General features: G+C 32.0%; 5 protein-coding genes across 5 annotated transcripts; 2 read left to right on the top strand and 3 right to left on the bottom strand.

The window, feature by feature from the left end:
* Nucleotides 1-11114: 11114 nt before the first annotated feature.
* On the bottom strand, nucleotides 11115-12031 carry LOC137811087 (uncharacterized). Its single transcript, XM_068612675.1, has 2 exons — nucleotides 11777-12031; nucleotides 11115-11655 (listed from the first exon to the last, which is right to left on the bottom strand). The coding sequence occupies exons 1-2, from the start codon at nucleotides 11960-11962 to the stop codon at nucleotides 11443-11445; spliced, it is 399 nt and encodes a 132-aa protein (XP_068468776.1). The 5' UTR covers nucleotides 11963-12031; the 3' UTR covers nucleotides 11115-11442.
* Nucleotides 12032-16040: 4009 nt separating this feature from the next.
* LOC137811086 (upstream activation factor subunit UAF30-like) lies at nucleotides 16041-17973 on the top strand. The gene is made up of 2 exons (XM_068612673.1): nucleotides 16041-16478; nucleotides 17632-17973. The coding sequence occupies exons 1-2, from the start codon at nucleotides 16209-16211 to the stop codon at nucleotides 17755-17757; spliced, it is 396 nt and encodes a 131-aa protein (XP_068468774.1). The 5' UTR covers nucleotides 16041-16208; the 3' UTR covers nucleotides 17758-17973.
* Nucleotides 17974-18945: 972 nt separating this feature from the next.
* LOC137811085 (uncharacterized zinc finger CCHC domain-containing protein At4g19190) lies at nucleotides 18946-23428 on the bottom strand. Its single transcript, XM_068612672.1, has 7 exons — nucleotides 23054-23428; nucleotides 22917-22979; nucleotides 22677-22834; nucleotides 22461-22571; nucleotides 21325-21526; nucleotides 20350-20464; nucleotides 18946-20253 (listed from the first exon to the last, which is right to left on the bottom strand). Exons 1-7 carry the CDS (start codon nucleotides 23264-23266, stop codon nucleotides 19193-19195), a joined length of 1923 nt encoding a protein of 640 aa, XP_068468773.1. The 5' UTR covers nucleotides 23267-23428; the 3' UTR covers nucleotides 18946-19192.
* Nucleotides 23429-35213: 11785 nt separating this feature from the next.
* Nucleotides 35214-38615, bottom strand: LOC137811084 (ABC transporter G family member 14). The gene is made up of 5 exons (XM_068612671.1): nucleotides 38088-38615; nucleotides 37175-37967; nucleotides 36644-36820; nucleotides 36370-36557; nucleotides 35214-36087 (listed from the first exon to the last, which is right to left on the bottom strand). Exons 1-5 carry the CDS (start codon nucleotides 38259-38261, stop codon nucleotides 35443-35445), a joined length of 1977 nt encoding a protein of 658 aa, XP_068468772.1. The 5' UTR covers nucleotides 38262-38615; the 3' UTR covers nucleotides 35214-35442.
* A 23937-nt stretch (nucleotides 38616-62552) lies between these two features.
* LOC137811082 (conserved oligomeric Golgi complex subunit 6) lies at nucleotides 62553-70273 on the top strand. The gene is made up of 11 exons (XM_068612670.1): nucleotides 62553-62983; nucleotides 63089-63141; nucleotides 64910-65057; nucleotides 65161-65268; nucleotides 65788-65855; nucleotides 66049-66172; nucleotides 66443-66589; nucleotides 66695-66952; nucleotides 67039-67323; nucleotides 68596-68742; nucleotides 69569-70273. The coding sequence occupies exons 1-11, from the start codon at nucleotides 62738-62740 to the stop codon at nucleotides 70085-70087; spliced, it is 2103 nt and encodes a 700-aa protein (XP_068468771.1). The 5' UTR covers nucleotides 62553-62737; the 3' UTR covers nucleotides 70088-70273.
* The last annotated feature ends 874 nt before the right edge of the window (nucleotides 70274-71147 follow it).

Genomic DNA, 71147 nt, shown 5'->3' with positions numbered 1-71147 from the left:
GAATGGTTATGGGAAAGTTAACGATGCATTCAAACAAAATCTTCATCGAAAGACGTTTCCATTGATTGAGTGGGCTTGGAGAGGTTCGTGAATTAGCAGAGTGGTACGAGAGTGAGTTTGGTACTGCATTTTTCATCTCAGGTTAGCATTCAGTAGCGTGCCTAATCGATTAGCACTGAAAAATCACACAACACTTAATCGATTATGTTGTTGATAATCGATTATGTATTCAACATAATCGATTAGGTATTATTTTTGTGAGCATAATCGATTATCTAGTGTGTGTAAATATGAGCTTAATCGATTATGTTGTAGCATAACTGATTATGTGTGATTTCTAACTGAAGGCATAGTAGATTATGCTTTTTAAAACTTTGGATAATCGATTATGTTGTATTTTGAAAGTAGTGAATAATCGCTTATGTTCATATTTTTTAAAATGTGAAATTTTTGTTTAGCGTGATTTTTTTAAAATATTTTTTAATGAAATGTGTATTGTTTTCATACACAAATTCTTCTTCGTCCCAGTTGTGTGTTCTTGTTTTGTTCTTTCACGCATTTGTTTTTTTTTAATGTATAATTTGTTTTTGTTTTAAATTTGTGGTTTAAAAATAGAAATATTAATTATTAATGGAATTTGTTATATTATTTATAATTAAACTGAAAATTTAAATATATTTATCATTGAGAATCCATTTAAATGAGTTTTGTGAGTGTTAATTAAAATCCATTTTAAATATACAATGAATTAATGTAATTATGATGAATTAATGTAGTTATGATTTTTATTTATTAGTAGGAATTAATCAGAACACATTCAATTTTGTTTTCTGTTTTTATATTATTCCTTTATTTTTTAATTCTTTTGTTTACAAAAGTATTTTTTTATTATTTAATTGTTTATGAAAAAAATATTTATTTTATTTAAAATTAATAATTGTTTCCCTATCCAATCATTCAATATTTATGCGTATTAAAATAATTATTATATATACTAATTTAGATATGTTTTATTAGTTTAAGATATTATATACAGTTTTAGATATTAATTTATATATGTATACAATTTTTAATATACTAATTAAAAGTTAAAATTGAATCCTAACATTTGACTTATTATTATTAATATAAACTATTTTTTTTATTAATAAAAAATAATTATATGCATTATTTAAAATAAAAATATTAATATAGTAATAGAATTTATGTTATATTATTGATAATTGAATTCATAAGTTAAATATATTTATTATTGAAAATTCATTTAAATGATATTTTAAGTGTCATATAAAATCCATTTTAAATATAACACAATTCTTAATTATTGTTCCTATTTTATTAGCTGAAAAGTCTATTACAATCAAATTTAAAAATTATTCTGCTTATATTTATTGAATGAAGACATTTTTACGATGTGGTCCATCTAAAATAATATATTGATTAATTGGCCTCACTACATCATGCAACACATGATGAAATGTCCGGATAACAATATGTCTCTATCATATGATATTTTGGTAACACGAATCATGTAGGTGTATGGTTTGGACTTGTCAAATGATGCAACAATAATGCTAAGATGAAATCATTACTTTGGAAAAAAAAGTATGAGAAAAATAAATATATTTCAGGTCAATGGTGTATGACAACTTGGTAGGCTTGACCAGGCAGATGAAGAAGACCTTAAATTTGACAAAGAAGATATTCAAGCCAGTCAACCTGAGCCCGCAATCCCCAATCAAACCAAAATATTAATCCAAATTTGGGGTGGGATGCAAAACATCCAAGAAAGTATGAGGAACCTGAATACCCATTTTAACAAGGTTGAGTAAAGGATGGAGCGAATTGAGGATACTTTGAATGACATTCAACGTCATCAAGACCATTGATTGTCTTATCATTATGTTATTGTTATTTTTATTTTTTATTTTTATTTTTCATGTTGAACATTGATGAATTGTTATTGTTATTTTTGACGTTGAACATTGAGAAATTATTATTTAATATTAAGGTTTTCATGATAGTTTTCATGGTACTTATTTAGAGAATAATATTGTTTTGAATGCAACTTTTTTAACATTTAATTTATATTATGCATAAATCAAATTTAGGCTGCATTATCTTTATTGGAGAATCGAGAGCATTACTTTATATATATATAATTTAAAGAATAAAAAATATATTAAAATTATCTAAATACATTATTTTAATTAACAAAAATAAAATAAAATAATAAATTGAAACACAATATAATTATATTTAAATTTTATATTTTATTTATTTATTTATTTGAATTCTACATTATTTTATTATTTATAATTGAAATTTTAAATTATTTTAATTAACTAAAATGTGCACAAAATAATTATCATTTACTTCTTTTTTTTATACACAAGGATAAATTTGTAATCTTACAATTTACACAATTAAAAATAATTCAAAATATCCTTACAACCACCGCATCACTCACATATTTCAATAAATTTTCCTCACACATCCATTCTAACATACAACAATCCAAACACCCAAAAGGAGTATATTATTCAACCTGTTTTATTCCTCCATCGCAGAGATACATATATACACCATATTAGTAGAATCATACACATTCTTTCCTAACTTAGCATCCTATAATTACGTTGCTAATTATAGGCAAAATTGATATTACAGAATATGCTAATATACATGAGATATACTACCCATTAATAGTGATTGTATCCTGATTATTTTCTTCTCTATCACAAATTGATTTTATCTTGATTATTCTCTCTATCACAAATTGATTCTATCCGTTAATACCCACCCCCTTTCAAGTTGGAGCATGTAAGTCTTGAATGCCCAACTTGACCAGGATGACCCCAAACTTTTTAGCACCAAGAGCTTTGGTGAAGATATTAGCTAGTTGCGTATGTGGGGGCACATATGATGGAAGAAGGTGTTTGTGAATGATTTCATCTCGAACAAGGTGGCAGTCAACTTCAATGATTTTGGTGCGTTCGTGGAAGATCGGGTTTTTAGCAACGTGAAACGCCGCTTGACTATTGCAGTAAAGACGAATTAGGTAAGGATGAGGAACGTGAAGAGAAGAGAGCATGTCTTTAATCCACTTTAATTCTCGGGTGGTCTTAACCATTGAGCGATATTCAACCTCAACAGAAGAGGCAGAGACTGTTTGTTGTTTATGGGTTTTCCAAGAGATTGGGGAAGTACCGAGTTGAATAAACCACCCTGTGAGAGATTTTCGTATCAGAGGACAACTCGTCCAATCAGAATCACACCACCCGGAAAGTTGTAAGTTGTTCTCTCGAGGTAGGAGTATTCCTTGTCCAGGATACCCCTTTAAATATCAAACAACACGAAGAGCAGCTTGCCAATGCCCGGAGCATAGATTTTGCATAAATTGAGATAAAACTTGGACACTATAGGCAAGGTCAGATCGAGTGAAACACATATAAATTAACCTCCCAATAAATCTACGATAAGTAGCAGGGTCAGAAAGAAAAGAACCGGTAGCAAAACCCAATTTGTGATTTTCTTCACATGGTGTAGTGGCGGGCTTCGCACCCAACAATTCAACTTCAATAATTATATCTAAGGCATATTTCCTCTGACAAAGGAATATTCCGTTGGGGGAGTGAGCAACTTCAATCCCCAGAAAGTACTTGAGGCGACCTAAATCTTTCATACGAAAGCATTGATTTAAGTAGCCTTTAAAACATTGGATGACAGTGTCATTATTCCCTACAACCACAAGATCATCAATATAGACCAGCACGACCAATAGTATGTCATTATTATTGAGAGAAAACAGGGAATGATCCTTTTGTGATTGTTGAAACCTGTAACGAGTTAGAGCAGAAGATAGTTTAGCAAACCAACACTCGGGGGCCTGTCGGAGGCCATAAAGAGACTTTTGAAGCTTGCACACTACCCCTAGTTGAGATACTTGGAAGCCAGGAGGGAGTTTCATATAAACCTCATCTTCAAGATCGCCATCGAGAAACACATTGTGAACGTCCATCTAATGAAGCTCCCAATCTTTGGCGGCTGCCACGGCTAGAGTTGTGCGAATGGTTACCATCTTTGTGACATGAGAAAACGTCTCGTTGTAATCCAAACCCTCCACTTGATGATTGCCAAGAATTACCAATCGAGCCTTGAGTATTTTAATTGTTCCATCAGAGTTGTATTTGATTTTGTAGATCCACTTACACCAAAGTGCCTTCTTTCTTGGAGGGAAAGGGGTAAGTTTCCAGGTTTCATTGAGTTATAGAGCATGAATTTCCTGTGCCATAGCTTCACGCCACCGAGCGTCTCAGACCGCTTGAGAAAAGAATAGGGGTTCCTGTTCTATGTGCAAAGAGGCAAGAAAACTTGTGATGGTGGTTAGAAAAGGAATCACAATTCACAAAATCATGTATAGGATACAACACACCTGAGGATTTTGTTGGAGGAGGTGATTGGACAGAAGGACTCGATGGTATCGTGGTGGCAGGGACAAAATCGCGCAATCGGACTAAAGGCGTCTTTGCGTGGTGCCCTCGTCTAAGGGGAACCACAACCATCGTTGGTGGTGAAGAAGAAGACGACACCACTTCCTCCGTACGCGACGGTGGTTCTGCGGGTAGCGCCAAGTCTTCTACGCGCAAATCGGAGATGCTGACAGTGAGGTTGGAGCCTTCTGTGAGGGCAATACCCCCTGTCTTGGATGGGAGATGCAATAGGTTGGTTGACTATGCATTCATCTGGGTTTGAGGAGGCAACTTCATGACGAAGGTGTGGGCCTGGTCCATTTTCTAAAGGTTCTTCAACAATTATATATTGTAATGGTAGGTCAAGAGGTGTAATGACCTTCTTTGGAGGTTGGACTTCCAAATATGAAAATTCATTTTCTACAAAACGTACATCACGAGAGACAAAGAAACTTTATGTTTCCAAATCAAATAGTTTTCATCCTTTTTGCCCGAATGGATACCCGACAAACACACATTTCCGGCTACGACTATCAAATTTATCCCGCTGTCTATTTTGATTGTGAGCATAACATAATGAGCCAAATACGCATAAGTGCGCGTAACTGGTTACACATCCATGGATCACTTCATAGGCAGATTTTCCTTTTAGAATGGAGGATGGCGTGAGATTGATTAAGTAGCCCGCAGTCAAAACACATTCCCCCCAAAATTTAATAGGAAGATTGCCTTGAAACCGTAATGATCGAGCAACATTTAGAATATGTCGATGCTTGCGTTCTACGCACCCATTTTGTTGTGGGGTCCTAACGCAGGAAGTTTGGTGAAGGATACCTTCCTGAATGAAATATTGTTTTAGACACATGAATTCGGTTCCATTGTTAGAGCGAATCATTTTAACACACTTGTTGTATTGTCGCTCAACAAGTGTGAATTTTTTTTTCAAAGTCACTGATACCTCTGTTTTTTCCTTTAACAAATAGATCCAAACTGCCCGTGAGCAATCATCCACAATTGTCAAAAAAATATGAAGCACCACAGGATGAAGGAGTTTTATAAGGACCCCATAAGTCACAATGAATTAAATAAAAAATATTCAAAGTTTGATGATCACTCAAGAAAAACTTGTCTCTTGTTTGTTTCGATTTTTCACAAACTTTATTCAACTCATCACGAGTACATTTCTCACTTATGTCACAAAGCATTTGCACAATTTTAAATAATCTATGGTGCCAAAGTGCTAGTTGATTTTCCATCTTAACATGACATGCTTGAGCCTTGTGTACCCCACAATACCAATAGAGCCCATCTTTCTGTTCACCTGCTCCAATCAACGTCATCGAAGTGCGGTCCGGTATAATACACAATTTATCAGTGAATGTTACAACACGGTTTTTTTCATCCGCCAATTGAGGTACTAAAAGTAAATTGCATTTTAATTTGGGAACATAAAGGCCATTTTTTAATTCAAGTCCTTCTTCAAGAGTCATTGTTCCTTGCTTGCAAGGTAGAACACGTTCACCATCAGGCAACCCCACGGGGCACCCTTGTATAGTTTCCTTTTCACACAAACTTTCCAGAGGTCCGGTCATATGATTGGATGCCCCACTGTCAATAATCCACAAATCCCAAATGCTCTTACCAGACATTTTCTCTGATTCATTTGATTTTTGCTTGCTGATCATATCAACCAATACCTTCCATTGCTCATTGGTCAAACCTGCCATCTCAAGTTTCTTGTCTTCATTGTTGGCTTGGTTGTTGCTTCCACTAGCATGTGTCACATTTGCACGTGCTAAATTACCTTTGTTCCTCATCCCTTAACGTCATCTGTCGTTCCATTTTCCTTCACTTTTTGGTCTGTCACCCCACCATTCGGGACATCCGATCAGTTGGCGTGACCATTTTTACCGTAATAAGTGCACATCATTGATTTTTCTACCGCATCTCCACACCCTTTTTTTTTGTAGTTGGCCTGCATCACGAGACCCACGACCAACCCCCTTTCTTTCATGGATTTGGGTATCATTCTCACTCTTTCTTCTTGTATCAACATTGCATATACACGGTTCAGAGACGACAATGGGTCTGAGGCCAGAATGTTTGATCTCACTATCCCGTAACTTGAGTCATCCAACCCCATAATAAGTTGATGAACCTTCTCCTCCTCCCTTCGTTTTTCCAACTAAGCACCAATCCCACACTTGCATCCACCACACGTACAAGATGGAATTTTGTCACTGTTAGCAAGCTCATCCCAAAGAACCTTCACTTTTCCAAAGTAAGTTGCCACTGTCATTCCTTCCTGCTTGCATCTTGACAAGTCTGACCTTAGTTGTTGAATTTTAGGTCCATTCACAACCAAGAATCTTTCTTTAATATCTTCCCACAAGTTATGTGCAGTCTCAACATAAGCTATTGTGGACCGTAAGCTTGGTTCAATGGTGTTTAGAATCCAAAAGACGATCATGGACTACATGGTCCACCAGTCTTCAAGATCGGGTGCCTCATCCTTTGGCTGGATGTGTGTTCCATCGATGAACCCCCATTTCCTCCAAGCATGAAGCGAGATCTTCACTTTTCTTGCCCATTCGTCGTAATTTTCATCGTGCAATTGGACTTGCGTGATTATGTTTTCGAGATTGTCACTTGCGTTGAGATCATATGGCGAGTAGGTCTTCTTAGCACCTCCTTTTTCATGCTCTGCTTTGGCAGCCTTGGTTGTGCCCCGTTGCCTTTGTTTTGTGGTTGTCGGGTATCAGAGTTTTGTACTTTGATACCAAAAAGGAATATATATTATTCAACCTGTTTTATTCCTCCACCACGGAGATACATATATACACCATATCAGTAGAATCTTACACATTCTTTCCTAACTTAGCATCCTATAATTACGTTCCTAATTATAGACAAATTGATATTACAAAATATGTTAATATACATGAGATATACTACCCATTAATAGTGATTGTATCCTGATTATTTTCTCTATCATAAATTATTTTTATCCTGATTATTCTCTCTATCACAAATTGATTTTATCCATTAATACACCATCAACTTTCTTTACACTTTCTTCTCAAATCTTCACACTTCACACTTTCACTCTCCCACACCCTCAACTTCTCACTTCCCAATCCAAACAAAGCATAAATGATAAACGAGTTTAGGGTTTAGGGAGTTCCATCAACTTTTTCTTTCTCTACCATATTCTAAACAATAATTTTGAATGATGATGTTATTATTTCCTCAAAGTTACTAACCTTTCTTTTAAAAAATTTAATATAAAATGCAACAAAAATGAAAATGAAATTTAAGAAGATTAAAGATCAATCCACAAATATTTATACAATTCTTCTTATTAAATTTAAAAAATTAAATAAAAAATTCAAGATTTAACCATTCAATTAATTAATTCAATCAAACAAACGTTATTTTAAAAAAATAATCATATCAAAATATTATTTAATATAATTTATATATAATTATAAAATAAAAAAAATCGATTGATTCCTAATTAAATTTTTTAAATCAAAATTGGAATATTAAAACGATTAGTTCAAAATTCTGTTATGCAAATATGGGTCTAACTATTAATTTTAATTAGGTGCATAAGCTTAAATACAACATTTTTAGCTAAAAAAAAAAAACATTGAATTCGAATAGGTTCATATATATTAATTTATCAAATTTGCATAAACTTCAGACAATCATTAAAAGAAGAACAGCATAAAATTCTAAATTAAATAAATCATATGTACATGTTGGAGCTCCAAAGTTATAAAATCCAATGCGGTTGGAATAATCCAAAATAATATTTAGAGGAAAAGTTATGAAAATTAAACCTAGATTGTTACCACTAAAAGTAAATTATTTAAAAAATAAAAAAATAAAATGAAAGTGTTTTCATTTGCCCAAACTCATGCCCTAATTTAGGTCCAACAACTAAGTACATGACAAAGAGGATTCAAGAAGATTGAGACTCTGCTATTGATGACAGGGAAACTTTTATTTATATGTTGAAAGAGGACCACAAGAAGTAAAGCTCAAACCATGACAACTAGTTTTTTTATTTGTAATTTAAGTAGAATAAGGTTCATTTAACATAATAGGGGAAATGTGATAACCATTGAAGCTTGAGTAGAGCCTTTTAGGGTAGGAAGTTAACCTAACTTCTAGATCTTTGCTCCTAGGGTGCGGCATTGACTTTAGTCAATACCCTAACAACCCATCTTTTGTGTATTTCTCATCCTACCCCTGCTCTTTGCTCTCCAAGGCATCATCTCCTTTAAATAGGGTGTTTTGACTCATGTTTTGTAAGATCAATTTTATGAGTAAAATGCTGCCAAATATTGCAAGCTTCTACTCTCTTGTCTAGTCTCTCTAGGTTAGACACTTTGATCTTCACCTCCACCTTTCTTCAAGTGATATGGCCCAACCAATCACTCTTCATACCTTTCATGCACCTACAAGGAACCCATAACTCTATATGAACCATCATTGATCCATCACATTCATTGCTTCGGCCACCCTTTTCAAATCTCCAAGAAAAAAACAAACGGTCATGAAGTGAAACCCGTCGAGAGTTGTAATTCATGTGCTTAAATATATGCGACTTTAAGCATGTTTTGTTACTTAATGAGTTAAATTTTAAATCTCATCATCTCATATTTTGTGGCTATTATTTAAAAATGAATAATTATATGTGCATGAGTATAATCATGTAAGTGTCAATAAGGATACAAATGTAAAATATGATTGCATAAGGTCATCTTTATATATTCATAAGTCATTTGAATATATGCATGTTGATGTATACTTTTTGCATTTGACGTCTATTAATTAAAATACTTGAATAAATTTAAATATAATAGAAATAAAAGAGAACTTATTTTGATATTGATTTTATACAGCCTAAAATACACTTAAATAAATTTCAGATATATGTATGATTAAATGTATTATCTTAGATTTTGCATTTTATTATTTAAAAATCACTTTATTGAATAAACTTTGAAAAAATAGTTATTTAAATATATATTTAGTATTTAAAAATTATTTAAATATAATAAATTTTTAAAATAAATTATGTAAAATATGCATGACTACAAACTTATCTTATATTCAATGCTTAAATGATTTAAAAAGTTTTCATATATAATAAAACTTCAATTACATATTATTTTAAATAAAATTCATGCAACAATCTAAAATATTGATATATAATTTACAGTACATTACTCATTTGATGATTTGTAACTGTATCAAGTATAATTTCTCACACTCTCTTATATTTGAGTGAATTATAGAAAATACAAAATCTCATTAATACTAAAAATATATTAAAACTTTAAAACTAAAAATACTAACTTTCACATCCCTACTTTCATTACAAATAAAAATAAGGAGGGACAAGGTCAACCCTTATTATACCCAAACAAATATTTTCACAAATAAATTTTTATTTTTAAAATAAAATAATTAACAAACTATTTAATTTTGCATAACTCAATGGATCAAAATAATATATTTTAAAATTATATTAATTTTATATATTTAATTAAGGATAATCATCTTAAGACCAACATCATAAGTGCATGTCATAATTCGGATATAAATTTAATTTTGAAGGTCATATATTTTTTAAATATTTTTTATAATTTCCCTTAATCTGCAGTGGTAACTCTTTTATCTACATAAATATTTTGTTTCCTGTTATGGCAACATTATGATGAATGAACATGGGAAAGCTTGGTCATTGTTTGTGTTTGGCAGTCCAAGAAAGTTTAAGAGGTGACAACAACAGAGCATATCAAAGCCTAGTTAGAGCTCTGAAAACTGATTACTAATATTTAACGTCGAGAAGTTAAGCTAGCTCTAAACCCAAAAGCTCTCTTACGCTGAAACCTTACTAACATTTAACGTTAGAGGATTTGGAAAACAATAAACAAGAGGTAAGATTCTGATAGGTTAATGTTAATGACTGTCTAAGGATAAAGTTTAACCAAGTCTACATCAAGAACATTAAAATGTGTGGGAGAAAAACTATTTGGATAAAAAGTATCATCTCAGAATAAGACAAAAAAATTACTGAATTGATTTCCCTGAGCTGCAAGCAACTTCCACATTTAGAACCTGACTTGCCATGCTGTTTTCACCATTGTATCAAGAATTGTGCTATCTTTCCCTATTTGTTAATCATCAAACTGAATAAATCACTAATTTCCGTACCTTCAAATTAAAGTATCATTTATTTGACCAATTTAATCTTAATATACAGGATTTTGGTACATTAGGTGAAAGTGTAAGATCTATATTGAATAGAAATGAGTGTAAATTCTGGGTTGAATAGAAATGAGAAAGTTCTAAGAATCCATTACCTTAAAGTTTTGAATCGGTTGTGGTGTCAATCTTATCTATATCTTATTTTTGTTGAATCTTCCTCCTGAATCCCTCGGAAAGAACCATCAATTATTAAGAAAAGAAAGAGACTAGCAAGTTAGCAATTAACAAACAGGAGAAGAAGCAAAAGCAACATCTTTGATTACTGTTCATGCCTCATAACGGTAGTTCATACACTGAATTGCTAATCTATGGTTGAGAGATTTGAAGAAAGAAATCAAGCACAGCAAAACTGTAAAATTGAGAAGCTAACATTCTTTTTCATTCACGGACGGGCATAATACATGAATTCTTTATATGCCACAGTAACTAACAAATAAAAAGTGCAAATAAAAATAGTTTTTGTCAGCTCCTTGAACAAAAGAACAAGTAAATCATGTCAGTTATGAATGTGCTAAACGAGGAATCAAATTATTTCAAAGGACAACAACACAATAACCAACCTTTCTCAACAGTTTGCCACTGAAACTCACTCATGCCATTATCATGCAAAATAGCAGATTGAGCAAACACTGAATTTCAACTTTTTCAAAAACCTAAGTTGGGTTCTACAAACCATGTGGAAGACCTACTTCTTAGAAGACTTTCCTTTCTTTTGAGAACCTTTCCCCTTTGTGCTATCAATTGAAGAATCCATGTTACTGTCCTTCACATTAATGGTACCCTGGCTGAATTCCGAGGACAAGATCTTAGCAATCTCAGGAAAACCAACACTGTTTCTTCCACGCAACAGCGATTGCAAATTCTGCTCCCAAATCTTGTCCTTCTTAATACCAGGACTCTGCACACCAAACATATCATTGTCAGTACCTTAAATTAAACATAAGCAATTAGTAACCAAAGTTATATAATCAAGTATGAAATTAAATTGGGGATAAATAAGTGAGGTAAGGGGAGTGAACCCTGAAATTGTAGAGTTTGATAAACTTGGAGAGAATGAGGGCAATTTCGGAACGAGAGTGATGAGGGATGCCAAGGAAGGTGCAGAGTTCACTGGAAGATTTGCGGATCTTGGTGTTGCCGGTGCCTGTGATTTCTGCCACCGCTTTCGCCACCGTGGACATGCTCCTTCGACCCAACGACCCCATTTTCACGACGTGTTGCGGCTGCTACTACTCTCCCTTCTTCTAATTCAAATCCCAATTCTTCAGAGCAATTAAAAAATTACTTGGTGTGAGATTGTTACCATTTTTCAGAAAAAAAAAATCTTGTATTTTTTTTAATTATTTAAAAAAAAATACAATATGAAAATAATTAAAAAATATTTTAAATGTTCATCCCAATATCATTTATAGAATTATTATATTTTTTTATATAATAATAATAGTATAGATAGATGAAGAAAGTTAAATTAGCTTGCATTTTTTCTATTATTTTGTTGAAATTGTATATCTTATTTCAATTGGTGCGAAAGTAATGTTTAAAACTAAATTAAAAATATTAAGTTTCTATATATATTTTATCATTTGAACTTTTATATTTTACAGTTTTTTTAATTAAATTTTTAATTTTTTTTATAAAAGTTTTTATGTTAGACATTACTATGCAACTTGACATCTCAGTTAGGCTGACACCTCAAACAACAACAATCATCTATCATCACAATAAATAATAAATTAGCCAACTTATCAACACATGCATTTTCTTCACGAAAAATATGAGTAACCCACCTGATTTTCCCACAGTAATTCAGACAAATATAAGTATTTTATGGATTACGAAGCATCCACATAATATTAGTCCTAGAAGTAAACGCAACACAAACTAAGGCAGAATCACATTCAAGTCAGACATTAGTAAGTCTCATCTTTTTGAGCTTATTCCATATCATGTACAACTCCATAAAACTCAGCAACGATACCAATCTGAACTTCAAGAATCACAAAGAAAACACCAATAAACTTTCCCATATACTCCCACAGAAAATACCTCTACAAGTAGCAAAACCAGGATACACCTAGCAGCGCCATTAACTCAGCCTAGTGAAGGAAACTTCCATCTAACAAGAGGAGGACGAAGAATTTTACCACTACGAGTATTAATACCAAAAAACTTATTCACATTGAAATCCAACAAATCATTCTTCATTGAAGCCTTAAACAAATTTCTCACTAAACAAGTTAACTCTTTAATTACCGAAATAGCCCTAGAAACCTTAATCTTATCCTGAAATCTAGCATAATTTCTCATATGCCATATCATCTAAATAGAAAAAGTTATCATAACAAGCTTAATTAATCAATTTAACCAAAGGACTATCATCACTCTTAATAAAAGAAAGAAGATCATCCTTATTAGAGAAATGAGAAGTGAGAAAAAATCTGTCGAACCCAATTCCAAATATGTAAAGCATTAGAACATTTAAAAAATAAATGTTGAGTAGATTCCTCATGTGTTTTCACAAAGTGTACACATAAAACATATATACAAACCTTTATTTTGAATATGTTGATCTGTAGGAAGTCGCCCATGAAAAACTTTCTAGAGTACTAAAGTTTTGGAAGGTGAAATAGATGAAGACCAGATGAATTTACCCCAACCACATTGAACTTCTAGTTCTAAAAAGAAAGTCTTAGCCGATTTAAGAGTGAAACGACCAGACTCATCTATAATCTAATTAGGAATATCTTGTTCCTCCTTAACCATGACATGGTTAAAAAAAATGAGGCATATGTAGTAAAGACAAGAGAATATTTCAATCACCACCTGTCCAAAAATGAGAGATTGTATCTGGAATACTAGCACCATCAGATAACCCTGTAATATTTGCTAAAGTGTTGGAGATCCCACATCGACTAGAGATTATGACATTTCATTGTATATAAGTGGGTGCAAACCTCACCTCATGAGCCAGTTTTATGGGGTTGATTTAGGCTTAAAGTCCACTTTGTAATATGGTATAAAAACCATTTAAAGTCTACCCTAACAAGTATTTGTTGGGCCTATCGGACCACCCATAATATGTTGTCCCACGCACGAGCTGTCACTCTCGGTGTGTTGGAGATCCCTATGAACCGGTTTTATAGGGTTGAATTAGACTTAAAGTCCGCTTGTACCAATAGTTCAAGAAGTGTAATAAAATATAGTAGAATAAAACCTCAACTTAACTAAAAAATTAAATAGGTCATTTATACATATTAAAGCTATAAGCTAAAAATTCATTAATCACCGTATTGACCATTTAGATATCAAAATTATATACATTATATATTTCTATCTAATTAATTAAGGGATTCCCTCCCTGCCCTTTATTTCCAATTAAATTTTATTATTTAATTTTTACAATTTATAAAATTTACCATTGAACTTTTATCAAATTTAATTTTTTTATCATATAATTTCCAAAATCATATTCTATCTTTTTGTTAAATAAATATCAATTTACCAATATTTTAATGATATAATAATAAAATAAGATGGGGTAGTAAAAATATAATATAACCAATAAATTAAATAAAAATGTTTCATATAGTATTCATTCAAAATGATGGTGTAAAACTTCCATAATCATAAATATTAAGTTATTTGTTTAATTTGTTTATATTCTACTATAATAAACTAGTTTGGAATATTAAGACATAGATTTACTTAATACATCTACTTTAAAAATCCTAACTATCCTATGTTTTTTAATATTGGTTGATATCAAATTAATAATTAAATAATTAATAAATCAATATATAGTTATATACAATTGTAAAATTGATAAAACTATCCAGAGAAATTAAAAGTTGATTATAAATGCAATATAAATAATTAATATAATTGTGAAAACATGTTGGGATGTTTTTAGACAGTTATAACATAATCCGCTTACCTTGGAAGTAATCAAATAAACATTTTTAGTGTAAGAAATACTTCTTTGAAAAATTATAATCAAATTATTTTAATACAATACATGTTAGTTTAACATTTTCAAATATTGTATTCTTAAAAAAATGGTTTTATAAAGTGAATAATTATTTATTATGTGAAAACAAATACTATAAATGTATATATTTTTTGTAATACTAGTTTGCTTCAAAACTACTCTAAATATTTAATCTAATTTCATCATGATTAATTATTTAATTTTTTTTTTACAATCTAATAATTATAAAAAAACGAAAAAAAATATTTTGTGGCCAACAAACCAAACTACAAATTATTGTTTTAATAAATTTTATTCTCAAATTGCTTAAATTTATGTATAGTTTGGTGTTGAGCAGAAATAAAGAAGATAGAAAGGTATACTTATATTATCAAACACATAAATGTCATAATATAGAAAAGTGATATTTTTTTTTAATTTTCAAATTTCATAGTAACAAGACTAAAATGATCTTAATTGGAAAGAGTGTTAAAGAATAAAAAAATATTATTGTAATTTTAATTGACGTCGATTCTTATATAAAAAAATAAATATCCATATTGTTCAACACAAAGAATTTTTTTAGCTTTCAAATTTCATAGAACGCATGTCAATATAATATTTTTTTTAACATGTTATCATAATTTTAATTAACATCAGTTTTCATAGATAAATAAAATAAATACATGAAACATAAAAAAGTTAAGAGTATAGTTTTTTTCATTTTCAAATTTCATAGTGGTAAAGCTAAAATAATTTAAGGCAAACAAACTCAACATAATAGAAAAAATCTTTTACTGTAATTTTGAAATGACGTATACTTTTTATACAGACAAAGTAGACGTGAGAGAGAAATAGATAGAAAAATTAAATATAATTTTTATATACAATAAATATTCTTAAAAACATACATTTTTTAGAAAAACAATTAATTAACATTTTGTTTAGCAAATGTTTTCGAATTAGCTTTATGAAGAGTATTGAAATTTTTTTATTGGGATCCTTTTAGTACCTCGTGTTAAAGCAAGTAAAAGAGCTTAAGACCTATTTATATATATATATATATATATATATATATATATATATTTATATATATTCCCACATTACAATTTTCTTTTTATCATAAATGAAACAGATAAAAAGAAAACTTAAAAGCAATATTTGGGAGAGAAGAAAAAAACTCGTAAGCGGGAAACAAGGGAGAGAGAACTCAAAAATGAAAGTAACTAAAGCATTGTAATATTTCAGTTTAATACACAACGGTACGCATTGGCTTCCATACATAATGGAACACGTCATCATCTACGAGCTCTCTTAGATTATAACCCAATAAAAACCCGCCACGTCACTCCTAAATGCACGCACTCGTAACAATCGAAAAGTTCCGTGGGATCATCGAGGAGGAGGGAACCCAAAAGCCTAAACCCTCTAACTCACTCTCTAGGGTTTCGTAATTCCAGAGCAAGGGTTTTTGCAGAGCGAATATGGGACTAACTAGGGTTTTCGGTGCGACCGCCGGCAGGGCCTTCATGGCGGCGGCGGCGAAGAGCGCGGCCAAGGTAAAAGCTCCTCCATCCGACGGAGCTGGCACAAAATCCGCGGTGAAGAAAACGACTATGGTCAGAGCCAACACCGGCATTCAGAAGGCGGTTCCGGTCTCTTCCGAGCTGGGAAACTTCGTCGGCGCTTCTGAAGTGTCGCGAACTGTCGCGGTTAAGAAAGTGTGGGAGTACATCAAGCAGCAGAATCTTCAGGTCTTGTTTCCGTTCTCGATCAATGCTGCTATTTCTTTCCGCGATCTTAGTTTTTCAGCTCATTTTTAAATTCTCAGTAGAGACTATTTTCACTGTAGAGATTTTTGGGATGTAGAGATTAATTTAGTGCTTATCACGTGTTATAGTGAGTGTTGTTTATTTCGTTTGGTATAATAACTCTTGACTGTGTTTTGCTTGTTAAGTGAGATTACTAGCATTGTTGCATCAGTGAGGCTAGAATATTTTTTTGATCGGCCAGTGAGGCTAGAAATGTGTTGCCTTTTTGTCTTTTAGGGTTTAGTGTCGTGGCTCTGATGTGCTTTGTATTGCGTAAACCGTTGTTCTAGTTATTGGAACTGAATGGAATAGTCATTTTGGTCTCGGGTTTCATAAAGCCTTCGCTTTAGTTGCTGACTTTGAAAAAGTCTTTCATTTTAGTCCTTTTTAGCTTGATTTTTACAGCCCGTATTGCATCAAAAAGGATTTGCAAAGGGAAGGCGATTTGTACAGTGATGAACTAGAGTGAAAATTGTGTGAATTCAAGGAAGGACTAAAGTAAGACGCTTATAATGGCAGGGACCAAAATAGGGCCTTAATTGTTTGTATTAAGATGGTTTGTTATTATTTAGTGATAATTTGTTTTGGAAGGGGTATAGTTTATGATTATATATCAGCTGGTTTCTGGAGTTTCTGTCTGATCCTTATCTTTTGAGATAATACTTTTTTAGTTCAATTGTGAGTTACTAATGGCAATCCTAATCTTGTTGGCTTTTTTCCTTCGTTTATGCTGGCATCTTTCTGCTGTATGTTTTCCTTCATTTTTTGTATTTTTCTTCTTCTTTCTGTTATTAAATAACTGGAAGTTTTCAGGGTATTGTTTATAGGGTGTGTTTGGATTTCAGTTGGGAATCCCAAACTAACTTTCATCTTCCGTTGACAATTGTACAAACATGTATGATAATTTTCTTCACATACAGTTAAAAGCAAGATTATTCTTGAACTCTAGTTGAATTAAAAGTTACAGTGAGTTGTTTTGTTGTTAACTCCAGCAGCTGAAATCCAAACACACGCATAGAAGTAGGATAATTTATTTTGTGTCCTTTCAGTGTTGTCTGTCTTTACTATGCATGACGACGGAGCTTCTCTTATGCAGAATCCTTCAAATAAGAAGGAGGTCTTTTGTGATGCAAAGCTGAAGACCATTTTTGGTGGGAAGGATAAGGTTGGGTTCACAGAGATTGCTTCATTGCTGTCTAATCATTTTGTGAAATCAGGCTGATAATCATCTTTGAAGGTACACTTAGTGATGGGAACTTTTTCCAGTATATTAAATAGGTTATTTCGGTTTGGAATTACACGGTTTGTGACCAACCGGTAAGAAACATGGAAATTTGTGGTATCGGACTAGGGGGGTTTTGAAAGTGGTGTTATTTTGTCTACTGACTGCTTTCACATTGATAGTGTTTTAGTATATGTGCATGATCTTTCCTAGTCACATGTTATCAGCATTGTTATTTTAGAATCTTACATTCAGTTATTCGCTATCGACATCACATGATTTGTTATATATAACGAGGTTGCATTTGAATTAAGGATCTGAGTTTTCCAACAAACCAAAACCTAAAATTTTTAAAAATGACTAAGCAAGTACTTTTTTGCTTCAAAGATGATGACGTATGTTCACAACCAAACAAGCACATCATTGGACTGGCCAACAATTTGCATCACATGAATCCAAGGTGACTGATATTCACGAATTAACTGTGGATTCATGTTACCCATATAAATTACAGTGATTCAATTTTTGTTTTTTACTTTCGACATTTGTTTATCAGACATTGAAAACATAAATTATTAAAGGAAAAGGTACCGAATGTCAAATTCTATTTCTTTGTTGTATTTGGCTATTTTATTCATTTTGCACATTTTATCAAGCCTGCGAATTAACGGCTCAACGCCCTTTTTGTAACTTGGTTTTTGATAATTTTTTAATACAAAATTGTTAATTGTTTATGAAGGAGAAAAGTTTGTGAAAGGTTTATACTGTTGTATACTATAAGTCATAATTTAATACAATGAGATTGGATAAAATTAAATTAGTAACAGAAAATTGAAACTCAAAAAGACGAAATTATAATTTCACTTATGAAAAGTCCCAACGTTATCAGGGGTTTGAGCCGGGAAACATGGATTTTGTTTTAAAGTGAAAGGCAATGAAAAAAAAAATTACAATTACTATTCCTTAATCTCAAATAATTATATACAAAATGCTTTTAACTCATACAATAGTTATCTTAAAAAATCATACTAACACAAAATGCCATAAATTCACTTCACACTGATAATTCATTATATTAAACTCGTTACACATTTATATACTTGATGCCCTCACAACAAAATTGAATTGTTTTCTTTATCCTCTAAATTAAGTGTTTTTTACTTCAGAAGAGGAATCCAAAAAATTGAATGAGCAAAATAAAAGACTTCTTTTTTTAAAGAAGGAAATCAATAAAGGGAAGGCCAACTGTTAATCGAAAGTAATATAGGAAACACACAGTACAAGACTCACTGCCTCTTTAATACATAAAAAACTTTAATAGACATATGGGCGCAGTGAACAAGACGATGACACCGGTGTGACTATTTTGGCATCCATTACGAAGACCTGCTATGCCTGATCTAATCATTTGTGACAGTTGCAATGAGGTAGCTATTCATCGCTTGGAGTTCCTCCTTCTTGACTCGTGATGTTTCTCACGATGATCAGCATAATCGGATGAATAAGAACGCTCATATCTACCTGTTTTACTTCTATGATATCCATCGGCACTAGAATCCTTCAAAGAATACTGCTTTTTTCCATTCTGTTTATCCATATCATTCTCGGGATGTTTAGAACACTTAGGAGTATACCTTTGTTTGATTCTTCTATTTTGATCGTCTCTGTCCACATTAGAATCTTCAGGTGAATAAGAATGTACAGCTCCGCTGTTCTGATTTCCTTGGTAGCGATCAAAACCAAAAAAATTGTGATGTTTTTGCGAATCAGAATAGGTGGTTGATGAGTGCTTATGGCTGCTCCTTTTAAACTTGGATTGTCTTTGTTGATTAGAATCAGATGAATAAGAAATCACATCCCTGCTCATGTTATCAGCATGATCACATGCAGGACCAGAATCCTCATCCGAATATGAACGTCTTCTTTTGGTATCTTTCCTCTCATGCTTTGGTACATTCTTTCTACTTCGATCAGCCCTCTGACTGTCAGAATCTTCAGATGAATAAGGATGCCTTCTTCTGTCATCTTTACTTTTTTTGGTATCTTTCCTCTCATGCTTTTGTACATTCTTTCTACTTTGATCATCCCTCTGATTGTCGGAATCTTCAGATGAATAAGGATGCTTTCTTCTGCCATGTTTACTCCTACTGTGTCTAGGACGGTCAGAACCTTTAGACAAAAAGGAACGCTCATGTTTAGACTTACTTTGACAATTCCTGTAACTGTCAGAATCTTCGGACGAATGCAGACTCTTGTATCTGCTCCTTCTGTGACCTTCAGAGACTGAAGTTTCGGATGAACTAGACCTTGCATGACCTTGCATCTTTTTGTTTACCTTAACCTTTTTTTTCTTACGCCTCCTCTCTCCATCCTCAGATGATGCTTCACTATCTGAATTTATTTGTTGCTGCCTTTTGTGCTTGCTCCTTTTGGACTTCTTTGGTTTCTTAGAAAAGTTGGTTAATAACTCAGGTATACTATCCATACCAAGAAAACCTGAAAAATAGGTAATAATTATGATTGCTTTAGACGAAAATCCAAGACTTAAAGGCATCCACCAAATAAGTTCAAAAGTAAGCTGCTAGCAGATACCTCCATACTCATCAAATATGTCCTCGGCAACTATCTGCTGGTTGGGATCATCTGGTTTGAAACCTCCACGAGGAGGACTGATTCCCGGCCTCTGCTTGAGCTCCCATTTTAGGGGCTGCATCAGTTGCCAAACATAATAAAATATATGTCAACGTTATATAATCTTTTGGGAGATAAAAAGTAGTACACATCTTCAATCTTCAAGTTACAATTTGCACAACACATAAAAATGCATTTCCCAAAAGCAAATTGAGTGCAATAAAGGATGGTGGGAGGCATGCTAAAAAGACTGCAGAAAATCTAAAATTGTCCAGCTAATCTTGAGTTTTCAAATTCTTCCTGAAATCATATTTTTCTGCCCTTCATCTATAAGAGGGAGTTTTTCTCATTTCCATGTTCTAAATTAGCTTTTTCATACAGATATGCATGTTTGGTTTTGATTATTTCACATAATCTCTCACTAGAACATTTTCACTTTCATCTTTGATAAAAGTAAAACTAGCTAACCCAAATAGACTCATCAGAGATTGCAGATAGTCAACGATTGGTTGCAAGTGAATTTATGTTCCCGATGATCTTAACCTAATTAGAGATTGGCATTGAAATAAAGTAAGATAAGCAGAAATGACAATTTTGCACATGTAATTTTCAGCATATGCGACCAGTTTGTGATTAATTTTACCATGGCACAAGTTGTATTAATTTTATAAGATACATTGCAATTCAGTAGCTTCAAACAGTGAAATTGAATTGAAAAGACAAACGTATTATTTCTTTAATAAAAGAGTGAGGAAATAAAAGAATACACAAAGAACATCTACTTTCAAAATTGAAATTAATAAATTTGTCAACAAAAAATTATTAGAAAAATTTAACGAGACTAAACTCTACTGACACAAGTGTAAACCATTCACAAAGTTAGAGACTGAATTGTAAAATCTTCAAAACAATGGTTCACTTAAATTAGCAACTGACCTCAGTAGGATCTGTGTGAGCAAGGATGGCATTCAAGGGATCGTCTCTTTTCAATCTGCTTTCCTCACTAGGCATTATAATATCCTTCAAGGGACATTCACGATCGCCACTTTGGTGACCGTAGTTCCCACATCTTAAACATTTTACATTGCGTACTTCAACTGCAAAAGGTTTCACCCTGGCAGGAACTCCTGTTTCCAGTCTAAAAACCATTCAGTTACTAAAAGCACAATTAAATAGGTTTACAAAAGTTTATGGGGTCTAACAGCACCAATTAAATGTGAAGAGTTTTATCAATCTGTCAATACCAACAAACTGATCTAGGATGCACTTGATATACTACATATTTCGGACACTTTCAACACATATATGGTGATTTAACATGTACCACACATCCATGATGTAACAACTACAGATGATTTTTTCCCTATACCCCCACAAGTAAGAAATGCTCAAGTGTACTTGTTTTAAACTGAGGTGTTAACATCCAAACTTCTCAAAATGAGGAAGAAAGAATAGTTTCCTCTAGTGAATCTGTCACTTCCGATAAGTTTAAACTTCAAACCTAAATGTTAGGTTCACTAAAGAATGGCGTATAGCAATGAGCAAATTTTTAAACCTTAATTTCATCAGCTTGTACTGAAAAAAATAAAAAATAAAAACCTTTGGAAAGACCAATACGGCTACTCTATCCTTTCAAGTTTCGACATTGGACAGAATATAGAATCCATCTTTTAGAGTCTAAATTGGTATTTACTTCATAATTATCCTTATTTCAACGTTAAAATGTTTTGAGTCATACTCAAGTTATCCAAGTGATTCCAATGATAAATAATTGAAGTTCCACTCTGAGAACTGTTTGACCTATTTATTTTAACCCATAACTGAGACAACAACAAAATAACCTGATCTCCACAAGCAGCAAAAAATCTAATTTCCTAGTCTAAGACTCAATTATACTTCTGATTCACAACAAACGAAGCAACCCAACCAAATTAAAATAAGCACATCACCGTATAGTGTTTGAACATTATAAAACACATTCATCTCAAAACAAGAGGTTTCAATCCTAGGAAGAGCACTGCATACGCAGGCCAGGCAATAATACAAACACAAAATAACAGCAATTGACATACCTTGGTGCATTTTTAAGAACTTCAAATTCTTCTTCTGTCGGAAGAGGCCGCCCAAAAACATCCTTGGGCCTCGGTTTTTTCTTCGCTTCATTCAAATCCGTACTCTGTGGTCTAGGAAGCAATAAACACGAGTATATTCAATCATACAATAGCTAAAACCCAGTGGCAGAATAATTCCATCACTATTGAACAAAAAGTAAGCGACGGAGGAGGTACATGGAAGAGGAAGGTCCATCACGAGCATCATCGTGTTGAGGTCCCTTGTTCATGTCCTCTTGTTTCTTCTCATCATTCATTTCCGCAGCTTTGGCGCTTTCGGCGTTGTAACCCGGAGGACGAACGTACATGAAACTAACAGCTTGCATGAGCTCCACCTACACAAAACCCTAATTTCAAATAACGAGTCACGAAGAAAATGAAATCATGGAACACGAAGAGAGAGAATGCGATGCGAACCTTTTCCTTCTCCTTCTTGGAGATAAGATTAGTTTGGCGAAAGAACTCCTGCTCCTGCGCGAACTGGAACCGGAAAGAGAGAGGAATTAATTGGAAGATGAATTGCTATGGAATGGCATGAATCGAAGAAAACTTACCTCGCGAGAAACCTCTTCGGTGCGGCGTTGGCGATTGGCGTGGGTTTGTTCGGCGATCCACTTGCGGCGTTGGTTGGGATAAGAGAGAGGATGCCATGGCTTCTGGTTGAGATAGGAGTGGCTCCAGGCAGTGCCGGATTTGGTCTTGTAGTCAACTTCTCCGTTCGCGATTCGCTTGCTCAACCTTATGCCTCCTCCTTCTTCCCCCTCCATCGCATCGACTCTTGATTCTTCTTCACCCTCTGTCTCTTGAGCACTGTTTATGTTTCACACTTCTTCAACAACAGAACAGAATGATGAATAAAATATACTGTAAAACCTCTCGTCAATTTTTTAAATCCAGAAGGGTCAATGAATTAGATATTAAACTGTTTTTCAAGTAAATAGTTCAATATAACTTCATTTTACATTATTGAAAAATATGAGTATTTGATATAAAAAAAAATATTAATATTTTAATTAGTTTTATTCTGAATTTTTTATTAAATAAAATAACACTTTTGTGATGTATTTTTTTCACATAAAAAAAATTATTAAAAAAATACAAAAATATGGAACTAGACCAAAACTGTGTTATAAAAGACGATACATAAGTAAATTATATTTATTAATAAAGAATTCTAAAAATAGACTACTAGATGATTTAGCCTGTTATACTAAAAGAAAAGATTCTCTATGAATAGATTATAAATTAGCCAGAGCATAAACCTGTTTTTCCCTTAGTAATTAAGACAAATATTTCATTGATTACGAAACATCCAATGAACATTAGTCCTAACAGTAAACACAACACAAACCAAAGTAGAATCACATTCTAGCCATACAAGACATTAGTAAGCCCCATCGTTTTAGCTTCCTCTATAGCATGTATAACCACATAAAATTCAGCAACTAGAGCCGTTTGAACTTCAACAAACGCAAAAATAAATTATCCCATACTCTCACGGAAAATACCTCCACATATTACAAAATCAGTATATCCCCTAGCAACCCCATTAATGCTAATTTTAACCCAGCCTGGTGAAAGAACTTTACCATTATGAATATTAATACAAAAAAACTTGATCACGTTGAAATCTAACATATCATTCTTCATTGAAGCTTTAGGCGATTTTTCCACTAGACAAGTTAAATCTTTAATAACCGAAATAGTCCTAGAAACTTCAATCTTATACTGAAAACGAGCATAATTCCTCATACGTCATATCATCCAAATAGAAAAAGTTATCACAACAAGTTTAATCAATTTAACCAAAAAACTATCATCACTCTTAATAAAAGAGAGAATAACATCCTTATTAGAGAAATGAAAAGTAGGAAAAATCTGTCGAACCCAACTCCAAATACGCAAAACATTAGAACATTCAAAAAATAAATGCTGAATAGATTCCTCGTGTTTTTCACAAAGCGTACACAGAGACCAAATATGCAGACCTTTATTTTGAATATGTTGATCTCTAGGAAGCCGCCCATGAAAAACTTTACAAAGGACAAGAGTTTTGGAAGGCGAAAGATACGAAGACCAAATAAATTTACCCTCAACCACAGGAAACTCCTAGATCCAAGAAAATAGTCCTAGCCGATATAAGAGTGAAACAACCAGACTCATCTAGAATCCAATTAGGAGTATCCTGTTTCGCCCTAATCATGATATGACTAAAAAGATGACGCATTTGTGTTGGATATGAAGTCGGGACCAATTGGGTTGGGCTGACTAGACACCATGTTTAATGAGTGAGCTTAATCATTGTGTCCCCTTTATTATCTCTATTTAAAGAGATCATTGTGCTTGTAATTTTGTACGCAACAGAAAAAATGAAAACATATTAGTTGCCCGTGTGGATGTAGGTTGCAGTTGGCATCGAAACACGTTAAATCTTGTGTCATTTATTTTTCTACAGTTGATTCGTGATTGTGTAAGCTGCTTCCGCGTGCGTTTTTTTCCATCAAGTGGCATAAGAGCTTGGTTCGTTTACACACTAGAGATCCGATCAATAGAAATTAATCGACTTGAGACGTGAAAATAGCGGCTGCAACAGCGTCCCATATCTAGGGTTTCGCAGAGGCGACAACAACGTCCCAAAGTTAGGGTTTCGTAGGGGTGACAACGACATCCCAAAGTTAAGGTTTCGCAGGGGTGGCAACGACATCCCAAAGCTAAGGTTTCGCAGGGGCGACAACAATGTCCCAAAGCTAGGGTTTCGCAAGGGCGACAATGGTGTCCAAATGCTAGGGTTTTGCAGGGGCGACAACAAAATCCCAAAGCTAGGGTTGCATGTGTGTTCTACAGGTCTGCTGGTTTGAGACGACACAAAGTGCAGTGCGACGGTGGTGACCAACGACGATGGTGGTGCGAAGCGCGCTAGTGCGGTGCGAAGTGCGAACAACGGTGTCCTAGCAGTTGTTGGTGAGTGATTTTGGGAGGTGCAATTTTTGTGTTCTTGATTTAAAAAAAAAAAAAAAAGATTGCCAAGATCTGGAAATAATTGTATCGAGTATCTCGACTAGTCGTTTGAGATAACAAACGACGGGAAGTTCCGAATTGAAAAATTTGATGGTACAGATTTCAGTTATTAGAGACTTTGGAAAGGTAAGACTAGCGGACGACAGAAAACTTGATGTTACGGGAATAGGTGGAAAATGCAAATTGAGGACTTGCTAGTTCAGTTATTGAGCACATCAATAAAATGAATTCGATCTTAGCCAGACTTACGTCATTGGGCATTAAACACAATGATGAAGTTCAAGCTTTACTATTGATATCGTCATTACCTGACAGTTGGTCTGGAACGGCAACAGGTACCAGTTTAGCGGGACCTGATGGATTCACTTTTGAGAAGATTTGTGATCTCGTTCTTGGCGAGGACGTCAGAAGAAGGAGTTCTGAGGAATTATCTAGTGAATCGCTAAATGTCATCAGAGGTAAGAGAAATATCAGAGGTAGTGAGAGCAAGATCATAAGAAGGAGTTAGTCAAAGACTCAGGATTGCTCAAGAGTAACATGTTGGAACTGTAAAGAGGTGGGGCATTTCATGAATCAATGCCGAAATGATAAACAAGTCAACATTGCAGAAGACTTCACGAACGAGGACCTTTTAGTGTGTTGCGTGGATAGCAGTGGGGATTCATTGGTCATGGATTCTGGTGCTTCATTTCATGCTACCCAGAGCAGTGAAGCATTGCATAAATCTAGTTATTAGATACTTTGGAAAGTTAAGATTAGCGGACGACAAAACTGTTGATGTTACGGGCATGGGTGGAAAATGCAAATTGAGGATTTGCTAGTTCAGTTACTGAGCACATCAATAAAATGAATTCGATCTTAGCCAGACTTACGTCATGGGCATTAAGTTCGATGATGAAGTTCAAACTTTACTACTGATATCGTCATTACCTGACAGTTGGTCTGAAACGGTTACAACAGTTACCAGTTTAGCGGGACCCGATGGATTCACTTTTGAGAAGATTTGTGATCTCGTTCTTGGCGAGGACGTCAGAAGAAGGTGTTCTAGGGAATTATCTAGTGAATCGCTAAATGTCATCAGAGGTAAGAGAAATATCAGAGGTAGTGGGAGCAAGATCATAAGAAGGAGTTAGTCAAAGACTCAGGATTGCTCAAGAGTAACATGTTGGAACTGTAAAGAGGTGGGGCATTTCAGGAATCAATGCCGAAATGATAAACAAGTCAACATTGCAGAAGACTTCACGAACGAGGACCTTTTAGTGTGTTGCGTGGATAGCAGTGGGGATTCATTGGTCATGGATTCTGGTGCTTCATTTCATGCTACCCAGAGCAGTGAAGCATTGCATAAATCTAGTTATTAGAGACTTTGGAAAGTTAAGATTAGCGGACGACAGAACTGTTGATGTTACGGGCATGGGTGGAAAATGCAAATTGAGGATTTGCTAGTTCAGTTACTGAGCACATCAATAAAATGAATTCGATCTTAGCCAGACTTACGTCATGGGCATTAAGTTCGATGATGAAGTTCAAGCTTTACTACTGATATCGTCATTACCTGACAGTTGGTTTGGAACGGTTACAACAGTTACCAGTTTAGCGGGACCCGATGGATTCACTTTTGAGAAGATTTGTGATCTCGTTCTTGACAAGGACGTTAGAAGAAGGAGTTTTGAGGAATTATCTAGTGAATCGCTAAATGTCATCAGAGGTAAGAGAAATATCAGAGGTAATGGTAGCAAGATCATAAGAAGGAGTCAGTCAAAGACTCAGGATTGCTCAAGTGTAACATGTTGGAACTGTAAAGAGGTGGGGCGTTTCAGGAATCAATGCTCAAATGATAAACAAGTCAATATTGCAGAAGACTTCGTGGACAAGGACCTTTTAGTCTGTTGCGTGGATAGCAGTGTGGATTCCTGGGTCATGGATTCTGGTGCTTCATTTCATGCTACCCATAGCAGTGAAGCACTGCATAATCTAGTTATTGAAGACTTTTGAAAGGTAAGACTAGCGGACGACATAACTCTTGAAGTTACGGGCATGGGCGACATAGTGTTGAAGACACTAGTTGGTTTCTGGACTTTGAGAGATGTCAAAGTTGTTTAAAGCTTGACGGAAAGTTTGATTTCTGTTAGGTAGTTGGACGAACAGGAACATGAAGTGAATTTCGGAAATCAACAGTGGAATATGAAGCTCAGACACTCCTCTTAAATGGTGTGTCGGTGTCTGATACTCGTATGACACCTGTAGGACACGTATTCGTGAAGTGTCCAATTCAAAAAGTATTTGTTAGATTTCTAACAATTCTAGTACGGTTCTAACACAATTTTAAAAGGGAAAATTACATTAATTTTCTCAAAATTCAAACTTTATTGTATAAATTGTTATTATGATTATAAAAATAAGAAAGAAATCATTGTGAACCAGTCATGAAAAACATCTTTCTGCTCCAAAAAATAATTTGGAACATACTTGTGCACATAAATCTTTATTGTCAATTTATATAATTCATAATTATATAATATATAGATTTGTGTCCCCGTGTCCTACATTTTAGAGATTTTACGTATCTCCGTATCCGTATTCATGTTGTATCAGTGTCTGTGTCAGTGTTTGTGCTACATATCATATCCTGTGGAAGAAAGAGAGATTCGTTATATATGGTCAGATTACCGTCTGAGGGAGTGACCATCCCAGTTTAGAAGATAAACAAAGTCGGTTCACAGAATCTTGTGGGCAAAAGAGGGTTGTCTTTACGAGAGAAACCTAGAGCCACAGGTCAGATTCATGACGAACAAGCATGGAAAGGATCAGGTAGACTAGTTAGAGGTACTTATGGCAGTGGGAGCACGGGTCGTGCTTCAGCTGAGGTTCCTAGACGATAGTGGGTTAGGAGAACCAGTATTCCAGCTGTTGAAACATCTCTAGAAAATTTTTTGTTGACTATGGAGTATGTTTGTTCTCAGGCTATTCCAGGATCCAGCAGTTCTTGTAAGTGGGAGCCGGTAGGAACAGAGAACGGGTCTGTGAACTCATGGGAGTTTTAACGAAGTCTTCAAAATGATTAAGAAGGCTGGTGGGAACTAATGGTGGAACATTGAGTTCCGTTGATAGATTACAGAAGTACATGTACACAGTTGAAGCATAGGTGAACATTGTTTCGTGTCTTCAAGTGGGAGATTGTTGGGTATGAAGCCATAACTAATTGGGTTGGGCTGACTAGACACCATGTTTAGTGAGTGAGCTTAATCATTGTGTCCATTTTATTATCTCTATTTAAAGAGATCATTGTGTTTGTAATTTTGTACACAACAGACCTCATAGTTGCCCGTGTGGATGTAGGTTGCAGTTGGCGACCGAACCACATTAAATCTTGTGTCGTTTATTTTTCTACAGTTGATTCGTGATTGTGTGTGTTGCTTCTGCGTGCGTTTTTTTCCATCAATCTGCTCTAAAAACAATGGAATATTTCAATCACCACTTGTCCAAAACTTGAGAGAGTATATCCAAAATGCTAACACCATCAGATAATCCTACAATATTCGCTAAAGAAGTAGTACCACACCATTTATCATTCCATAAATTAATTAAAGACCTTGTACCAAAAGTCTAAGAAGTATAATCAAGTATAGTACAATAAAACTGTTTAATTCCATGCCAAAAAAATGATGATCTATAAACCATTGAAAACTCGTATTTTGATTTAAGAACCTTGACTTTTACTTTTTTTTTTAAATGCATAACTAGGTAGGAAAATTACTCCTAAAAATTATATATTGTAATTAAAACATTTAAAAATAATAATATTGAAATTTATTTATTATTTATACGTACATATTTTAAGCATACTTCTTACAAATAAATAACTAAATATATTTTTTAAAATATTATCTAATTTGAACTATTTTATATTATATAAGAGAGAAATTAAGTATAATAAATAATAATCCTCTGCAGTTCGGCTTTTACTGTTTTTTGCATACCCTGGTATAAATTAGGTTTTGCATTTTCCACACCATAAATTTCAACCTGCACCTTCATCAGGGTGAAATGATAAAGTTGTCATTAATTTTTTTTTAAAATTATACACTTTAAAATATATTTTATCGATCTGTTTAACTTGAACAATATTTTTTGAATTCATAAATATCTTTTAAAATATGTAATTCAGTATTTTTTGTTTTGTATTAGGGAATATAAATATAATTTTTGTATTATGGGAATGTATGTTATAGAATATAAATTTTATATTTCAAAATGTATCTTCAAAATATAAAATAAAAAATATATTTTGAATTATATATATAGAATATAAATTTTGTAGTTTGAATTATGTATATTCTGAAATATAAAAATGTATAATTTATTGTATTTTGTAGTGTACTTTGTCCTTCAGGATTTACAATCTTAATTACAAAAATATTATTAATGTTTTGGAGTATAGTCCGATAATTTATTTTTAGAAGAATAGATTTGGAATTTCAAAATTTACTGCAGCTTGAAAGTACTGTGGGTGTAGAATGTAATATTCTGTAAATGACCGTTTATTCCTGCACCTCCACATGTTCTTATTTTACCTTCATAAATTTTTTACTTTTTTAAAAATATCTCCGGTAATATTTTGGATTATATAATCGAGAAGTTTTATTTCAAATTCGTAATTACTTTCTGAACTACATAATCTGGAAACCTTTTTTTCATATACATAATTAGTTTTTGGATTACATAATCTGGAAGTTTTTTTTAACTTTTGGATTATGTAATTCGAAAGTCTTTTTTCAAATGCGTATCCATATTACATAATACCGAAGCTACTTTATGAGGGTGGCACAATAAGGATAAAAAGATATTTTCACGTTTTGTATGGGATGACAGAAGAAGATATGAAGATGAAGAAAGAAACAGTCCCTATAAATTAATGGACACGCAAGGTGGCAATTGGGTTTGGGTCCAATGGGCCGGTATACAAATGGAAGGACACTTTATATTCACCCATAGTTTTGTGGCTGTTTCTTTCTGCATCCCTAGGTTTTTCTTTCTGCACCCCCACAATATTATACAAAGACAAAAATAACCCTGTTATTTTTTAGAAACCCCAAAATGCACCCACACTACTCTTGCTTCTTCCTTTGCCCACAGACTGCTGCACACAAGAATTCCATTTCTCTCTTAGCGGTGTTGCTCCATCTCTTAGTACAAGAAGGTGTTTCTTTTGGATGGTAGTCGGTAGTGTCTCGAATTATCATTTTTGCAATTTATATTTAGTATTCCAGACAATGCAGTTTGGTAATTTTACGGTATTAGGATCCACATTTGTATTTTCACATTCCAGATTTGGAAATCCATAAATCTTCTGGATTGGGGAATCTGTAAATCTTCCAGATTGGAAAATCCATAAATCTTCCAGATCCATCAATTCATAATAGAAATTAGGCTTCCAGATTCAACAATTTGGAAATCAACAATTTATTAACAATTTGCTTCCAGAACACCTCCTCATCCAGAAAATAACATGATTTACTTTTGAATTGATGAATCTATAGCACACTCCACCACGGTGCCCTTTTCCAAATAAAAGGTTAAGGCCAGTTTTGAGATGTTCAAAATTTTGGAGGTGCAGGAAGAAAAAAGTGGGAGTGCAAGAAGAAGAAGCCTAGTTTTGTTTTGCATCTTTATGGATGTTTGAAATGTCTAAATTGTTAATGAATAAGATTTTTTTATTGTACAATTTAAAAAATATAGTTTGGATTTTACAGTATCAAATATACCTAATAATTTTCTCATGCATCTCCATGGAAAATTTTAAATTGTCCATGGGTCATATTTTAAGATTTTACAATTTGAATTACAAAATCCAAAATATTTCTAGATTCGAAAATGTATTAATTGTAAAATCTATAATACATATTTTTATGGATTCGAAAATATATTTAAGATTGTATAATTCAATGATATATTTTCAGATTCTCAAATGCTTCTAGACTTAAAAATTACACAGTCCATAATGCATTCGTGGTAAATGCATTGTTTAATCCATGTATTTTCGAATTATATAATTGGAAAACTATGAATTTTACAATTTAAAATATATTTTGGGATCTTAAATACATTTAATTTTGAATTCTAAGTTTATTCTAAAATGTATTTCCAAATTACGTAATGTAGAATGTATTTTTTATTGTATAATCTAAAATATTTCCGATCTAGTTCGGACTTTTTCCACAGCTTTGGCAGTATAGGGGGTGCTGAAAGAAAGAGCAATAGTGGACTTGGGCTGATTAGTTTACTGATCCAGTGTTATTTCTTAAGAAATATGCTAGTATGCTGTAAAAAAATGCTACTGTTTTCATTACTTTTAATCATGCTAATTTTCATTTTCCTACGCTTTGTATTCATTCAATTATTACTTAGAAAATGAGATGAGGCATTGATGAAAACAAAGAGATAACTAGGTGGATGATGTTTAAGTTTAGAAAATCCATATGGTCATTAATATGTTTGATATTAATTTAGTCATTAAAGTTTTGAGTGTTCTTCAAAATATGTATTTACTGTAAGATGAGATGGTAAAAGATGAAGGAAAACATTTGTTGTAGATTATTTGAGAACTGGGTAAAGAGATTATTTACAGTGAATACTAAACTAATTCATAACTAGTTTTATTATATTGTGTAACTGACATGACAATTAATTAGCCAACCAAAAGAGCACTTGGATTTGTCTGCATATAATTGATTTTTGTCGAGGATGAAGAATAATGTCTTAGGGGAGTGACATTTGAAAGTTGAAACCTTGCTGGATTTATGCTATCCATTTAGAGGAAAACAAATAGAAACATGTAATCTGTTATTCGTCATTTTATTCTTAGTTAAGGTAGCACTTTTGTGGAGCCTAATTGTCCTACGTCTCTGTTCAGTTTGCCTTCAGTGTAATTTCATTGTAATTTTTCTACAGATAAGATTCGAATTCAATGCATATAGACCTTTTACTTTATATGTCATAAGTGCATGCATATAAATTTATGGTTTATCTCATATTATACCCAAACACATCTCTGCTCAGATGTCAATTTCCTTAACTTTCGGTTTTGTTTTTGAATATCTGCAATTTGCTGTAAACATAAATGGAATCACTCAATTGACTCCTCAAAATGCAGCCCTTTTGAGGTCCCACTCACATGTAAATGTTTGAAATGCATTAAATTGTTTCTCATTGAATTGCTGCAATTTGTAAAGATTGCAGACTCTGGTGGCATCTGGTTCCTAAGCTAACTATCGAATCTTTGTTCTTACTTTTTTGACCAATTTCTTGCTCAGTCTCACGATTAACTGAATGCTAGATTGCTACTTAACATCTCTTGATGATATCATGATTCTTCTATGGATAAAAGTTACATTCCTCAAATTTTGTTTATTCCTTGTAGCTATAACTTCTTGAAACTTTCGGTTATGGTTACCAACACTTTGGATATGTGCAATGTCCTGTAAGGCTTTAAGCATAGCATCACTCACATTGACTTCTCTATCTCAGCTTGAAGCCTTTCTGAGGTCCCACTCACACGTAAAATTGTTGAATTGGACATGTTCTAATTGGACTTCAGCAAATTGGAAAGATTGCAGAACTTTGATGGTACCTGGTACCTAAGCCAAACTTCGAATCTTATTTCATTTTTGACCAATTCTTGTTCAGTATCATGGTTTACTGAATGCAAGTTAAATGTCATCTCTTGACGATATCATGATTCTTCCGTGAATAAGTTTCATTCCTCAATTTTGTTTATTCTTTGTAGGTAATTTAGTTACAATGTAGGAAAACAAATAGCATATTCTTCACTCATCATCTCATCTTCCAAGAACTGTAAAACTCTTCCGTTGTTTGGATAATAATTAAACAGTGGACTATGTTCAAAATAATGATATGTTTTAAAACACATGTTGTACCCTGAAACTTTAAGTATACTGATTTTCCTTTGATACACATGCTGCATATGGGCATGCTTTTACACAAAGTACGAAAGGCATGTAATGAGTGAGTCTTGGAAGTATCTATACATATCAACACAATAATGGAAAAGAAAAGGTAAATTTGGCGTAACATCTAACTAACAGGAAAATGAGTGTGATTTACCTAGGTATATAGCTTCCATTATATACTCATGCGCTTTCTTTTTGGAGTTAGTGTTGGAGAAGGAAGATTTCTTGCATCTGTTCAAGAACAGGTGCTTGACAATTACACATAATGCCTGCATTAAGGGGCTTGGTTGGTGATCAGAATATGCGTAGGTATGATTGGAACCTTTCACTTCTATTGATTGAGTTAGGTGGAGACCAAATTGGACCACAAAATTATAAGACTTCACAGATGTTTTTTGCTATTTCTATTGCTAGACTTGTATTAATATATATATCTTTTTGGGTTGTGGATGGCATATAATAATGAATCCTTTTTTGCTTCTGGACGTAAGCACAGGGATAACATTTTCTATGCCTCAAAATATTCACTTTCTTAACTTTGTTGATTTATTAAACCATCATGGAAAGCCTGACTTTGATAACTTAGGTTATAGCTATGCGTGCAGTACCTTTTTGTTGTTTATGACTAAATACCTAACACTTGGTGGAAATGAGCAACGTCAAGTGTGATAAAATAATTATGTTCAAGTTTTATGGACTCGATCTTAACTTACTTTTGTCTAATAATGATCCACTTCTGCTTCTCCCTATCTCACACTCAGATTAACTCTAGGATAACCTTCTCCAAATTTATCTGCTAATTCACATTGTTTGCCTCTATTCTTAAAGTGCGACTTACATATTTGTTAGGCAATATCATTTGATGTCTATTGGTTTTAAAACATTCTACTTGTTTTAGATGTTACTGTTTGTAAGCAAAATTATAAACAGTTGTTTTCTATGTCCAACCTCAAAGTGATTAGAGTGGATGATGCACTATGCAGAAGTAGACTCACGGATCTTAGGTATACCTTTTTATATAGATGAAGTATATCAACCTGATTTCAATGGTCTTCTTGGTACTCACTAGTCTTAACACTGCCATCCATCCACTTTCAATTATTTTATCAAGCTGATTTTGATGTCCATTAAGTAGGCTTAATCTTGATTATATATCATTTGCTTTTCAATTATGCCATCATTTATTCATCATTGGATGATGAATAACACTTGGTTAGTTGGTTGGTTGGATCAATTTTAATGGTATGCTAATTCTTCTAAGCATTCTAATCCACCATACTCCTTAATCACGAGTGAAAAATTCAACAAAAACTCTGATAATTTCCACTAAAGTAGAAAAAAAGAGTGAATAAATAGTGTGTGCACTGAGTGTAAAGAGCTTTTACACAGTCATTCATTCACAGACTGACATGTATGATAAGTTTGTTGATCTTTACAGTGACTATCTTTGGAATCATACTAAGAGTTTTTATTGATTGACAATGTAAATTTGGTTTACTCTGACGGTATGTATAAATTAGACCAAATTCTTCGTTGACAAAGGAAACAACAAAGTTGTTGTTTCAAATGCCGGACAATGATCCAAAATGGTGTTTCAGAGATAGAAAAAGGTTCTGTGCATTCAGCCTTAAACGTGCGGACGTTATCTTTCACCTTTATTCTGATTAGAATGCATAGTGTTATTTCTCTTGCTTCTTATCATGTGGCATACATAAACACATATCCCTTGCGTTAATGTAGTTGAATTTATGTTGAAGAAGAAACATAGAGTTAGTATTCTCTAATCTATTAAAAATAAGTCTTGTACATCCAACTCAGTCAGGGAGAGTTGATGAAGTTTCATTACATGAGTTCCATCGAAAGTCTAGTATTTTAGCATTATTCCTCAGTTGACTTGTACAAAAACTCTTCATGTTCTCGTGCTGTTTGTATGGGAGCTCAGTCATAATTTTGATCTACCTAACTCTATGCAGTGCAAAATAAGCAACGAGTCGATAACCCACCAACATCAGGGCCATAATGAACACATCAACCCACAAATGATTCAAGCCCATTGATTTGATAGGAGGAAAATCTGCCACTTTGCACAGCTCCCCCTTTGAACATTCATAGTAGTCATTTTCATTGTACTGGACACCTAAAAGCAGCTTGTAACAGTAGTAGCTGTAGCTCAAGTACTTGAGCCACACAATGAATGGAGGAATCTGTTGTATGTAGTACCCTCCAGCAATGAGAAACACAAGGGTTGTCACAGAAGCTAGAGTAGTTGCCTGTTTAATCTCCATCAAAATAGCACCAAATGCTAAGCCAAGGCTTTGAGAGACAACAACACTGTAGAGAACCACAAGAAGAGAAAGGATAAAAGTCACAGGATCAGGTTTAAGCCCTCCCATCCAATAGATTATGAAAACAAATGCAGTTGGAAGTGCAAGCTCCAGTGGCAAGTCTCCTATTGTTCTGGCAAGGAAGTAGGAAGAAAGGCGGTACATTCCTGACGACCGTTCCTTGATCAGCATCCTCCTCTCTTGAGGGAATGTGAAAACAGCATTGTAGAGAGGGTAGAATCCCCAGAAAACAGAAAAGAAAAAGAGCAAGGCAACCTGCATTACACATCAGTACAACCCCATATTAGTCCCTCTTAAGGGGTATAGTTTACAAAACAAAAAATGTAGCCAATCAATATTAATCATAGTTTGACTTCTTGGAGTTCGGGAAACACAGAACTTGAACTTGAAAATGGTGTGATGTTGACATGAATATGAAAAGGAACTCGATCAGATTAAAGGCCTAATCATATATGTTACCATAACTTTTTTAGTTGTTATTAATTGGCTGTCAATATCATCAACTGGAAAAGATAAATTGAAGCAATTCCTACTTACCCGATCTTCAATGTGTGACTCCGGAGTATGCCACCACAATAGTCCACCAAGAAAAGCGACACTTACAACTTGGAATATTCTCAGCCTGTTGAAGGCTTCATACCTTCGCTCCTTCACTCCCCTTTGTAATAGTACTTTGAACTGATGCCACCAGCTCGTGCTCCATTGTTCTGGCTTTATCGAATTTCCTGCATCAATAGAGACATTTCAGGCCACTGGGACTAATAATAGAGCTATGATTGTTTTTCCCTTAAAGATAGAAAAGAAGACCTACTTGCACAAGCATCTTTTGTGATATTGTGGTTGTTCACTTCCAGGCTACAAACCTCAGCTTTCAGACTCGTAGCTATATTCTTCTCATAAGCAGAGATGAGAGATTCCCTCACCTGTTTCCTCTCTTGTTCCAGTCCTTCATTTTGTTCAGCTGCTTGCTTGGAGTCTGGGGCAATCCCTGCAATGCATCCTAACATTGTTAGTGTTGTTTTTTCAAAATAATACCGAATCCGAGACCTTGGCTATGCATATATCAAATATTTACTTATGATACATGGCTCTCTCCAAATTACCAAAACCATAACAAATTTGTTCTACTCGCTCACTATAACTCATTTTAAGTAAAGAAAAATTTGGAGCTCTACCTCCAGTTGACAAGAAAAAAAATACTAAAGCCAGTTAAGCAATTATAAAACGAAAAAGGTGTCTGCCCAGTTTCCACTTTTGAGGTCCATTGGTTTTATAGTTATTAACTCTCATTGGAAAAAAAAAAGGAACTGAAAGTGTGAAACAAATGACTATTGTCCATTACCGTTGGCAAGATCAAGCAAGAGATCAGCTGGATTGACAGTCACACATGTGGAAAAACCAACAGAAGAGAAGTAGTCCAAGGCAGTTGAAGCAGCACCATAATAGATGGGGCAGCCTTCAGAGAGCAAGACCACCTTATCAAACATATAGTAGAGCCTACTAGAGGGCTGGTGAATAGTGGTGACAACAGTTCTACCCCCACTAGCTAGGCGCTTGATTGTGTTGAGGATTCTTTGTGCTGTGGTGGAATCCAAGCCTGAAGTAGGCTCATCCAGCAACAGAAGGCTTGGGTTGATGAGCATTTCTTGGCCTATGCTCACTCTCTTTTTTTCTCCACCTGATATTCCCCTAAAAAGTGGGCCACCTATCATGCTGCTCCTGCAACGAGTCAGTCCTAGCTCAGTGATCACTCTCTCTACATGTTGAACTTTTTCATCTCTGGTCAAGCTGTTGGGAAGCCTTAGAAGTGCAGTGAACACTAGAGTTTCAGTGACAGTTAGGTGAGGGTATAGCACATCATCCTGAGCCACAAAACCTGTTCTTCTCTTCATGGCACCAGAGAAAGGTTGGCCGTTGTACGTGATCTTACCAGATAGTTTGCCGCTGAGCCGGCCTCCAAGTGCTGTGAGAAGTGTGGTTTTGCCACTGCCTGATGGCCCCAACATGGCTAGTATTTCTCCTGGACACACCACACCAGTGATTCCATTCAGTATGGTCTTCTCCTTGCAAGTCCATGTACTGCCCCAGCATCCTCCTTTCTGCTCTAGTTTAACTTTGTACACCAGTTCCTCAAACTGCAAACCAACACACAAGAGATTAGCAACTTCGTATTTTTCATCAATGTATGCATAGAATCAATGCAAGTGTGGGATATGAGTAGTATAGGCGCTCTTGTTATGGGACTGGTAAACTACCTTCAGAGTTATTGGGTACATAATGAGTTTTGGAAAAGGTTGTTGTTGTTCATTGGTTTGCATGGGATGAGAAAGGACAGTTGAGTTATGGGGCTCAGTCATCTCTTGGGGACCTTCTACAGAGTGATGACTATTACAGTATTCTGGTTTTGGTGCTATGCAGTTCTGTGGCATGGCTAAAGAAGTAAGGGATTCTCAGTGTTTTGGTGAAAATAGTGGTGAGGATTGAGAACTGAGAAGTTAATATGTTGCTTTTAACTTGATGTTCCAATGTGTAGCTAAGAGCAACGCATAAATATATAGCAAGGACTAGGATGTGCACTGTGTGCCAAGCCCGTATATAGGCCACCCTTGGATGGTGGAATCCCACCTTTTTATCTCAAATTATTCTATCACGACCAAGCTCACCAAAAAACTTAGAAATTCTGAACCGTTGCTTAAGATCTTTCTTGCCTTTTCAATTTCTAAAACATTTTTTTTCACGATTTACCTTTATTAGTTTCACTGTTTTCTAATTATAAACGTCCTGATTGGAATTGGCTCACACGGGTAGAAACAACATTTATACAACAGTAGCTAGTTGATCCAAGGAACAATACATGCATACAAAAAAAAAATAATAACTCAAAATGGAAAACCGGCTTCCACTTCCATCATAAGTTCAATATTTTTTCCTCTTTGGGTTTTACTTTTACATCAATATTTTTCACTAGGCCATGAAGTGATGCCGGTCAAAATTCAAGCCACAGACACCTGTTATGACAAGGATAGTATTTTTTGTTTCATAACTATGTACTTGCTAATAATTTTTTAAGCAAGTGGGTCTCTTTAATGCTTTGTGATATTACCCTCGAGATTTTTATCAATCTGTTGGATATGCTTTGTTCATTTTACGCTACCATTCTTTTCCTTTTCAAGAGGATTGTACTGTGCATACTAGGTTCTGAACATGTGAAAACAGAAAGCACTGAACACTGCTACAATAGAGTGTGACCACGATGGCTCTTCCACCATTTCAACAAGGGACAAACAAATTCAGTTGAACAAGCAGTAAACCATGGTGAATAGTCCTTTGTACATTCGTGGCAGTCTTTTTAACATTCTTAGTTCTAATCTTTTTGCCAATTTCCCTTCCTTTTTCTTAGGAAATACTGGATACTGTCATATCCCCTTCTCAAAAAACTAATTGGCAAACTTAACATTGTTATGAGGCTGAACAAGTTTTTGAAGTAAGATCCAAACCCAATATCTAATTTCTCTAAAGTAAAAAGTGTTTTGGTTAAGCCTCTTCGTACCTGAAATATGCTATATCTTTCTGGAATCCGATTACTGAACGTGAAAACCAGAACAAAGGCCACTATACTATTGATCAGAAATTTCAATTGATAGCCTTCATATCTATCTCACATATATGAAGACAAAAAACTATAACTACATTACAGTTAATGACATCTCTCTGTCTGCATGGATTTTTATTTCTTATTCAGTTATTTGTTACCCTCTAAAAGATTTGTATCTGAGGAAGAGCTCATAAGCAAGCACAAGAGATGGTACATTATCACCAATTGACGTGGGAAAGAGAAGAAATATCTTTTTAAGGATCCTGACATCTGTGGTTGGTCTGTCATTTTTCTCAACCGCTTACAAATAATCATGGAATTTAACATCTTTTTAAAAGATGAATGGATGAGAAATTTGGTTGTTTTCATTTTAAATTTTTTCGTTTACATTGGTATTATTATTGTTATTATCATTTGGTACGTTTGGAGGACAACGACATGATTTTGTCTCCCCCATGTGCTTGGTGTTAGTTATGGTCAAGCAGTGAGTAAAAGAACCCTCCAAAATGAAACCAAAAGTGCGTTATATTCTCTTGCCTCTTTACTCTGCATGTGATAGCCATCCATCGGAAAAAAAAAGATATAGAGAGAGAGAAGAAAATCATACAATTTTTTTCAAAACTTTATAATTCCTCATTCCCATGACAACTATCTTTGCCTTGCAAGTTTTGGTTGAACAGTTGTGATGTGTCTGATGCAATAGCAGTTGATAATAAAGTTGGATGCCTCACAGTGAAAACTTTACATTCCTGGAAGCAGAAGAAGCAAGAATAAATTCAAAAGAATGAAGAACAGGAAAAGGGTACGTGAAGATTTTACCAAGATCATTAAACTTGTCTAGCTATGTTTGTATAGTATACTACTTTATTTTGGATGATAGTAAGTAAATGTAAAGGTGAAATTAATGGTTTGCGAAGCTAAGTGATTCCTATATGAATATATATTCCCTCTAGCAACATGGTATTGATTATATATCACTGTTATTTTCAACATTCGTATCACCGAAATTCGATATGACTGTTTTTATTATATCATTCTGTGTTATCATTCATATCAGTGGTGTTGAGTTAAAAGGCAAAGGAAGTGAAGTGAGATGCTAAGCAAGGTGTTTACCCTTTTAATCTAATACTTTCTATTTAATCTGAATGAGAGGAATGATTAAAGGTTGAACCCATCAATCAGATTCCAATTTCTGTCCATAAAATTAATTTATTTTTTCTTTTGGTAGAGCACTCAGATAAATGGTATCTATAATGGGTCCGGTGGGAGGGTACCTTTTCAGTGTGGAACACTTAGAGCATTGGCTTCTTCACACTAAGTGCGCATATATATGTGTTTTCTGTCGTCAACTTGTGTATTAATTTATGTCTATAGATATGCATAATTAATTAACCCCATTTTTTTTCCACTTGGACCCCTTCCTTTTTCACATATTCTCCTTTCATATTCACATATCTTCTGCATAATTATAACTTCTTACACTTAGCCCTCTCCACTGCATGGATTCCCTTGTTTATTTTTTTCTGGTATATCTCCCCTTAGCATAAACCACACAACCCATCAATTTGAACCTTCTTGAACCCCAATTTCAAGAACCATACATAACTTGGAATATTTATGAATTTCCATTTGGAATGTCCTCCTTTTACATCAAGGGACTAAGGGATTATATTATTATGATAAGATTCATAAGATAAGTGTCTTGTGTTAGTACCTTTGTCTGGAAGGTGAAACAGGATTGCGTTTCATTATTTATGTAAAGTCCATTCTATTCTCATGTAAAAAAATACATATTCCATTATCTTGTTTCATAACAGATAATAAATTGGTTCACTACTGTGCCATTTGACTATGCTTATTCCATAACTTTGATTGAGACTTCCGCTGGGGAATCATATCCATGGAACACTACTCTCGTGTACATATTTCCCACAGATTTTTATGGGGAACAGATATCAAATTTAACACATATTTGGCCACACGATTATCTGTTTTAACATGTAAACAAAATGCATAATGCACAGTGAATTAATCGTGTAGCATGCCTCACATTTCAGTGTCGGGGAAGATTCCATGATAGACAGGGAAAGAGTTGAAATTGTTTGCATAATGTGTAACTTTATAATTAATGTTTGTGTTATGTTGTTTTTCATCATGAATGGCTATTCTGAAGATCACAGAAATGTATGCATCAACACAATAATCATTCTCACTAACTCAATGCTCCATAATGCAATGAATGCCGTTGACGTATGATTAATCACATAGGATATGAAAAGTTCTCAGAGTTTAAGTTCAATGAATAATAACCATACCCACATACACTAATATACCAATATGATTACTAAACTGCTTATAAAATGTCTTAACAAAATGCATTAAAATATTTTAAGATAAAATGATAAATCTAAATGAAATGTAAATTTACCTCAATTTTATAAAATCGATTTATAAAATAAAATTTATAACTATTTATATATTATTAAATATTGTAATATGAAGTCGATATAAAATTTTAAAAAAAAATTCATTTCCTTTCCTGCTAAATGTACTCATTTTACTTTTTAATATTATAATTTATTGAGTTAAACATATTTTTTATTTTTCATAAATATGTAAGCTTTGAGGATATGGATTTACTTTCCTACTTTTGTGTGATATTTATTAGTTGCTTAAGTCTTTAACAAATATATCTAGCGACTATTTCGCGTTGTGAACGTTAAAGATAAAATAGAATAATTTAAAAAATTTAAGTGAGGACTGGAAAAATATTTTATAAAAACCATTACCAAAATTAGTTTATTTTACGATAACTAAAAATATTAATTTTTAATGTTTAAAAAAAGAAATATTTTTGATAAAGATTAAAGTATAAATTCACTTGTTAGAAATATCATATTAAGCTCTTTTTTTTTTTTACAACAAGTTAAGTTAGCCTTATCAGAAGTTCAATTTATTGATAGATTGATTCTATTTTCTTATTCAAGCTCAAGCTTACTTTCAAAGAGCCACTATTATTGAGTCCTGTATTACTTTTAGGTTCAAGTTTATAATTTAGTAAAATAGTACTTATATTTAGTTGTTTTAAATATTTAGTTTTCCATAAGAGCATATTTTAAATCTTCGAGGATGAAATTAATAGTTTTATCTTTGAGCTCTCGGCGTAATTTTTTAATTACTTACCAAACAAGCCAAAAAAACATCATTACCCTGATTATAATGACTGTGTAGTTAAAAGTAAATATTTTGTTTACCTTTTTTTTTGTTTTTTAATAAGATTATTTTCCAATTATATTCATTTTAACTATTATACTATTTATGATATTTATTTTATTATATTAACATTAAATTTTAAGAAATTGATTTTTTTTTAAAAATAAAATTTTTCATGTTAGATATCACTATGCAACTTGACATCTCAGTTACGGTGACACCTCAAGTAACAACAATCATTTGACATTACATGAAAAAAAATTATTAAAAAAGAGAAAAAAGAAAGAAAAAACAAAAATATAGGAGGATTAGACAAAAATCCATATTAACAAAAACAATACAAACTATATCTATTCATAAAGAATTCTAAGAACAGACTAGATGGTAACCTATTATACCAATGAAAAGATTATCTATGAATAAATCCTAAATTAGCCAACTTATTAGCACACGCATTTCCTTCACGAAATATATGAGTAACCCTAAACCTGATTTTTCCACCGTAATTAAGATAAGTATTTCATCGATTACGAAGCATCCAAAGAACATTAGTCATAGTAGTAAACGCGACACAAACCAAAGCAGAATCACATTCCAGCCAGACATTAGTAAGCCCCATCTTTTGAGCTTCCTCCATAGCATGTATAATCCCATAAAACTCAGCAACCAGAGCATTCTTAACTTTAAGAAACGCAGAGAAAGCTCCAATAAATTCCCACATATTCTTACGAAAAATACCTCCACAAGTAGCAAGACCAGGATATCCCCTAGCAGCCCCATCAGTGTTAATTTCAAGTCAGTCTGGTGAAGGAAACTCCCATCTAACAGGAAGATAACGAAGAACTTTACCAGTACGAGTATTAATACCAAAAAACTTGATTACATTGAAATCCAACATATCATTCTTCATTGAAGCTTTAGACGAATTTCTCACTAGACGAGTTAAATCTTTAATAAACGAAATAGTCCTAGAAACCTCAATCTTATTCTGAAAACGAGCATAATTCCTCATACGCCATATTATCCAAATAGAAAAAGTTATCACAACAAACTTAATCAATTTAACCAAAGGACTACCATCCCTCTTAATAAAAGAGAGAAGATTATCCCTATTAGATAAATGAGAAGTAGGAAAAATCTGTTGAACCCAACTCCAAATAAGCAAAGCATTAGAACATTAAAAAAATAAATGTTGAATAGATTCCTCGTGCTTTTCACAAAGCGTACACATATAACAAATATGCAAACCTTTATTTTGAATATGTTGATATGTAGGAAGCCGCCCATGAAAAACTTCCAAAGGACAAGAGTTCTGGAAGGCGAAAGATATGAAGACCAAATAAATTTACCCCAACCACAGGAAACTCCTGGATCCAAGAAAAAAGTCTTAACCGTTTTAAGAGTGAAACGACCAAACTCATCTAGAATCCAATTAGGAATATCTTGTCCCGCCCTAACCATGATATGACTAAAAAGATGAGGCATCTGTTGTAAAGACAAAGGAATATTCCAATCACCACCTGTCCAAAACTGAGAGACTATATCCGAAATGCTAGCACCATCAGATAATCCTACAATATTCGCTAAAGAAGTAGTACCATACTATTTATCATTCTAGAATTTAATAAAAAACTTGTATCAACAGTCCAAGAAGTATAATAAATTATAGTAGAATAAAACTGCTTAATTCCAGGCCAAAGAAATGAGGATCTATAAACCATACAAAACTCGTATTTTGATTTAAGAAACCTGACTTTCAATAGCAAAGACCAAGGCTTGTTGCTATAAGCAAAGTTCCAAGTAAGCTTAAGAAGATATGCATTATTTTCATAGTGAAGGTTAATAATCTTCAAACCTCCATTCTCAAGGGGAGAACAAATCGTAACCCAATTAATAGTAGTTATACATTTTTTTAGAATATCACCAGTCCAAATAATCACTGCTCAACTTGCTTAAGAAGAGAAACATGCCATTTATACAAATTAAAACTATAAGCTAGAAGACCCATAATCACCGTATTGACCAACTGAACCTAACCCATCATGCTAAGAGATTTACCTTTCCAAGAAGCAAACTTCAATTTGACTTTATCAGCCAAAGGTTGAAGAAAACGACCCCTTAGAGCACCAACAAAGTTAAACACTCCTAAATAAGTGAAAGACAAACAACCATGACAACAAGAAAGAATACGCTAAATTTTGGTGACAAATCTTGCAAAATTATTCATGGTAAAAAAACTACTCTTAGAATTATTAACATATTGACCCAAGAAATCACCATATGTTTTAAGAAAAATACTCAAATTTCTAAGAGACTTATTATCTATCCTACAGAAAACAAAAATGTCATATGCATATAAAATATGAGAGAGGGTGAGAAAACCTTGCGGACTAGCCATATGTAGTATCTTCTTATCATTCACAAGTTTTGAGAGACCTCTACTAAGAATTTCCTATGCAAGACAGAAAAGTAGAGGAGACAAAGAATCACCTTATCTAACACCTCTACTACAAGGAAAAAAATCCACCAAACTGCCATTTATTATGATAGAAAGCATAGCTGAATGGAGAATAGTACTAATTCAACCGAGAAACGAAGGGTGAAAACCAAAGCGTGACAAAACTAATATTTTTTTATATTACTCTATTTTTCAATTATTATATAAAAAATCAGTTCTTAATTTTATCCATTTATTTAATAGCTTACACTACAAGAAATTGTCCATTTACATATCGATTATTACATACGGATCCGAATCCATATGTAAAGTGAGCATTACATATGGATATTTACATACAAATTTAATTCAGTATGTAAATAGACATTACATACAGATTTTTCCGTATGTAAGAATAAAAGTGATTACATACGAATTTTTTGTATATCAGAATAAAAGTGATTACATACGGATTTTTCCGTATTTAAGCCAAAAGTGGATTACATACGGATATTTACATACAGATTTAATTCAGTATGTAAATAGACGTTACATACGGATTTAATTCAGTATGTAAATAGATGTTACATATAGATTTTCTCATATGTAAAACAAAAGTAATTACATACGAATTTAATCAGTATGTAATTTTGGCACCATGAATTGGAAATAATTACATATGAATTGTATCCGTATATAAAGTATTACATACAAAATATTTTTAAAAATTGTAATAATAATAGTATTGATATTAATGATAATATTATTATTAATATTATATTATTATTAATATTATATTATTATTAATATTATATTATTATTAATATTATTAATATTATATTATTATTAATATTTATAATATTAATAATAATGATAATAATAAGTATAATAAAAATCATATTATGACAAAAAAACTTGTTTGGTGCTTTTGTTAAAGCTTCTTTGGTGACTCAAGTGACTTGACCGTCCATTACAGTTTGTTTCTAGTATTAATAATAATTATGATAACATCAATTTTAAAAGTTTGAAAAACAGAAAATAAAAATAAGAAAAGAAGGTTGACTTGTGTTTTTAAGATTTTTATAAATAACTTATTGTTATTAAGGTATTGTTTTATATAGCTAATAATTTGTTAATGGTTTGTTTTCAAATTCAATATGCAACTTGAAACTTCTAACCAATTTTTTTTTTTTTTTCAAAATTAGCTTTATCAGTTATTCTCTTTCTTAAATCATCATAATCAAATAAAAACATATAAAGTAAAACCAATAAAAGAGACCATCGTAATCACTCTTAATTAATTCCTTAAATTTATTTTAGATCGTATCTACCCATGCATAACATCTTGAGTTTCACTTTTGGCTAACATAAAACATTATTTGAGATATGATTAACAAATCATTTGGTTTTTCCTAGTAGAGAGGGATTGCATAATGACTACAAGGTTTAAGAGCTCTCTACTAGTTTGCTAGATGAACAATTATAATGTTTTCTGTGAAACTTTTAAGGTATAAATTTTTTTTTCATCCTTTCATCACAATGCAATGTCCTTTTTATTTTTCTTCTTCTTAAAAGGAGTGTGTCCTTACACTATGTGGGCAAATATCTAATACAATTTTCTATAAGTACGTGGACGCAAACATATTTACGTGATCAGATCTCATATACAATTTTTTAAATATAAACACAACCACACTTATGTAATTAACGTTCTAGTACAATTTTCTCTACAACTTACTATTAAATTATTTAGGAAAAAAAACTAAAAAAAAAGTTGATAAAAAAATACAAAATTAACTAATACACCAATTTGTAAAAGTCAACCATTGTCTACCAACTTATCAACTTGTCCATTTTTAAATGTTTTCACCTTTATTTCTTTTACCTTACGATACAAATATGATCTAACATAGACTAACTAAATTAAATAAACTTTCATATTTTCTTAAATTTTACCATCATGTGTTAATTTTAGATCTTCGATTCCATATGACCAATGCAATGTATCTAACACGTCAACATCAAGTTAAAGTTTATTATAATCCGCTTTGAATATAATCAAAGAACCGTATATATCTTCAAACAGAATATTATTATTTTTTATTAGAAAAATATTGAATTACATGCATAAAGTCTAGGTATATAATCAGAGAGCAATATATATTTTAAACTTTTCATGTTGTTACCCAAGGAGAGAATATCAAAGTCCGAATTTAAAGTTTGAAATTGTAACATTAATGGGTCTTTTTGCATCACTATTAAGATTTTATCATGTTACATTAATTATATAAGATTCTAATTGTATATATTAAAAAATAATGTTAATGCATCCATACTTTAAACTTTTTAATATTGTATCGTACTAAATATCCAAATGATACCATTCCTATTTTGCATGCAACATATCTTCCTAGAGAAAAGGAGGAAAATTAAGCATCATATCCTTGAAAAATCCTTCTAAAATGAAAAGCTAAGTGAAAAGATTTAGATACGTCGTTCTTACCCTTCATCATTGTCTTTAGGATGGCATAATATGTTCCACCTCTTCTTATTATCAACCCTTATTCATTGCATCTTCACTAGTTAGGATCTCTTAATTCAGATTTATATATTATTAAGTTCTCCATCATTGAGTTAATTTACCTGCACATATCAAGTTTAAATCTTCTATGTATAGACATAGGTGGAGATGGAGGATACTTGTTCTTTCACGGGTTATGTTGCATTAATAATAGACTGTGCAACTTTTGATACAAAGAAAAACATATCATTTGTGAATTTTGGTACGGATACAAAGATAATTAGGGAGTAATATAGGTGGTGGGTGGGTGATGTTTTTGTGATTGTAATGGTTTGTGTGTTTTTTAAAGGTGTTATATATGAAGATGGGTTGGAAGGGTGATACTATCTGCTCGTTTGGATGCAAATTTGTTATAGTGAATACAACTTTTTTCCATATAATTATTAAGAAGTGTACTTTAAGCTTGAGTGAATCTCATAAAATCGGAGTGAGGTGAGGTTTGTACTCCCTTATCATTAAGTGAGATCTCTAACACACCCTTCTCATACTGAGAGTGACAGTTTGTGTGTGAGATAATATATTATGGGTGATCCGATAACGGCTCGATAGCGGATGTGAGATAACATATTATGGGTGATCCGGTAACGGCTCGATAGCAGGTGACCTGATAAGGTCAGCAAACACTCGTCAGAATATGCTCAAAATGACTCTGATACCATATTAAGAAGTGGACTTTAAGGTTAACTCAAACTCATAAAACCAGTTTATGAGGTGAGGTTTGCACCCAATTGTATACTATGAAATCTCCTAATCTCTAATTGATGTGGGATTTTCAACAATAATTAACTGGTAGGATGTATTTATACATAATAATTGTTATTACAATTATGAATTTTTAGATGATATATTGAATTATAAAGGGGTTAGAACATCCAGGTTCTATTTATTATTTTTTATTACAAATAAAAGAAATATAAAATAAGAAATACACATTAAAATTTGTAATTAATATATATATATATATATATATATGTGGTTTTGAAACCCGAATAAAGTTGTTGTTGGCTTCATACATTAAAGATAACATGATTTAAAAAAAAATATATTTATTTCCAACAATTAAACAAGGTGATTTAGGGTGAATTTGATTAGATTATGATATGTTGAGTCGATAAACAGTAAAAACATACATTTTTACTTAACAAACACTTCAATAAATTAATATTTTTTTTATTTTTTTTAATTAAAAATATTATTATAAGTATTTGTTAAGTGTATATTATTTATTGTAGATGGTGTTAAAGAAACTTCTCTCATTTGATTGTCTGTATTTTTTTTTTAAAAAAATATTGATAAAACAACTTTTGAAGTTTAGTTTTTAGACAATATAAAGAAAATAACCTAAAAGTGAAAGAAACATAAATAATAGAAAAGTATAAATCTAAAACATTTAAAGACTTTTTATTTTTATTTAATATATATATACTAATTTTATTTAAATTGAGTTGGGATTTTCTATAGATAACAAAGTTTGTGTTTTAAAATATTTAATATGCACACATATATATTTAAAAAGGAAATGACATAGTAATTATGATAATGAAGGGGCAAAATGTTGTCAGTGTCATGGTTATTTAGATGGGAAAAATAAGTTTAAAATGGTACTGTTGAAATTGAAAAGCTGAATAGAAGTGTGTTGTGCTGCTATTTTGTGTAGACTATAGACCATAATTTGCCACTTTTATATAGTGGTCACTTGTGCTGCATTATTTTCCATCTTTGGACACACGTATCTTTCAGCAATAAGGGCTTGCCCCTTTTCATCTCTTTAAAGAAACAAAACCTTTTGCAAACTAAGTATATTAAAAAAAAAAAATTGGTATTTTATTTTGCTACGTTATCAACAAAAATAAATAAATAATTATTGTGTGATGGAAGCTGGAGAACGAAACGACGAGTAGGGGCCGGGTAATGGGTGCATCTGCGAAGGAGAAGGTGTCGTTTAGGAAGTTAGAAAAATGGAGTTAGGAAGCTGACACGTGGCACCCACTCCCACTTTATAGTGGATCAAAGCTTCTTGTCGTTTTCTCGCTAATGCTGATTAGGTCTCGACACTCTCACGCGCATCTTCCCCCACAAATCATTTGGTGGCGCGTGGGATCCACTCCTGCCCCTCTACTCATTTTCATAATTATCTTTTTTTTTCGACCTTATTATTAGTTAATTAATCCATTTTAGTGAGTGATAATATTGTTAAGTAGATTGAAGATGTAATCACTGTGATACTCGAATCTTATATCGTTTGCAAGTGAAATAAAAAAGTTAGAAGTGGATTCTTAGCAGACAAAACCTATGACTGCAGAAAAAAGCTATGACTATATATGAGCACAGAAAGACGACATAGGAAACGGTAGGATTTAGTAATAAACAAAAAAGAAGAACAAAACTGTTGGATTTTTTAACTTCTTTTTGGTCATTGCTAAGTCATATCTTATGTAATTCAAATTAAATATTTTCCACGCACTTTCCTGACGTTTTTCAAATATGCCTATGCTTTTTTTTAAGATTAATTAATCTTACATGTTTAGTGAGATTTGTGTACCATGAATGATGAATTAATGTTTATCTACACTTTAACATGTTTTTCAAGAGTAGCATTTTCAAATATAAAAATAACAAAACAGGCTATGCAAAATAATTTAATGTAGCACAAGCTGGAGTTATAGCTGCTATTGGGTCATATTAAAAAAAAACTGAATTCAATTAGAAAATTTTATATTTTGTTGGTTTTATTGTATGGAATTATGAAATAAGATCTAATTAAATTGGAAATTATCGCATATCATTTTATAACCTTGTTTTAATTTCGATCCTCGTTATAACGTTCCTAAAACTTAGCTATATTATAAAAAATTTATAATATTATTTATTTATTTATGTGTCTGATAGATAAGGAGATTTTTTATAAAATTGGGACAATTTTGTCTCTTATTACTAAAATGAAATTACTCTATAAAATTAGAGAAATTGTAACATGATTTATGTGTGATCATTTTAAACTAAAATCATGTTACATTCACATGACTTTATTTATCACACATACTTTATTATAATAAAATATAAAAACTATCCCTTTTATCAAAAATTTGAGATAAGAAGTATTTATTATTACATAAAGGAAAAAAAAAGTTAATATAAAAGAAAATTATGTGTATGTATAGTGTGATTATGATATATTTGTACTATTCATCTCATAAATTTTTATTATCTTTAAAATCTAAAGTTACTTAGTATATATATAGATTTAGTATTGTTATAAAAAAAATAACATCTATAAGTAATTATGATAAAAATAAAAGTTGTTACTTATCAAGATTTTACTGAAAAATCTATTGATCAAACTAGATTTATATGACAAAGTTAGAGTATTGGAATTGGTTTTATTAATATGGAGATTCGAGTATAGATCGAAGTCGGAGTATAGATCTAAGTTGGATGTTCAATTGATTCGATTTGAATTATGATGAGTTTTTAAAATCTTTGTAGAAATTTAAAGAAAAATGGTATTTTTTCTTATACCACAAGTAATAAATGTTCAATGTAATTGTTTGAAAGTGAAGAAAGAATAGTTTCCCTAGTGAATTTATCATTTTCCGTAACTTCAACCCTAAATGTACGTTCACTGAATAATAGCTTATTGTTCTTTATTAGGAAGGAGAAAATTGTTTGAGCGGTAACTTTTTTAAAATACAGATCCTAAAAACCATGTTTTGAGGTACATGACTCAGAGAATCAAGAGTATAATTTATACATAAAATTTATTATGTTTAAAATTAAACTTATGCGATAAAAATAATGTTTCCTAACAAAATAAGGTCACTTGTCTAATTAACATCTAATATATATGTGATAGGTGTTACTTTTTCATATTAGACTTAAATATAAAATGTACTTAATATCATATTTAAAGGAATAAGTATCAGTCAAATTCATTTCATTTTATTATTTCGGTTTGTCTAAAGTTAGTTATAGATTTCTATTACCAATTTTGTGATAATAAAAATATATTTTTTTTAAAACTAATTGTATGAATTTTAAAATTTAGTTCGATTTTTAAGTATAAAACCAACAATTAAGCATTTAAAACTATATAAAAGAAATCGTGACATAAAAAGTTATCTAATAACATTAGAAAATTTCGATGTGTCGATCACTATCACCATAAAAATTGTTCTTTACTATTGAGATATTTATTTCACTTAAAATAAAATAAAAAACAATTTTTCATATATTCATCTATTTGTGATGATAAAGTTCTAAAATCTGAAGCAAAAGTTGGTGTAATTTAAATCTGTTTCACAAGAGAAAAGCGTCATTTACTTCATTAACAAAGTGCGCATTCTTATTTTTAAGCATTAAAAAGAAAAAAACATCTTAATCACATACCTAAAAAAACATCTTTATTTGTAACTAATTTTTGTACAAACAGTATAAAAAACTTCACAAATGAAATGTAATTTGACAAGAAAAATAAAGAAATGGAGATCACTTACGAAGTCATGTCATTTTCTTTTAGCATTATAAATAAAATGGTTGTCATTTTCTTTGTGGTTAAGTTTAAGAGCTTTACATATCTTTAATTACAATAATTGCTGCTTTTAGTGTTGACCCCTTTCAACCCATAGGACATATACAAAAAACTTTTTGAAAATCAACGTATGATTTTCATTGGGTTTAAAAAATGACGATAATGGTGATATCTTATATAAGCTTTTAATTAAAATTGCAAAGGACAAAATTGATGTATAGAAAATTGAAAGTGTAAGCAAAACAAGTGGATGATGATCTTTCATTATTTTTTTATACCCCACGCATCTTTGTTATGTAGTCATCTCTTTGATGAAGTGCTTTGTATTCACTTGTTTGTATATTATACGATATCCTTTGCCATACTACATCACCGTCTGATGTGACACAACAAGTGATTGTGAACTAATTTTGTAGCTTAATTATATACCAGTATCTTAAACACTCAGATTTTTTTTTTAAAACCATTATATTTGTACTGTGAAATCAAATTTAAATTGTTCTCAATATATAATGTTTGTCAATCAAATCAATAAATCAAAAGAAAAGAGAAAGAGAGATGCTAAAGTTGTTGGTGCACGAGTGACTAATCGTTTCTTTAGCCTTTAGTTGAAATTCCTTAGAATACAATATATGGAGTAAGATTTGAATATATATATATCTTCATATTCAAATTATTTTAAATGTTTTGATTTTGACCCATATTTTTATGAGTGAAAAAGAGAAATTAAAAATTAGGTTTTACAGTTATATATAATCACTTTATAAATATAATATAAAGTTGGAAGAATTTAAACATTATTTTGGAATTTTAATATTTATAGTGTGAGGTTACTTTAGTTAAGATAATATCTTATGATCCATCATCGTATTCGAATGATTATGTTTTAAAATTAATTTAGAATTTTATTTATAAAAATGAAAAAACAGTTTCAAAGACAAATCATCATTTTTTTAATTTCTTGACTAAAGGGAATTGATTCTAAAGATAAATTCTTGTTTTCTTTAGACTTCGACTTTGAGACTTGTTTCGATATATTTAATAGTCTCATATTGCTTATAATAATTTAAATACACATTCATCCTTATATTTAAGAAACATCTCTTAAAGACAAAAATTACGATAAATATTTTAACTCTAATGTAAACAATATTTCATATATCGTGATTAATCTTGACGATATTATCTGAATAGATTTGAGGTTGAGATAGTTACTTATATTATAATTAAAAGTTAATTATAAAAAATTTAAATATATTTAAAATCTTATTTAACTATTTAAATTGATGATTTGTTAAAAAATATCATTCTTGTATTATTATTGTTGAAAGCTTCTACATTTTCAATTTTTGTTTTTTTAGGTGAAGGTAACTTTGTATTGTAAACTAAGTATCTAATTTTTTTTTAAAAAAAATCCTTTGCAAAAGTTATTACAGATAGAGGTGGAGTTGATGGAGTCATAGTAAGTTAGACTCAAATTTTGTTTCTTCCCCTCTCTTTTTTTTTTGTTTTCACCTTAATCTCACACTCTAATGTTGGTTTATGGTTCCAATTTTCATTCGCAGCAAAAAAAAAAAAAGATTGCATTAGCCATGAGATTACTTAGATAGTTAATTTGAATATTTAAAATGCTTTTGCGAGTTAAATTTGATTTTTGAATTAGATAGTATTGTCGTTAAGTTTTCTTCTTAAACCTTAAGGTATGAAGATGAAAATGGATTATGTTATTCGGAATTCTTTTGGAGTGTGAGGTATGATCAATTGGTGTGTTGTGTTGTTTGGAATGAAAATTTGAAGTATTTTGGAAGTAATCAAATAAGTTTTGTTTATGATTACTTAACAAGGAGGACACTCTAATGTTTTTTTTTTTCCTCTATCAATCAAAGCTTTGGGACCCTTCACATAAAAATAACAATCACAATGCCTACATTAACATAAACACAGTTTCAACTTTTAAAAATTAAATACTAAAAAAAGTCAACCACATATAAACATGATGACTTTATAAATTAAAGGTCGTGTCAAACACCTGAAGCCTTAAATAAAAACAACAAATTTTAAATAACTATTTTTTAGTTACAAATTATTTAAAAGGAACATGGTTACACAAATTATTATCTTATTTATTAATATGATGTAATTTAATTTTTAATTTCAAGTATTCCTTTTAAAAATTATTATTGTTTAAATATAATTTAATATTTTATTTTAATGTCAAACTAAGTTGTATTTCAAGATAATTTAGCACACCATAGCAATAGTAATGATGTATTAATTTAAATTATTTATTTCCATTTCTTTATTAATATTTGAAATTTTTATTTATGTAACTTTTTTTAAAATAAACAAACATTTATTATTGAAAAATTATATTTTACTTTTACGTGTAGATATTTTTTTTAATTTGAAAAATGATCGTATAGTTTATATAAAATAATCTAGTTATTTGTATAAAAAAATAACTTTTATATTATTAATGCTTATTAAGAAGAAGACATTTTTTTTAGATTAGGAGTAATAATAGTTTATATATATACTCAAAGTATTTCTAGGCAATCATAAGAAAGCTAGTTGCAGAGAAGGATATCTCTCACTTCAAATATTAAACAATACATATAATTAGAATCAATCTACAATTAATTTTTCTTCTCCTCCATAAGGCGATCTTTGACTGATGACTTGGTTTTTGGTACTGGATTAATTGATTTAGACTCTTTGTTATGTGGACTTGGGCTTGTTTTCAGTTATTGGATTTGGATTATCTCTCAGTTGTTGGATTTGGGTCAACTCTCGACTACTGGATCCAGATTCACTCTCGGTTGGGTGTGTGTACTTGCAAAGTGCTCCGATGTTAAAGTAAGAATTAGTTTGCTTAATTTATAAGAAAAAAACATTCTACTTACTTGTTAAACAGATCACTTATTTATAGTGCTCATTGTTGGATTTTAACTTGATTGAGTTTTTACTTTCACACCTTGATACAATATTATCTTATTTTATTATTTATCTATATCATTTTAACTTTATTTATCTTTTAATACGCTAACGGTTTTTTGGCCTTTGAATCTCTCAGTCTAGTTCACTACAAATCTAAACCTTGAAAAATAACTAAGTGACGAGTTTGTAAAATATAAAGTTGAGATATTTATTAAAAGTTGATTTTATATTTTTGTAAAAAATTTCCAAAATTTAGTTTAGTTTAGGTAAATTTAAAAAATAAAAAATAAAACTTCAAATATGGAGTAAACAAATGAGAGAACGAAAAAGAGAAAACCACAGAATTTTCTTCCCTCAATACTTAACTACATATGGGATCTATAAGAAAATTCAGACAAATTACACATTTATTCATTATCTTTAAGCCTTTATAAAATTTCAAACTAGTATTCATCTCAAATTTTTGTAGATTGCATTAAATAGTATTCTTCTCTTTTGGGGGAAATTTAAAAGACAATAACCATATGAATTGCAAATCAATATATTATATTGGACAATTAATAATATTATTAGCTCCATTTTGATCACATTGATTTTGGAAACACCCCAACCAAAAAGTTGAATTGAATGGATTAATATAAATAAATTAAATATATAAATAAATTCAATTCGAAACTATTCAAATTTATCTATTATCAAATAGCATAATATTTCAATGAAAATAACGGTAAATTTTATTTAGCTACCAATTACTTTAAATTCTAAATTTTAAATACTAAAATTAAAGTTGGTAACTAACTACGAAAAAAATAACGGTAAATTAATTACTTTAAATTTTAAATATTAAAGTTGGTAATTATAATAATAAAAATAATAAAAATTTGTCCATGGTTAGATAATAATAGGTTAATAGAAAAAAATAAATAAAAATTTAAAAATTAGTTTATAAATTTTATTTATAATAAAAATTGTTGAAGAGATACCACATCAATTATAAATAATTATTTTTATATTTATAATATATAAGTAGGTGCAAATTATAAGTTAGTTTTATAAGATGAATTTTCACTTAAAATTTCTCTTCTTATGATATTTTCAATATAGGAATCAAGATGTTTTTATTTTAATATCATTTTCATGACGTGAATGTTATTTTTTTTATTTATTTTTTTCTTACAATACCTGCAGCATATGTAAACTTTTATGAAAAAAATAATAATATACAAATATAAAAGAATAATTTTCTTTTAAAGGGCATATTTTTAACCTTTATGATGATGCTTCCTAATGATATCAAGTCATTTCAACAGAAAAAAAAAATTAAAAAAGGTGTAACCCTAGTGCCATTATCTTTTAATTTACACGCTCTTTCGGTTCTTTCTTTGCTTATTCTACCAATAGAGTTATGCATGGGATAAATTCCTTGTATTAGTGATACTTTACAACTCATTAGAAAAGAAATAAAATTTGACATAGTTACAAGTAATCGATCCCAGTATCTTCTCAATCAAAATCATGCACATATGATTATATTATAGTTGACACTTATAGCAGATGATAAATTAGTTTAATTGGAAGGGAATAATTTTCTGGTGAAAGGGATAATTCAAAAAGTATCATTTTAGCCTGAGTAGGGTTGTCAAAAATATTCCAATTGAATCAAATTCATACTAAATTGTATAAAAAAATAGAATTGTTCAAAGTAGAAATTGGACCGATTCATTCTGTTGATTTGTTTTTTTTTAAAAAAAAATTCTCTTAGATAAATTTGTTTAAACTAGACTGAACTATAACTTATAATATCAGAAAGTATACTTCAAAACAAGATATAAATAGTTCATATAATAAATAGTTGAGTGAATTGATGCATTTTGGGCACCGTTGTGTCTGGGACATTCCATGAATTGTTTTATTCATGTTAAAATTGAGGAAACTTTTAAATTGGTGTATCTCATAATTCAAAGCAATATGCAGCATAACAATGATGAGTAGCTCTCACATTGGCGAAAAACAAGAGCAAGTTGCATGTTTCTTTTTAGGCCACGGTTAGATTTGAGACGCATGTCCCATTGTCCATGTTTCTCTAAAAGTTAACGCATGAAGAACAGGTAAAAATGTAACAAAAATCTTTTTATGGGGTTACATCCATATCGTGGAGATCCGAGTCACAATATATACATGTACCTAGATAATTTTCTCCCAAACTCTATTCTCTGATTAAATCTTTTTTCTTAATTGAGAAAATGATTTAGCTATAACGGTATATATGAGAAGGATGTGTGATTACAAAATTGATATTTGGGAAGAATTATTAGGTAGATTAAGTGAGTGAGTGAGTGAGTGTTGAAGGTATTATATATGGCCACTTTCTTTAATAATGGGTTGAAACTGATTGCGGCACTTGCACTGCACTTTCTATTCTCTTTGTAACTCACATTAATTATATTATCTTTTATCCCAACTGCATTCCTATGTTGTCAAAAAGATGATGGAATTATTATTAAACAATGATGATAATCAGACTAAGAACTTTGTGAGCACTTTGGAGGATCACTAATTGAGTAGTTGAGTGTGATTAATTTGCATGTCATATTAGAAGAGGGGGGAAAAGTTAATGAGGCAGCATTACTGAAAAAGATGCATTTTGGTTGTTATGATGGGTGTTTAGTTATGAGTTGTACTTGATGATATTTGGTGAATTGGTAAGAAGTTTGCTAATAATCCATTGATGATTGTTAATTAATAAGATTAGTTGTGTGATTGTAGTAGAGATGTGAAACAAATGAAGCATTGGTCCATGGGTATGGCACTAGTGAGAAATGGAGCCCCACAAGGGGTGGAAGTGGGGATGATGTGGAATAAGGTAATGACAGAAAGGGTAACCGGCAAATCTCAGGTGCCACTGCAAGATTTTGAGACAGCAAAACCCAAATAAAACACGCGCGTGTCTCCCTTGTTCCTTCCATTATTATTATTATTATTAGTTTCTCTTTTTTCGCATTGAGAGCACACCCATAATTGCTGAAATGATGAATAATATATTGAGGGATCTAGAGATATAGACGGGGCATGGTGATCAACTTGGTGATGATGAGTGTATGGATATTGAGGTGAGTCAAAAGAGATGAAAAAGTTAAAATTGAATGTAGATGTTAGATTTGTTCAAAGTGGAGAAGCACATGATAATTGGAATGATTGTGTGTATTGAATATGCATATAGACAAATCCATTGCAGCCTCTTCGCAAATGCTACTTGATACGCTACAAAAGCATGCGCAATATTTTTCCCAGTGTTGCACTTCCACATATTTCTCATCTCCTAAATAATACACCTTCTCTATCTCTCTATCTCTGTTCATTCACTCATTCTCACGTAAGCATTTCACCTACCATAATGCATTTCACTTCAAACTTCAAATCTTTTAACTTCACAATCCAACTTAAATGGAAATTACTTATCCAAATTTAGCACAGAAAAAAATAAATCAACTTTTCAGTCAATAGAGATTTTGAGAGATAATTTTATTTTCACTCTCTTACATGTCAGCTTTCCTTTTCTTTCAAATATCCTTTCTGAAAGAAAAATTCTCCCGTACATGCCAAACCTTTTGGCATGAATAATTCATTTTTTTGTCAGTAGCTTTTGCTTTTCTTAATACATATATAAAACATTTTTTTTTACACTTGTTTAAGATTTGAAGAGATAAACATTTTTATCATTTGGAGTAACGTGTTTTTGTAAGTGAAAATGCAAATTATATAAATATAAAGAAAATGATAAAAAAATGTGTAAGGATAGAAAATATTTTATTGAAGTGCACTCTTATGTGATTATTATGTAATCTCAATAACATTTCTCAGCCTGTTTATTCTTTAACCAATGTCTTTCAAACCTCACCTATATATAATAATCTTAAGCTTTGAAATTACCAAATGCAAGACTCTAATTCTAAGAGTAAACACCGAAACAAAAAATTATTCAAAATCAATTTAGTCACTAAAGAAAAATAGTAATCCTTTAAAAATTATAAATGCAAAATTCTTCAGTAATTTCTTTCTTCTTTTTATGTATATCAGTCCCTCATAATGAATTGTGTATTTAGTTCATGACAAAATCATGAGTGATCTAAATCAGTGACTAGAAATGTTATCACAAATGATTGAAACGACTAAAGTGTGTGTATTTGCAATCTTATAAGAAACTAGCTATTTTATATAAAGTTTTTTCGTCCTTCAGATACTAACTTTTTTTAAAGTGATTTTTTTTTGTTTACTATACTTTTCACTATCATCAATATATTTATAGGTTTATACATTATAATATGATTTTGATGTAAAAGTGAATATGAAATATTGATTTGAGTATGATTAGTTGTATTATATTTGAGTCGTAAATGGATTTTTTGGTGTTGATATGAAGTACTGAAAACAAAAAAAAATGGTATACAGTTAGAAAAAGATGAATTGATATATATAGGTCCCTTTTAAATGTAATTATGAGTGTGAAATAATGGAAGCACTATCTTTGGATTCCCTTTAGACCAGGTCAATGCTAAACCTACTCATATAACTCACATTCTGAAAATTCTTTCTCTTTAATTTGATTTCAGTATATGCATATCATGATCTAAATAATCAAATATTGTGAATACTAATTAAATAATTAACAGAGAGAAAGTGGTAGCTTAAAGAATGATTTACGGTACCAAGTTTGTATGATAAAATATTATATAAAAGTAGAAAAACTTGAACTAAAGGACGTGATACCATATTTTGTGCAAACTAGCTAGAGAAGCACTAATTCTTGCTCCTTGTTTGGTAGGCCAGGGAATAATTATTATTTATCACCCTACCACTACTCTCCATTGCACACTTTTCTTTCTTTCCTCACTCTCACCATAAAACTATTCATCTTCATTATTCTCATCCATTCTAGACTTCAAAGTCAAGTTATCTATATCCATCTTCAACAAAATCATGCAAAACTGTCTATACTTACCATCACAGTAATCAACAAAACTAGTTCAATCCAACTCAAAAATTAAAGGTTTATCACGTGTTGAGTACTAATGTATATGTGTGTATGGGGAGAAAGATAAGGAAAAAGGAAAAGAAAGAAGAAAGACAGAATTTGTTCGAGTACAACATTACACCATTGATCTAAATAATATAGTACTTGGTCTGTTTAACTTTACAGCTAACTGTGACAATGTCTATGCCCCACGTTTAATGTAATGCCCTTCCATTCTCTATCCCATAAAAATTGAATTTCTAATTTATCTTTCTAAATATTGTATTCTAATTACGCATTCACAATGTATTTCTTCGATACATATTCAGAAATATATTAATACATTTTTTTATTATAAATACATAATGAAATATGCATTTTGAAATATATTACTAAATTGTATAATTTGAGATGTATTTTTCAGGAACAAGTTTATCATTTCACCCCTTATGGGTGCAGGTTTAAGAACATACGGGTGCAGAATGCAATGTTCATTATATAATGTTGGATTCAATAAAGACTTATTCTCCCTGCATCCAATCAATTTGAATTGGCACCTAATTATGTTTGAAAAATATCAAAATGTTCTTAATGAAATTGAAATTAGGTTAAGGAAGAGATCTGCACCCAATCACAACACCCCTTCGTTTTCGCGCAGCAGCCGCCACCGCCACCTTTGTTTTCGCACTGAACGCAACGGGCAGCGTCGTCTTGTCATTCTTCCGTTCACATTTCTCTTTTGAGACAGTTGTATCCATTGATAAGGTTGGAACAAAAAAATACCACTTAGTTTCCGGATATAGAAATCCATAAGTCAAAAAATATACTTTTGCATGCCCACATCCAGAACACACTTAACTATTCCAGATATGTACATCCAGAATTCAAAACCCAACCCAATTTCAAATATGTACATCCAGAATACAAAATCCAATTCCAGATAATGATATCCGCAACGCAAAGACATAATGGGATTTTAAAAAGTTCGTTGGTGCAGGAAGCAATTGATTGGGTGAGTAATTGCCTTCAATAAAATATGGCTAGACAACTCTGACGGGACTGTTTCTTCCTGCACCTCCATATCTTCTTCTGTCACCTCCATACACAATATGAAAATACTGTTTTATCCTTCTTGTGTCACCCCCATAGAATAGTTTTTAGATTATGTAATCCGGGAACTCATTTGAAAAAAAACTTCCGGATTACATAATCCGAAAGCTAAATACGACTTCTGGATTACGTAATTCAGAAAGTAATCATGCATCTGAAAAAGACTTTTGGATTATGTAATCTGTAAGCTAATTACAAATTTGAAAAATGTTCAGATTATGTAATCCGGAATATTATAAAAGGACATTTTTGAAAATTTAAAAATTTATGAAGGTGAGAGAAGAAGGTATGGAGGTGCAGGAAGAAACAGTCCTCTGACGGTACTAAAAGGCAAACACGTGAACTCAACTTCGGGCCTATTGGGCCTGGGACATTGGATTAAGGCCCATCTTATTCTCCTTACTCCCTTCATTTTCCCCCGTTTCTCTTTGATAAAAGTACTCTTCGGAATCAAGTTTCTGTTTTGTAATTTAAAGAAAAAAAAAACTCAACTCATGTTTTGCTATTTTTTAATATGAAACAAAAATTTGTTTTCATTGAATAGGAAGAAGTGAAAGAAAACGAAAAGGAGCAATGGAGAGAAGAACAATGTCAAAAGAAAAAATTGTCTCATGAGGAAGAAGATAGTGAGTGGAGGAAAAAGAGAAAATGACTAAAAGAGAGTGAGAGACCAAAATGTTAGTGTCTCACAGTGTGATGAGCAGAGACTCCAATCTTAACTGAAGATTTTTTCACATTTAATTCTCAATCGTGTTTTAAAGGAAGGATCTGTGAAGAGTGAGAGTGAGAAGATAATTTGTTTAGCATGCGCTATGAGTTAAGAGAGTGGGTGTTGGTTCCTGCCCCTCAATTTGGACCTTAAAAATGGGGGAGGGGTGCAGGAACTAATTCCCAAAGACAGTTTCTTCCTGCACTCTCATATTTTTAATTATGTAATATTTTAGATTACGTAATTCAAAAGTTTTTTCTAAATTCGTAATTAGTTTCTGAATTACATAATTTGAAAGCTATTTTTTAAATACATGATTAGTTTTTGGATTACATAATCTAGAAGTCTTTTCTAATATGAGATTAACTTTTAAATTATGTAATCTGGAAGCCTTTTTTCAAATACGTGTCCGATGATATAATCCAAAAGTTACTCTTAAATTCAAATTTCTAGATTATATAATCCGAAATACTATTTTTTAAAAGTATATAAGTTATTTCTAAATTCAAGATTAATTTCTGAATTATCTAATCAGAAAGGTAACACAAGAAGGATAAAAATATATTTTCATATTTTATATGGGGTGACAGGAGAAGATATGGGTGCAGGAAGAAACAGTCATTCCCCATAAATTCGGGCCTATATCCAAATAAGCCCGTCAAACTTTGAATCCACGAGACACGACCGGTGAGAGTCCTGAACCGGGTTTAACGAACAAAATTGCTTGAAACGAAGAAGCTAGTTAGAACAAAGATCTGAACCGAGATCGGAGAGGAGGAGGAAGATGAATAAGAAGAAAAAGACAATGGGAACGACGGTGGCGGGTCTAGCGCCGGGTCTTTCTCGGAAGCTGAAGAAGGTTCTAGTATCGAGGATCGACACGCCTGATCTCTTGTCTTCGCTCAACACACTTTCTTCCTTCTACGACGAAAACACTCCTCAGGCGCGTCGCAACCTACGATCCACCATCGAGAAGCGTTCTCTCTCCATTAACGGAGAATTCCTCGATGCTTCCCACGCCGCGCAACTGGTAATTACTATTCCACCGTCGATCTTGCAAATCTTCTCTCGCGGTTTCATCGCTTGCTTCCGCTGTTCTGATCCGGTTCATTTCTTTCTGCATTTTCTTTGTTAGGCCTTGGATAGCGTGGAGAGCGAGGTCGATGCGCTCGCCGAATGCTGCGACAGGTTTAGATTTCTGTTTCGAAGGCTTCCTTAGTTGCAATTCGTTGTTTGCGTGTTTATCATTAAGTTGACGCTTGTGTGCTTGATGCCGGATTTCGTTGCTTAGTAGAATGCTATCGAGTTCATTCGCTTCTATCGCTTTGTGTCCTGGTAATTGACTGTGAGATATGAAACTGTCACATTGCGCTGGAAGTTCTTAGTAGGCTCAAATATATATTACTGCTGAAATAAGTATCCAAAAGTCGAAATGAGACAATTTTGGAAAACTGGACTAATTAGTCGTTGATCATTTTCCATCTTGATAAAGAATATATGCAGTAGAAGCATGGTAATAGTATGGCAAGGCAACGGGTGCGGATTTGACTATACTAGTTTCCGAAATTAAGTTCATACCCATCTCTATCCCTATCCTTATCTCTATACCTATTCCCGTTGGTTTTGAAATTTGTGTCCCATTCCAATCCTTATTTCTTAAGGAAAAATGATATTATAAAGGATTTAATGTAAAAAGGACATATACTTTATTTTCTTCAATGTCAAAAGGATATGCACTTTATTTTCTTCAATGTCAAAAGTGATATACATTTTTTTTTCTTTAATGTCAAATTTCAAAGAAGAAATTATAATTGCATAGATATTAAAATAGAGTAGCAAATAACAATTGTATAAATGTCAAATAGTTATATAAAATAGTAAACAATTACACATAATTGAATTTTCATTACAAGGTTACTTTTGCAAATGTTGAGAGGGAAAAGTATCTCGAGGGTTCAGGTGAACTTGGTGGATATAAAATGACTTGAAGTGTTTGGGATTCAAGTGAACTTGGTGGATATAAAATGAGTTGAATTATTGTGAGAGAATAGAAAATTGTATAGCTAAAGAATGATTCTTCAAATGAACCAAAACAAATGAGCAAATAGAATAATGAAAATAAGTTTTTTAGGTTACCTAATAAACTAAGAGTGTTTTAGTAATTTGAAATGGGAACAGGACAGGGCAGATTGTACATACTTATCTCCGCTCCTTACCTGATCTAAACCTGTACCCGTGGTTGGTTAATGTGGGGATTCTCCGTCATAATAAAGACGTGTTTGTGTGAGTTTATTTGTCATCCCTACATGATAAGCATATTCACTAAAAAATGATCTTAGGCTTGTATATTGTAAGTGAGAATAATGCAGTTAGGAGGAGATAGTTTCGTTGTGTCCTGATATTCAACGTTTTATTTAGAACACTTATTATTAATCACTTGTTTCTATAGTTTTATAACTCGGATGCATTTTATGCTTCACATGCAGAAAATAATAATAATAAAAAAGCTATAATTAGGTTGCTCAATGCTGTACTTCGTGTGTCTGGAGTTCTGGTTTGGTTTAGAATGTTTCCTATCACTTGATACGAAGTTCTTGGGATAAGTGGATGGTTTGGGTGAAAAATTTGCTAAATTATTGTACAAGGAAGGCAGTTCCACGCTAGCAAGCATATTAGAGCTGCGTATGATTTGTGATCAAAAGATTTAATTTTTATATTTGTTACGGAATTTAGCTTGTGATTCTCAATTTTGGTTTAGCAGCACAGCTCCATAATAACCAGTTTGTGAGTCACGTCTGTTTGGTACTACAGCACTCTGTTGGGGTTAGGATTTTAAAGTTTTCCTCATAGCTTGTTAATTTTACCTTTGAAAATTGAAACTGTCTCATTGTTCTTTCGAAGAGAATAAATTCTTTATTCTGGTACTGATAAAATTTGAGGTTTTATACTTTTACAGGATAGCAAAGGCTTTGAATAGTTGTAGTGCTAGCACTACTGACATTATCAGTACCACCGAGAGGCTCAAACAGGAGCTTGAAACTACCACACAAAGACAAGAGATTGTAGCATGTTTCTTACGGGATTATCAGCTCTCCCCTGAAGAGGTTTAAACCATTGTTTTATGACTTGACTTTAACTATGGCTTTGTGAATTAAGTGAAATAGATGTATTGTAATCTTCTTACAATTAGTTGTTGATTATCTGTAGATAAACGCACTTAGGGAAGAGGAGCTAAATGAAAACTTTTTCAAGGCATTATCTCATGTCCAAGAGATTCATGCCAATTGCAAAGTATTGCTAAGGACACATCATCAGGTAATCTTCTTGTCATCTTTATCGCCCTATTTTATGTGTTGTGCAATACTAAACCTGCTGTTAGCAATCTGAATTCTGAATCCAAATTGCGTATATAATTACGGGTTTAATTTGGAATACTAGTCATTCTCCGAGGCAATATTTTCTCTCGTTGACTAAATGATTATAGTTATGCTAGCTCACTATGCTGCAAAGTTGGTAATAGCGTTACAAAGATGAATGTGAAAAATATTATTGACAACTCAAAATGCATAGTAAGATGTTCTATAATTAAATAGAATTAGATAAATATTATTCACTTAAATCCTTTATATTTTTATATGAGCTATAAATGACCAAAGCAACTAAGTCTTTCTATTTCTTCATGTTAATAATTGTTTTGTTGCGCGCTGTTTACTTTTCTGTGACAATTTGCACTCTATATTATTTTTTTCAGGCAGGTTTGCCCCAAACTTAGCTGCTACTTTATTCGTTCAAAATAAAATTACAATTTTATTAAATTAAGGAATTTCATTGCAGCGTGCTGGTTTAGAGTTGATGGATATGATGGCTGTTTATCAAGAAGGAGCTTATGAACGTCTATGCAGGTGAAGATTCATCTAGTTCAGCTCATATGGCTAGAACATGAATTGTATTTTATCTGTGAGTTACTACAAGTATGAAGTGTGAATTTTAATTTCTGTATTGTTGATATAGATGTCAAGAATAGATATTTGTTTCTTTGTACTAAGATCAACTAGATTTATCATATATATAACTACTTATAATTTTCATTTCTAGGTGGGTTCAGGCTGAATGTAGAAAATTGGGGGACACTGACAATCCGGAAGTTAGCGAGCTTCTGAAAACAGCTGTGCGTTACCTCAGGGAAAGATCTGTCCTTTTCAAGTATTGTGCAGAAGAGGTAATTCTGTCATGGATTTAATGAACTGGCTCTAAAATTGATAATTCTTGTTTTTATTGGGATTTCAAATTTGCCATCTTCCATGTTAGTATGGAGAGATTTTGTATTATGAAGCATGTTATGTTGCATCATCTATTAGTGTCGATTATAAAAAATTGCTAGTGGACTTCACATCATAATAACATATAAAGAATATTCTTATTCTCAAATTATGGAAACTTGGATTCCTTAGCTTGTGCATCAGAAATTACTGATTTACTAATTTTGCAGGTTGCCAATATGAGACACAATGCACTATTTAGAAGATTTATAAGTGCTCTTACACGTGGAGGACCTGGTGGATTGCCTCGACCAATTGAAGTTCATGCTCATGACCCACTGCGTTATGTCGGTGACATGCTAGGCTGGTTACATCAGGTATGACATGAAAAGCTTGTGGATGAATGCTTGGAGCCTCTTCTGAATGTTATTATTCTGCCATGTCTTGTTTGTTCATCATATGTTTTTTTTGTATGTATGCAGGCCTTAGCATCTGAACGTGAACTTGTAGCTGTGTTGCTTGATCCAGATGCTATTGTTGATTCTGGACCAAAGCAATTCACCAACAACACTGAGAATGGCTCTGGGAAGACAGAATCTGACTTGATGTTTGTTCTTGATAGAATTTTTGAAGGAGTATGTAGACCGTTTAAATTGAGAGTTGAACAAGTTTTGCAGTCTCAACCAAGTCTTATAGTATCCTACAAACTCAGTAATACACTTGAATTTTACTGCTACACTGTGAGTGTTCTCATCTTCGTCCTTTTTTCTTGATTTTAGTTATCCCATATGTTTATTTATTTTTGTGACTTCTGATGATCTTATAGATCTCAGATTTACTTGGGCGAGAAACTGCACTTTGTAATACACTATGGGCACTGAAAGATGCTGCTCAGAAAACATGTTTTGATATTTTGAAAGTTCGAGGGGAAAAGCTTTTGCGGTATCCCCCACTTGTTGCTGTTGATCTTTCCCCGCCACCAGCTGTGAGGGAAGGGGTATCTGTACTTCTTGAAATAATTGACACCTACAACAGTGCAATGGTTCCTGCTTCTGGTCAGAAACCTGCTTTTGGTCCAGTTGTATCTGCTATACTGGATCCAATAATTCAGGTATGCTTCTCAATCTGTTACCTGCATTTGATAATTGATAGCATAATCATTCTGTGTGGTCATGAAAGAAAATGATGTGAATTTGTAAATATTATTATAAAATTTGATCTTGGTAATATAATATGGTCACTTAGATAATCATTTGATAATAGTTGTGCTTGAGATTTTAGCTTTATATGACACCTTTGATGCCCGAATACGATACGTGTATTGACTACTGCATGTAGACATGTCGATTCGTCTCATATTAAAAAGTATGTACTTATTCGTATATAAAATTCACAAAATAAAATTGATGTTATTGTATTTCTTTTTAAGAAATCATATTAAAATTGAAAATCATTATTAAATGTTATCCAAGTCAAACTTATGAAACTCAAATGTACATACCAATTATAGTTTACTACGAACAAATGGTGAGAGTAAGAGATGCTTCTATCAACATTTGTTATCACAATACTTGTTTTTTTAATTAAGTGCCATGGTACTCAAATATCAATTCCTGAAAATGATTTCATGGAATAAATCACAAAGATTATATATTTTATGTATCTTTAATGTCTGGAAGTATATACAAATGAAAACCATGATAGTTATATATACTAGTGGAATGTTATATATGAGGCTATTTTAGGAGAAAGGGGTTGGGTTATGGGATCTTTGGTGCGTGTTGTCTTATTTCACATGGGTAATAAATAAGTGGCAGACCCTCGCTGATTAAGTCTTTTATTTGATTAAGGTTTAACCAAAGGACTATGAGAATTCATAATACAGGACTATTAGTTGTACCAAAAAGCAACAGTTCTAACTTACAAGCATTCTTTCAACGTATATTAAGCACTCTTCTATTTTTAGTTACTGACTGATACTCTACAGTACATATTTTAAATGTAAGTGTATCAGTGTCAGATAAAGCTTAATTTTGGGAGAAAGGGTCACGCCTATTTTTAAAAAAATTATCGTACAAAGTTGGCAAAAATAAGCAATTGTCTTTGAAAGTTGAGGCAAGTTGGCATTTTTATATTTAGCAACTGTCTATCAATCGGCCCTTGCTGTAGACCCTTGAACTATTTGGCTTTAGAGTGATAATAATCAACTTTTTATTTGAAGAGTATTTGATATTGTATCATAGGAGTACTTGTTTTCCCTTTGTTCCCCATAGTAAAACATTCCAATTTCAACAGAGATCTAGATTATGGTTATTCATTTTCCATTGGCTGTTATTTTAATGAATCATTGGAGATCAGAGCTTTAGCTTCCTATTTGTTGCAGATGTGTGAACAAGCAGCGGAGGCACACAAGTCAAAAGGAGTTGGTCACTCATCAAGGAGGAGTAGGACGAGTTCTGATTCTAATCAACATACTAAATCATCAGTGGACGCAATCTTGTCAAATAGTAGCTCTGCTTCATCCTCACTGGTCCGTCCTTGCTCCTCTTTTTTTTACATTTAACTAAATTTTCCCTTCTCTTTTGAGTTTTGCAGATATTTGCTGCTTGTAGGATTTCAGTGTTTTTTTTCCTTTAACAAACTTCTGGTTTTGCTATAACTTTATTCCTCTGCATTTTAATAATTTTTTATTCCCATTTTATAATATATATATATATATATATATATATATATATATATATATATATAATGAGAGAGAGAGAGAGAGACAATGCTATTGGGCACTAATTAAGAAAACAAAAGTGGAAAGTATTCAATGGAAAAGAAAGAAAGTTTCGTATTGAAAATGCAGATGTCATGTAATACTTTTGAAAGTAAATAGAAACACTTAATATATTTATATTTCTTTATCAGTGTCCTTAGTATACTCTTCTTTAGTAAGACAATATAAAAATCTTAATGATCTGCAGTTGTTTGTGTCTGCATGTGCTATTCATTTGCCATGTTGGTGCATGAGTCTATCTATACATCCTTTTAAAATCAGTCCCACCAGCAATTAAATGAAAACTTTATTTGGAATCTAGAGCCTGAAATTGAAGTAATCTGTAATTTTACTGGAAATTTTCTAAGAGAAATTCCATGTCATGTTGTAAATGTATAATCTTGTGGACCAACAAATATAGTTTCATACTCCCATTATTCCAGGTAAGTGAAAGGAATATGGGAGAACTTTAACATATATGTAATGTATCCAATCTTTATAAAAAAAATTAAATTCCTTGTGGAAGTTTTATGCAATAGAATATCTTTTGGTTCTGTGCGACTTTTGCCTTAACGCGTGTGCCATGTGTTGACAGACTAGTGAAACCCCTTCAAAGATCTTTCTCATTAACTGCTTGTGTGCCATTCAACAACCTCTATCTGGATACGAGCCTGTCGCTGATTACGTAAATAGACTCGGAGCAATGATAGATAATCACTTACGTGTTCTTGTGGAAAAAGAAGCCGAAGCAATCTTAAGAAGATGTAATTTATCAGAAAAGATGCCGCACTTGCGGAATTCAATCCACAAGGAAGGGGAGAATGAAGTGGGTACCCCATTGGCTGAGAGGGAGGACACTAGTCCAGCCGTTCTTTCGGAGTGTTTGAAAGCTCTGTTTGGCCTTGTTTTGGGAAGTGAAAGTTCCCTGCCGGAATTTGAGCAGATGCAGGTTCCAAGGTTGCGTTCTGAAGCTTCTATTGGCGTGGCCAGGTCGTTGGCCGAAGCTTACGAGCTTATTTATAAGGCTATCATGGATCCCAAAAATGGTTACCCGGACCCCAGGGCGTTGGCAAGGCATCCGCCTGATCAGATAAGAACTATATTAGGAATATAAGTTTTGTTTTGCTTCGTTTATTTGTTTAGCTCCGACCTCTTGTTCAATATGTTCATTTTGTTTGCTAATTACGTATATAAACTCTTCTCTCTCATTTTGGATTTTACTCCTCTACTTTTCAATAATTCTGTAATCTACTATTAGCCTTTGAGATGCTATATTGGAATCTTCGATGTTGTTGATGTACTTTTTTTTTTAGTTTTACTGTGACGGACTTCATTTTTTTTTCTTTTTCAAATACACGTGGCTAATGTACTAATGTAGTTTCAATCACATAGTTTTCAAAATATTTATTTCTTTTCCTTATCAAATTAGATTTGGGTAGATTTAGATAATCATTTCTAACATTAAACATTAATAATTTAAACTTAAATTTCGGATTCCTAAAATCATTTTTTATACAATTGAAATTTAATTCAATTTCAATATTATTTAAATTTAACCTTTTTACTAAAATTAAATATTATATATATATTATATAATTATATATTCTATATTATTAAATTTAAGTAATTATATGACATAATGCACATTAACAATATTTTTTTTTTAAGTTATTGCAAACATTGAAACTTAATATATTTTATTTATGATTTACAACTATTTACATGTTTTACCTAATGTTAATTGTTTGGTTGGTATAATTATTGTTATTTCTTTTAAACAAATCTAATTTCAGTTTAATTGTTATTTTTTAATTACTAATTACTATTAATTAATGTTGTACTTGTGTGTTTTTTTGTTGCAATGGACAACTAAAGGTCATAAATAAAATATGTTTTAAATAAATAGTTACACCAAAGATTATAACATTATGCGGTTTTCTTCGTACTCTTTTTTTACTTTGTTTCTACGTAAAATATTTTTCTCTACTACTTTCTTTCTGCTTTTTCTATTATTTACTTTCTTTTCTACTTATTTCTTGGTGTTTTCTCCATTATTCATTTAATGGCGTCCAGTGTTGAACAAATCATTATACTTGAAACAAAAGGAGTCTTTTGGTGCATGAACAGCCGTGGTGAAGTATGTATATTTATATTTTTTTCTAAAATTTTTCCTT

Source organism: Phaseolus vulgaris, chromosome 2 (genome assembly GCF_000499845.2).
Source record: "Phaseolus vulgaris cultivar G19833 chromosome 2, P. vulgaris v2.0, whole genome shotgun sequence".
Classification (NCBI taxonomy): Eukaryota; Viridiplantae; Streptophyta; class Magnoliopsida; order Fabales; family Fabaceae; genus Phaseolus; species Phaseolus vulgaris.
Note: the sequence above shows the minus strand (reverse complement) of the source record. Positions and strands in the feature narration are given on the sequence as shown.

What these genes read in the sequence shown, in the direction of transcription:
- LOC137811082 (XM_068612670.1), top strand. Translation starts at nt 62,738, where the DNA reads ATGAATAAGAAGAAAAAGACAATGGGAACGACGGTGGCGGGTCTAGCG. An exon ending in GCTTATGAACGTCTATGCAG is followed by an intron (nt 65,856 to 66,048) that starts GTGAAGATTCAT and finishes TTTCATTTCTAG; the next exon opens with GTGGGTTCAGGCTGAATGTA. An exon ending in TTGAATTTTACTGCTACACT is followed by an intron (nt 66,953 to 67,038) that starts GTGAGTGTTCTC and finishes ATGATCTTATAG; the next exon opens with ATCTCAGATTTACTTGGGCG.
- LOC137811087 (XM_068612675.1), bottom strand. Translation starts at nt 11,962, where the DNA reads ATGGGGTCGTTGGGTCGAAGGAGCATGTCCACGGTGGCGAAAGCGGTG. An exon ending in TCAAACTCTACAATTTCAGG is followed by an intron (nt 11,656 to 11,776) that starts GTTCACTCCCCT and finishes TTTGGTGTGCAG; the next exon opens with AGTCCTGGTATTAAGAAGGA.
- LOC137811085 (XM_068612672.1), bottom strand. Translation starts at nt 23,266, where the DNA reads ATGGAGGGGGAAGAAGGAGGAGGCATAAGGTTGAGCAAGCGAATCGCG. An exon ending in CCAAGAAGGAGAAGGAAAAG is followed by an intron (nt 22,835 to 22,916) that starts GTTCGCATCGCA and finishes GGTTTTGTGTAG; the next exon opens with GTGGAGCTCATGCAAGCTGT. An exon ending in GTTCTTAAAAATGCACCAAG is followed by an intron (nt 21,527 to 22,460) that starts GTATGTCAATTG and finishes AATGGTTTTTAG; the next exon opens with ACTGGAAACAGGAGTTCCTG.
- LOC137811086 (XM_068612673.1), top strand. Translation starts at nt 16,209, where the DNA reads ATGGGACTAACTAGGGTTTTCGGTGCGACCGCCGGCAGGGCCTTCATG. An exon ending in TCAAGCAGCAGAATCTTCAG is followed by an intron (nt 16,479 to 17,631) that starts GTCTTGTTTCCG and finishes TCTCTTATGCAG; the next exon opens with AATCCTTCAAATAAGAAGGA.
- LOC137811084 (XM_068612671.1), bottom strand. Translation starts at nt 38,261, where the DNA reads ATGCCACAGAACTGCATAGCACCAAAACCAGAATACTGTAATAGTCAT. An exon ending in CTTGCTTGATCTTGCCAACG is followed by an intron (nt 36,821 to 37,174) that starts GTAATGGACAAT and finishes GATGCATTGCAG; the next exon opens with GGATTGCCCCAGACTCCAAG. An exon ending in CACAAAAGATGCTTGTGCAA is followed by an intron (nt 36,558 to 36,643) that starts GTAGGTCTTCTT and finishes CTATTGATGCAG; the next exon opens with GAAATTCGATAAAGCCAGAA.